Source organism: Pinus tabuliformis, chromosome 2_2 (assembly GCF_031772625.1).
Source record: "Pinus tabuliformis cultivar Carrire ecotype Pingquan chromosome 2_2, CPIR1, whole genome shotgun sequence".
Classification (NCBI taxonomy): domain Eukaryota; kingdom Viridiplantae; phylum Streptophyta; class Pinopsida; order Pinales; family Pinaceae; genus Pinus; species Pinus tabuliformis.
Window position 1 is genome coordinate 790,268 of NC_142300.1, and position 72,089 is coordinate 862,356.

Consider the following 72,089-nt stretch of genomic DNA (forward strand, 5'->3'; position numbering starts at 1 on the left):
TTTGAAAGAAATATCCGTAGCACATTGAAATGTAGCACCTGCATTTATGAGTCCGAAACGCATCTTTTGATAAGCGTATGTTCCCCACTTGGTCCCGAATGTTGTCTTTAATATGTCATTTGGATCTACAAGAATTTGATTGTATCATGAAAATCCATCTAGAAAATACATTAATTCGAAACCTGCAACTGATTGCAATATTTGCTCCATAGTAGGCAGAGGAAAGTTATCATTTTGAAAAGCTCTATTTAGATTTCTAAAATCAATACAAATCCTAATATCACTGTTATTTTTCCTTACAGGGACCATATTCGATACCCATTTTGAGTGTCTAACAGGAAAGATTATTTTGGCTTTGAGGAGCTTGTTCAATTCAGATTTGATTTGACTTTCAAGGTTTGGGTGAATTTTCCTAAGCTTCTGTTGTACTGGCTTTTCATTTGAAGTCATTGGTATGGTATGTTGAATTATAGAGGTATCATAGGTATTGAGATCTGCATAATCCTAGGCAAAGACACCTTTATATGTTTTTAACAACTTAATGAATGATATCCTTTCTACAGATGATAAACCAAGACCTAGGTTGACATTTTGAGGTTTTTCAGTTGACCCTAGGTTTACCACTTCAAATCTCAGAGTGGAACTCTGAGTTTTGGAGTTGGTAGTTTTCTTGAATCTATCCTTTAAATCATAGAGATCTTCCATCTTAACTACAGACTTCGGAATTGGGTTTTGATCTTGTTTATGGTTGATTTGTAGATCATGCTCATGTTCATCTATGATTTGTTCCTCATAAGACCCTTCTGATGTAAGGAAATCGATTATATCTGCATCATTATTAAACACTCTCCAATTTGTCACATTATCGGGAATGGATGGCCTAAAAACTAACTCTATTGAAAATTTGTCCAGACTAAATTCTTCAGAAGGTATAAGCTTGGATGCCACATTAGCAAGTAAATCAACACTTGCGTTTTTCAATCTGGGAACTGAAGAAATATTAAAAGCAGTGAAATGAGAAGTAAGATTCTGGGCAAGATATTGATAACGTTTAAGGTGCCCATACACACAATGAATTGTATTTCTTACCTGTTTAACAATTATTTTAGAATCCCCATATACTTGCAAATATTTTACATTAAGGCAAATGGCTTTATATAACCCTTGAATTAATGCTTCATATTCCACAGTATTGTTGGTGCATTGAAATTCAAGTCTACAAGCTAACATGGTTTTCTCTCCTTTCGGGTCGATCGGAATACATCCTGCACGTGCACCATCTTCGGATTTAGAACCATCAAAATAAAGAGTCCAAAATAATGAATTATCTACAATTTTATATGTATTAACACACTTTGAAGCATCTGTTTGTGAAAAATTCTCTATTTGAGACACTACAACATCGTTCGGAAAAGGGGACCTTTGAGCATTAAAAGATCCTAAGAATGACTCAGCTAAGTAATTACCAATGATATTATTGGTGAAGGAAATAGGTTCATTTCTTCCCTCAAGATCAGTGACTGTGTATTTCATGAACTTTTCTCGGTCTACTCTAATTTGATTTGGCTTACCATTGTGTGGCAGCCACATGTGAGACCAGTCAGTTGCGAAGTATCCATGCAACTTTTCAGACCAATCCCTGCTTAGAATTAAACCATAAAATTCAGGGATGTCAGCCACTAGAATATCGATTATTTGTGAAACTTTTGGATTAGAGGAAAGCCTAATTGAAACTGATGCTATTTCTCCAAGTACCTCTACTTTTGTTCTGTCCAATTGAACTATGTGTACTGCAGATTTTTTAGGTGTAATATTTAGTTTAGTGCACATGGTTCTTGGCATAATATTTGAAGAGGCGCCTAAATCAACAAGGCAAGTATGGAGGTTTTTGTTGAAAATCTCATAAGTAAGAAGAAACGGAGGATTATGAGAGATAGACCTATCACCTATCAAGACTAAATCTATCGGATTTACTTTGTTTGAAGATGAGGGAGGTTTTCCCATATCGTATGCAGCTTGAGTAACTACAGCAGATGGTAGAGGGGATACAAGAACTGCCTTTAATTCTCTTAGTAGAATTTTTTTTGTTGCTTGAGTTTAGTGAGTTCGTGCAAAGAAATGTTTGCTCTCATCTTTTTCATATCTTCGACTATGTTGTATTCCACTAGATCAGAGATTACCAATGTTTTGGAAGCATTTGGAGGATCTAGTGGAATAGGGTTATTTTGACTGGTCTTAGACTTCTTACTTATTGTTTTCTCCTTTACAGGAGTAGCAGTGTTTTGTTTCTGATTTGTGATAAACATATCAAGAGAGTTTTTGCTTCTTGTAGTTACTGGCATAGCTTGTGCTTCTTCTTCAGTTGGGAGAATGAAATCCCACATTCCATTTAATTCAACCTCTTCTTTCGTTTCAGCTTCCTCTTTGGCTGGTGAGTCTTCTTCTGTCTCTGGATCAAATTCAGCATTTGAAATAATATTGGGTGGTTACGATGCAGAAGAAGGGTTTCGTTTAAATGAGTGAAAAGGTTTCTTGGGAGCAGAGGATTCTGCAACCTGCTTTTTGATTTCAACCATTTCATTGGACATGGTTTTTAATACTTTCTGAAGGCCTTCAAGATCGAAAGGGTCCTTTGAAGTTTTCTTTTTGGAATCATCCTTAAATGTTACTTTCTTTGATTTCCTTTCATCTGTCTGTGATCTCTTTTCTAAAGCAATAATCCTTCTTTCTACAGACAGGGCTTCTTTCATGTTTTCTACAAGGGTAGCCTTATTGGCTCTATCTACAAAAATTGCAATATTAGAAGGAAGAGAGGATATATACCATTCTATTTGTACATCTACCGCAGGTTTTGAGGCAGCTGGGATTTTGTTTAGTAACTTGTTAAATCTGGAGTTGAAGTCTTTGATCCTTTCATCTGAATTTTCTTTTAAGTTAGAAAGATCATTGATTAAAGATGCAATGGTCCTGTCATCACCAAATTTTGCAAGAAATACTTCTTGAAAAGTATCTCAATCTCTTATTGAACCTGTTGGAAGGGAAAAATACCAAGGTCCAACAAATCCTTGGAAAGTATAAGGAAACATTTTGATCACAACCTCCTCATGTGCAACTCCGTTAAGATTCACAGCTAACATAAATTTATTTAGATTTTCTTCAACTGGAAGACCATCATCCGAATTGTACTTAGGTAACCATTTTTCTGGGTTTGCCGAGAGAGCATTTGGATTAGCAACCAGAATAGCACCAGGATTTGTCCAAGGTTGAGCGGGTTGATTGGCCATAGATTGAGTTGGAGACTGAAAATATGGGAAGCCCGGTCCAAAGTAGTTATAGATGGTGAAGAACTTACTACTGGGCTAGTACTACTAATAGCAATACTAATTGGAGAAGTGGATATTTGGGAAGCAGTGGATTGAGTAGAAATGGATGGAAAAGTGAATGGATGCAAGGGTGATGTGATCTTGCTAGTATCTGGTTCTGATCTTGATGTAACAACTTTCTTGCATCGTGGAGGGATGGGAAACTCAAAAGGAGTTACTATAAGCTTTTCACTTTGCAATCTAGTTGATACACCAGTTTCTTGTAATAAGGAAGTAACACTTTCTTCAGAAGCTTCGGGCCTCTCTGGTTTCTCGGCAGAAATGGATATATGTTCCAATTTTTGTATCAAAGAATGGACTTCGGGAGACTCAGGAGTGTAATCTGGAGAAGGTGGTTGTCTTACTACTTCAGGAGATGAGGGACATGTTTCTACAACTTCAGATTTCTTATCCGAAGATTTTGAACAAGATCTAGAAGGTGTAGAAGTGGTGGATGGGTTTTGACTCTTACAAATATTATTCGATTGATCTTTAGATTTATATGTCATTCATAGTCGAATGACCTCCTTCTAGCGCCAAAATGTTGAAGCCCCAAATTTCTGCTGCTCCAACATGGGGGATAACCACCTGGTCCGAACCTTAAGACAACTCCTTTTCCATTTGAAGTGGTGGCTCCAACTGGGGATAATGGGACCAGTTTCCCAGTATGGGTTTTAAAATGAGAGTAGGTGGTTTACGAGTGATTGCAATAGAGTAATGATAACTTGAATGACCTATTCTATCATGCAAATCTCTAGCTAACTTAATCTAATATAAACTCGGGTATTTCTGTATAATATGCGATCTACAAAGATATCTGCTTGACATGTGATAATAAAGATCAATCACGCATAAAACAGAGATGATAACATGTAAAGATAATTTATTTGACTAAATAGTTAGTCAAATAAATGTATAAACTATATCGCATATGTGATGATATCTATATATATATATATGAAAATAAATAATCTTAGCTAGGCATCATACAATAGTGCAATTAATGCTTTAACAAAAAAAAAAAAAACATATCTCATATTCAATTCATGAAAATAAAGTGTTCTCAATAATTAAACGGAAACATGAATAATCACATAAGATAGAAGTACCATATATGTGAAGTTCTACTCATTTGACTAATGACATGGATCAACTCCTTCTTCAGATCAAATTGTCTTCCAAGTATACAAAAGTGCATCAACAAAGGAAAGTAGTCTGATATTTAAAAGAAATGATCATGTTCCATAATTTCACCAAAGCATTCACAAACTTACAATAGTGCATTCTTTACAAATGTTTTTGATAAAATTTTGGACCCTTCTATAAATGCATGAGAAGGGTATAAATATTATTCTAACTAATGTTCAAAAATAGATTATACAAAAATTTGAGGAGGTTTCAAATAACCTTCCTCCTAACTAGTTAACTAACTCCAAAAATAAACAATGGCTTGATTAGCAGAGGCTATGATGATGATTTGTTGTCTGCCATCTTGTCCTTCAAATCGCATATATTGGCCATCGGTTTGAGTCTTGCGAAAATCACATCTGTGAGAGGTGGCAGCATCCGCTGAGTCGAGTGGAGAGAGAAGGTAAGGGTAATGATTTGACTGTGTGGCTCGACGAGGTATTGCCAATACGACCCCAATTAGTCTTTTCCAACTTTGTGATTGCTTCACTTTGAGTTTCTACCCTTTCCTTCCCCCTGTTATGCAATTCATTCAAATCGGGTAGTTATTTCGGGTTGCCTTCTTTTACTAAGTTGGTAGCAAACAAAGTATGGTTTACTGCCTTTACTATATTCTTTGACACCCTGGCTGCTCTTTCCACTGCTAGTTCATCTTGTTTGATCCTTGCGTCTCAATCTATGAAAAGAATGTCCTTGTGTGTCTCCTCAATCTCAGGAAGATTGGCTTTCCTCCCCTCTTCTGTTTCTTTCCATTCGATGAACTCTAAGATTCTGGTGTTCAGAGCAATAAACTCAATTCTTTGGTCAATTTCTTTATCCATTAACTGGTCACTAGTGATCAAATAAGGAGTGATATGTGACATCTTTTGGAGAAATTGTTCTTGATGCTTCAATAAGAGAGAATTAAGCTCTAGCACCTCTTTGATAAATTCCTCGACAGTAGGAACATCCTTGTATTTTTCCATAGCTTGCTTCAAGTCTTGGAGTTGCATATTTTTGGCCAATATGTCTACTTCGTAGCTTATTTTCAGTACCTCCATGCTCTGTTACAATTGGGCCAGCTGCTCAGTGGCCTTCCTGTTTACACTTTCCCTTTTTGTTTCGAGTTGTTGCTCAAGTTGTGCAATATTTTCTTCTTTTTCTTTCAACAAAAAAAAAAATTCAGTAGCCTTGTCCATGGTAGCAGTTGCGTATGCTCCTGTAAACTGTGACAATCTCGTCAAGTTTTCAGCTGGGTTGGAAGGGACGTCCTTCCAAACTATGTCCATTTTCTCATTCCCAGGCGGGAGTTCAAGTGTTTCAATCCTTCTCCTTTTCCTATATCTCCTTACTACAACCTTCTGTACTGGGCTGTAGAATACATCAAGAGGAGGGATTTCAATTACCTTCAAGACAATTTCTGATGTGGGCAAAGCGGGGATGATTTCATTCTGCTGAGACGTCGTCACTTGCTCGTCCATCAGTTCATAATCAGTATTCTTCTAAACATGTAGAGGAGTTTGATACTCTGTAGTTTCCTAGGCATCTATCGTCTTGGGAGTGTCTTGTAGTTTCTTATTGAATTGATCTCACTCATGTTCTAGCCTGCTTCCTTTGATCTCCCAAACCACATCTTTCGGTGGGGTACTCATACCTTGCCTTTTGGCTGATTTCTTGTTGGATCTGTAGTAGTCTCGATGTCTTGGGCCTTCTCTGTGTTCAGTTCTTTCCCTGTATCTGCGTGAGACTCTAAGCGAGAATCAGGTGCCTCATTGTTGACAGTCATACTAGGAGTAGGCCTGTCCTTGATTTTCAACAAATTTAGTGGGATTACCTCGAGCCTTTTGTTCCTGAACTCCTGAAATCTCTCAAAATCTCCAGGACTCAAATTTGTCCTCGCCCATTCGAATGATTGTTCGAAGGATTGAGTCGACTGTAAAAGGTCTTCAAAATTATTAGCTTCATTGTTATAAGTTTTGATCTTCACCGAAGTGGTGATGTTGTATGCTAGCTTGTCTAAATCAAATTACCTTTTGAGCAAAGTATGGAGCCTGAGACCTTCCAGGCTTATTGATTCCTTTATAGCATGATTAAAATTTGCTAAGGAGAAAGAACCACACTTGATAGGAAAAGATGGCCACAACAACTTCTTGCTTTCTTTGAGAACTTTGGTGAGGCCTTTTCCCACGGTCTGGTGGGATATTTATCTTGCTAACAATTTATCAGAAACACACAAAGGGAGCATATGTGGGTCTGTTGTGCTACCAAAAACCCTAATGTAGGTGAACCATTCTTCAAAAAAATATTTTCCGAAAACCAGAAGGTATGTAGCGGCTTCTTGGGAAAACCTAGGGGCTTTCTTATTGAAAATTAATTGATACAATGGCAAAATAACAACATGACATATTTTATAGAAATGGGGCACATAATGGGATTCCCAAATTTTCCTATGGCTAAGAGGGATAGGGTAGGGGTCCTGCAAGGTCCATTTCCAACCCATGATTGGAAATTTAGTGTAGAATTAGATGGCATCCATAATTTAGGCATTAAAATAGAATGGAGGAAGGTTCTCTGGAGAGGAGGATCTCTTTTGTCGATATTCGGTGATGATGGTGGCTAGGTTATCAGATAGGATGGTGGCCCAATTCATGATGTGGGAATTAACACAGGCATCAATCAGATGAATCCATTCTATGGAAAACTTAGCATTATTAGGTAACCCGTATAATCTACATAACATAGCAGCCGCATATTTGTAGGTGTTAACCAAAGAGGCTATAGGATACATACCTGATTTATCGAATTTGAACTTGTTCTCCAATACTCTCTAGCCTTGAATCATCTTGAGGGGTTTTTCATTATTCTTCTTGAAGTTGGCCATGTATGTCTTATCATATATATCCTGAGGATCAGGTATATGGTACATTTTCTTTAGGTCCTCTGCTCTGAATGACCCCATGAGTTCCATTCTTGAATTCCTCAATTGCCTATCTTCAATGGTGAGGTTTTCCACCACCCACCTAATCATATTAGTGTATGAGAGGATTTTAGCTCTGGCTCCTATCCTATGAAGGAAAGAACAGCCAACATCTATGAATTGGAGTCCTGAAGGTCTTATCGAGTCAGTTTTCGCTCTTGTGACAGTAATATTGGGACGTTCGTCCTCAAGCCTATTGTATATCACCTCCCAATTTGTTGCAACTCCATCAGTGCTGCAGACCATATCAAAGAATATAGGAGACATTTTTGTAAACTCAAACTCTACAATGCTCAGATTTCTCTGTTTATGCATCACCTTCTGCAATGACATATCTTTTGTAGCTTGCCTGGAATGGATGAGATATATCAGCGCAGACAATACTGGGTGATTAATGTTGAAAGCTTTGTGAAAATACTTTGAATCGTGGGAGGATTTCCAATGAGATATTCAGCATTAACTATCTATAACTTGAAAAATCATTACCTCTCCTCGGGCCGCTGAATATTAATTACCTTGTCAAACCATTCATTATTACATTTAAAACACAGTTACTTCCCATGCATGCTTCCTGATTTGCGCATCGTGGTTTTTAAAACAATGTTATATAGTGTTACTTGTTCATAATGTGAAATGTTATTGCAGATATTGCAATATCGTATTTCTCAAATTGTTAGCGCATGACATTACGACTTTCGCGAAATGTGATTGCGATTCCTTAAGGGGTTTTTCTTGGTATGTCACAGCGAGAGATTTGATCGCGTATCGCAATTTATTTGAGGTGTTTATGATCATCACATGGAAAAAATGTGATTTGCAATTTGCGATGGGGATCCTAAACTTGAGTGGTTCTAAGAGTTTTTTCAAGGCGATTTCTTAGAGTTAAGATTTATTTTCTAAAGACTAATTTTTTTTTTTTTTAAAGGTCTCCATTTATATGTGTAACATTAGCTATTACTATACATAAATGGGGGGGTTGTTTCATAGTACAACAGAAGTCTGCACATAGGGTATTTTGGATTTGCCCTGAACTAGAGATCCATCAATTTGCAAGGACAACTTCGAATTCTTCTCTTATATTGTGATTTCATATCTGATACCATGTAAAAATTTCTACAAATATAACTATGATACCATGTAGAAATTTCTACAAATCTATCTCTAATACCATGTAGAAATTCCTTGTAGATTCAAACTGCTAATTGTAATATGCTAAAACAATAGACTTGAATCTAGTAACTCCACTCATTTCGCAGAAACAATTAATGATCACAAAATCACGATGCATACAAGAGAAAGAATTCAATCAACACATTACACAATGATTTCCTGAGGAAATACATAACTAAAAACCCTTGTTATCTTTATATTGCATTAGTCAAAAAATATGAGAAGATTACAATGCTTTTCTCAAGCCTGAAAAACCTTTGCACTATCTCTATCTGTCTGACTACTTCCTAGGCTGACTCTAGCCAACAGTAGGCCAATTTCCTAGCCTTCAAAGCTACTACTTCCTTGCGTTATTCAAGGAGTAATTAGGCCCTTATTTAATGGGAATTTTCCTCCATTGGATTACGCAGTTCCTTTAGGATCTTCCTCTAACTACGTGCACCATCTGTACAATTCGAATGATTATACAACTCATAGTACACTATCCTTGAACTCCAATATCAACTGGATCTTTTTCATATCTGACATGCATGAGTTATTTATGAGTGAATCGTTAATTTACTAGTTGATCAGTTTAGGCAGCACCACACTACACTTCATTAAGCACCACACTGCACTTCATGCAACACCACACTACTAGACCTCCCACTAGTTCCTCCAACAATTGGAACTATTTTAACTAACTTTAAATTAGGTAGAATGAATTAATTAATTACAACTCAAAATAAACTCAACCAGGGCTCCTAATTGTAGGAGACACTCTACATGACTCTAGTTAGACTCTCAACTCGAATTAACTAAGCCAAAAAAGTCAAATTTACTTAGTTAACTAATACAAGTTGTCATGAGATGTGGAATTGCAATTTTATTCCCAATTTAATTCAGGGACAAAAATTAAATTAGGATCTTTATATATGCTATTTTTCACATTTATTGTTGCTATTTTCAACAACATTAGCACACCGAATTTCAACTGTCACGGAAAATATATGTTCATCTGGAAACTAATCTTCCATAGGTAAAGAATCAGCCACTAATGGGATTCTTGACAATAAATTTGTAACAATATTCTCTTTTCCTGGATGATATTTAATAATAATATTGAATTCCTATAATAACAGTAAGCATCGAGTTATTCTCCCATTAGTAACATTTTTGTTGGCTGAATACCTACTAGCAGAATGATCAGTGTATAAAAAGACTAGATATCCTGTTATATAATGACAAAAATTATTTATAGCATAAACAATGACTGGAAATTATTTTTCTGTAACGGTGTAGCTTAACTTGGTAGGTGTGAGATTTTTTATGATATAATAAATGGTGTAGGGATTTTTATCATCTTCTTGTCCTAGAATTGCTCCTATTGTCATGTCTAATGCATCCGATGATATGTGGAACGTTAGACTCCAATTTCACCCTAGCAACACAGGGGTTGTTGAGACCAACTTTTTCAGATCTACAAAAGAAATATCGCATTTTTCAATCCACTAGAATTCCAAATTTCCAGCCAATGCATACAATGGTGTTACAATTTTTGAAAAACAAATCTATAAAACGACGATAGTAACTAGCGTAACCAAGGAAACTACTACATACCTCTATTGGTGTATGAGGGGTAGGGAGTTCAAGAATTACCTCGGTTTTGGATGGGTCTAATTGAATACCTATGACAAAGATGAAATTTCCCAAGACTGCACAATTTGCCATCATCATATGACACTTTTCATGACTAAGGCATAACCTGGTAATTATGCATCATGCAATAACTTTTTCCAAGTTCTAAAAGGCTTGGTCAAAATCGTTACTGTAAGGGGTAAAATCGTCCATATACAGTTCAAGTCCTTCATTAATTAAATAAAAAAAAAATACTCAATATTTCTCTTTGAAAAGTGGTTGGTGCATTGCACAACCCAAATGGTAAGACTCTATATGCAAATGTTCCCCAGGGATAGGTGAACGTGGTTTTATCTTGGTCTTCGGGAGCTATCTAGATTTGATTATACCCATTAAAACCATCTAGGAAAGAAAAGAATTTCTTTCCAGCCAGAGTATCAAGGATCTGATCTAAGAATAGAAGAGGAAAGTGGTCTTTTTGCATGGCCTTATTCAGTTCTTTGTAATCCACAAAAATTCTCCATTTTCCATTTTCCTTAGGGACAATGAACAATGGTTAAACCCACTAACTTTTAGAAATAGGATATATAAAATTAACATCAAGAAGTTTTTGAAGATCTTGTTTCACTATGTCTCTAAGGTGCAGATTTAATCTTCTTTGGGGTTGGTGAATGGCACAGGTATCCTTCTCGATATAAATATGGTGCGTACACAATTGAGGATCAATGTCTTTCATATCATAATATTCCCAAGTGAAATCTTGTTTATATATCTGGAGAATTTAGATTAATTTTTTGCGCTGAAGATCATCCAAATTGGAATTAATATTCAATTTTTTTCCAAGTTCAATCTCAATGGGAATAATATTGTGAACTGTGGTAGTAGGTATATGCTCATTATTTAAATCCTCTAGTGGATCTCCCTGGGCCGCATTGTCAAACATCGATTTTAACATATGGCATGTTGGATTTCCTATGATGGAAGGTTGGTTAATGAAACCATTAATGATGTCATCCTTAGTTTGTCTTTTAAAGATAATAGCTTTATCTAGAGTAAGAGGAGATCGTAAATTACCTTCTTGGTATTCGAGAGGTGACGATTTAAAAATTGTTAACTAGCAAGTTGGGTCTAGTAGGTAGGTATAAAGTAAAATTTTTAATAGAAATCCCCTTAGCGATGGTCATACTTCACGTCCAACATCTGATATATGCATCTGCAATGGCAAGCAATGGTCTTCCTAATATCCAAGGGTGTCCATCCTACTTACTTTTAGGATTGAGGACTAGGAAATCCACTGGGTACTCCCAAGAATCGGCAGAAACAACAATATCCTCTAAAGTTCCTTCTAGTTTCACTACAGATATGTCGGTCAATTCTAACATAGTGGGAGTCATTTTTAGTGTTGTTATTCCAAGGATTCCACAATTTTCTATTGTCACAATATTTATTGTGGCTCCTAAGTCCACCAAGGTGATTGGGAAATTATAACCCTGAATATGAACAATAAGTACAGGGTTTCTCGGATCATCATATTTAATAGGTATTTGTTTTCCTAGAATTAGATCAAAGAGAGTCCCAAGAACATGTATTGTAGGAAGGTATTTTGGTTTCCTCCTAGGATTCTTAACACATAAGTGTTTAATGGTTTTAACATAGATAGGTATGTCTCAGATAACCTGTAGGAGATGAATTTTGATACATAAGTTTTGTAATTCCCCTAAGAGATCAAAATCAAGATATACAGGTGGCTTTATTATGGCTAGTCTCTCGGGGAATGGAGGAGCATCATCTATGATTTTAATGGGCTCCTGTTGTTTGGTTGGTTTACTGGGTGACTCTTTGTTGGTAACAATTATAGTGGAAGAAGAGTGTTTTTTGAAGGCTGCTCCTCAACAAGATTTTCTGGCTACTCTCAGTTTCCTACATGATCTTCTAGAAAGATAGTCTGTCTAGAACTTAAACGTAACCCATTACATTCCAAAGAGGTAGGACCACAATCCGAGGTTTCAAGAATTTCTAAAGATTGCATAGGTCTGTTATTCGGGTTAGGATCCAGTTGACCAAGTAAATGAGGGCGTAATGGAGGTGGGTGTGTTGAAGAATCTAGGGCATTTAGGTTATGATGAGACTATTCTGATGATGATAACTATTTGTGAAGAAATTTTACTTTTCTTACTAGAAAAATTTTCTCTTATTATTATTAGTGTCTATTTTCTTTCATCAAACAGTTACCAAAACAAAAGAGACAAGAGCACAAGATATTGGCTCTCAGCCAAGGAAAAACCTCTCTCTCCTAGAGAGGAAAACCCTTCTGCAAATTTCTCTTATTGAAGCTTCAATTGAAAAATGAAAGTTATAGGTTGATCCTCTTAACCTTACTGCACCTCTGATTTATTCACACGTGTAGCTGATCTAGGGCTTGAGATGGACCCTTTTACTTGATTTCCTTTCTTTGCTTTAGGTGGGACCTACTTCACTAGATGTGGAAGCCTATTATGAGTCTTTTCTTAGCCCAATAAAAATCTATTATGTTGTTGCACTTGTGGATTTGATGTGATTGTAGAACTACCCTCCTTTCCTTGCACGTGTGACAGAATTAGGCCACAAAACAACCCTCCAAAACTCTAATTCCTTCCTCCCCTTCTTCATTGACCTAGAAGCACCTTCTTGCTCCTTTTCGCACTTCTTTATTGACTCTTTCTCTTGCTGATTTCAGAGATCACTTGATGGTCCTTTTGTGAGGTCAAACTACCCTATATATAGGAGATTGTCCCTCCTATTTGGTTCGACGTAAGCCAATGAGGTTGACTTGACTTTAAGTGCACCAAAAATACATTTCTTTATCTGACTTGAAGAGGAGGCTTGTCTTTTCTTTGGAGGATCACCCTTTACATATTTATTTGACTCTAATACATAGATTTACATAGTGTAACATGCCCATATGGGTCTTCAACAATTACATTGACTCTTTGACTTTCCTAGAAGCACTTAAACATGTGCTTGACCTATCAAATGGGAAAGAAACGCATTTTTATATTAAAATATCTCTCTCTCTTCTCTCTCTCTCTCTCTCTCTCTCTCTCTCTCTCTCTCTATATATATATATATATATATATATATATATATATATTTTACAAGTACAAAGATCAAAATTACATTTATGAAGATTGAACCTAGTTACACTATCTTCAACACTCCCGCTTAACTAGGGAGGTATTCGTAGATCATTACAAGGTGTTTTCACATTTTCAATAGGAGGAATTCACATAAGATAAATTGGATTGGAAATCCATATATTCTAGCATCATAGTAACCAACATTATCTTCACAACAAGGCCTTGAATGATAGTTCTATCTCTCATAGATGAGAGCACAATGTTGGTGAGACCAATGACTATAGACAATTTCATCATTGTCTCTCAAGGTATATACCCACTCGGGTGTTCACTGAGTATGAACTTCTAGGACTATTCTTGTCTTGGGTTCCCAACCCTCAAAGCATATTGATCCTCTTGCTTACTCTTATATTGGATGCCCTACACATCCTCAAAGAGCATCAGATGCCAGATGATTACCCAATCCTCCATTCTTTCTTCCCAAGTGAAGACAAGAATGTTGTGTCTATCTCTCCCTTTAATATAGGGAATATATGCCCATTCTTCTAAAGGAATGTACCCAAGCTTCCTCTAACTAGGGAAATGCCCAAGTTCCCTCTTAGTTAGGGACTTGTCAGAGCTCCCTCTCAACTAGGGACTCTCCTTTTTCATCAACAACTTCTTCTTTTGGGTCCTTCATCTTCTTGATCAATTTCTTTCCTTGATGTCATGAAATTCAGTCAAGCTTATTCCTTGTAGGACATAAACCATCGATTAATTTCATTCTTAGTTCGTCGTGTCATTCCTTTCTTCATAGAAAGTGGCCTTCTTGATACATATTTGGAACCTTCGTCATATGGCTACTTATTGCTCATCATGCTTCTTTCAAGAATTTCCATCCACCACATGAATGTTAGTTGTACTTGTACTTAAAACCCTTGTTCCAGTAGCCCTACATGAACTCATCCAGATATTATTCAAGAAACAAAATATAACATTAAATCAAATAGTACCTTACGATATGGACTCTCATCATGACATTTAGTTGGCTTGAATCATCAGCATCCTGTGTGTTCATTTCTCCAAGGCCTCTCTAGGTGTCGAGGATCCTTTGATCTTTTTCTTCCTTTGTCAGAATTCTCGTGCCTTCTTCTAGGAGATGTCTCAACAAATATTTCGGATGTTGGTTCCTAGTGTCCATGGTGTCCTTTTATCCCTGATCTCTTTTCCCATATTCTTCTTTATAGGTTTCCTAGTCAATCACCTCATACTCCATATGAGGTCATTTCTCATGTTGACTTTTATCAGTGTGTGAACCATGCCTTCTTTCATATTCTTAATGAAAGAGATCTAACCTATTCTTGACCATGCTTCCATAGAAATTCCCCATGCTCATTAATACAAATGATGACATGACTTAACTAAAAAACATAGATGCATACTTACCTCATCTTAGTTCTTTCCTTGATTGTTTCAGCTTCCTTTGATAGCTTCCTTGATTGAGATTACATCGATTTCCTTTTCTTTGCTACATCTTTCTTTGCCTATGTATCATCCTTTCTTGAATCCCCATAAGCAGATTTCTACCGAGGCATCTTATTTTCCCGAAAGTCATGAATCCTCTATTGAATTTTTCACTGGAGGATCCTAGTAATCCTCATGCTGCAAATGCTCCTTTCTACTGATGATAGTGGCTTTCTAAGATGATTCTTCTTAATCATGATAATTCCTTTATGCATTGATGAGGTTTTTGAAATGTGGCAACAAGAATATTCCAATTTCAATGTCCTTGAATTAAAATTCGAATTTAGTCTCACTAGTTGCTTGAAAAATAATTAATTAATTCATCTTGGATTAATTAGTTGGAGAAATTCAAGCTAGAAGTCTTTGTGAAGTCATGCAACAGTTGTCCCTTAAATTAAGGAGATTATCCCTTAATTAAGGAGATAAGGATGAGTTATAATTGAGTTGTAATTAGTTGACTCAGTTAACTAAGTTATGTCCAGTTAGATTAGTTCCAAATAGTTTGAGGAACTAATTGTGAGTTCAATCAGTTAATGCATGCATGCATCAAACTAGTGTACTCCAGATAACTGAAGATTCTCTCATAAATAACTCATGCATGTCTATTCAGAGAAAGACCCAGTTGAGATTAAAGACAGGGACAATGTACTATCAGTTGCTAGAATTTTCCTATAAGGAAAACTCTTGCATGCAGAAGGAATTAATTCCTTGAGATTTGCACAGTTTTACAGGGTGTAAGATCAGTGTGAGTGATCAGTGTTACACATGGTAATAGCTAGATCACCCAGGAAAAACTATGCTAGGAAATAGGAGCTTGGAGGGCAGTGTGGAGGACTTAATGAGAAGTCTATTTTTCCTGTGAGCATCTGTGAGGATTGTACTGAGTGCTGGCTAGTTGTGAGAGCTAAATTTGTGTGTAATCCTGAGATATTTCCACTTGTATGATAATACAGATAGCGGGTTTTTTAGCTGAGGCTTTCCCCATAGTATTCTTATGTGTTTCATGTGCATTAATTCTGCTTCTAGTTATATGTGTTCTGCTTGATCTTGCTCAAATCTATTAAGCTTCAGCAAGTTTATTTATAGAATTAGATTAAGTATTTTTCTTTAGTATTGCATTATCAGTTTAATCTATAGTGAGAATTTCTACTTGGTATCAAAGAAAATGGTCTCAGAGCTGTGAATAGTATACGAAGAAGAGAATTCAAAGTTTGAAGTTCGGGATTGCAGGTACAAATCAAATTTGTCTCATACTTCAGGTTGGTCAATAGTGTTCTATGGCTTGAGACTCGAGTATGCCTTGGAAGGTAGCTCGAATTACATAGCATGGAAAGATAGAATGGAAATTGTATTAGAAGGCAATGGTTTGAAAGATTTCATTAATCAATAAATCCCCAAGCCAGCTGCAGCTAATGTATAAGAATTGGCTGAATGGAAGAAGTGTGTGGCAAAGGCGAGACATATTCTTCTGGAGGGAGTTCGAGACCATATTGTCTCAAGTCTCCGTGGGAAGGATACTCCGTTTTCAATGTGGAAGAAATTAAGGACCTCTATCAGAACAGTAGCGACCAGAGGAAACTGGCGCTCAAGGATAAGCTTCAAAAAATCAAGATGGAGAAGGGCAATACTATTTCTACATATCTGAACAATCTCACCACCTACAGAGATGAGCTTGGTAGTGTGGGAATAACTATTTTCGATGATGATATGGTAAGCCTTGCTCTCCTCGATCTTCCAAAGAGCTGGAATAGCTACCAGGACTTTGTGAATGGAAGAGAGAAATTGTCGGATTGGGAACAACTGTGGTCGGATCTCATGTAGGAGGAGATCAAGAGGAGCACTCGAGATGGTTCTTCATCAAAGAATGATGATGAAGAAAATCTGGCCTTAGCGAGTAAGGCAAGAAAAGGTAAAGGGAAGGCTTCCCATTCCAAATTGAATTCTTCTCATGGTGGAAGAAGGGTGACAAATCTAAAGTGAGATGATTTAATTGTCATGAGATGGGACATTATGCAACTAATTTCCCATCGAAGAAGTCCAAGAAGGGATCTTCGAAAGGATCGAAAGGTGAGGCATTAGCGTCTCAATTCGAAATGGACTTCACCCTCATCACATGCATGGTTTCATCAATGGTGGGTTGTGTTTGGTATCTTGATAGTGGAGCCTCATTCCACATGAGAAAGATCTTAAGATGTGCATAGAGATGGGTGATGATGAAAAGTCTCGTGCTTCAAGAGAAGGCACGGTTGCTTTTTAGAGGGAGCATGGAGCTCCTCTCACCTTGACTGATGTGAAGTATGTGACTGGATTGAAGAAGAACTTGGTATCGATCGTGATGTTGGAGGACAAAGGCTACGATGTTGTCTTCAATAATGGAAAGGCATTCCTAAGACACATAGCCACGGGCCAGACCAAGAGGATCAGGATTCAAGTGAAGAATATCTATAAACTAGAGGTAGATGATTGTGCAGCATTGAGTTCGAAAGCAGAATTGGTGCAAAGCCAAGACATCGGCAAGTTATGGCACAGGTGGTTGGGCCATCTGCATCATGGGGCCTTGAAGATAATGCAGCAGATCTCTACTGGACTTCCCAAAGGTAAACTTGAGCAAGTTTACACATGAAAAGGTTATACCTTTGGAAAGTACACCCAGTCTTCCTTTCATGATCAAGACAGTGGGTTAGAAGTGATCTTAGAGTGAGTTCATACTGATTTGTGTGGACCATTCTTGATGGCATCCACTGCGAAGAAAAGTTATTATGTGATTTTCATTGATGATTTTTCTCCTAAATGCTGGATTTATTTCATGCAGAGGAAGGACCAAACCTTCTCAAAGTTTTGTGAGTTCAAAGCTTTGGGAGAAAGTGTCAGGGAAGAAGATCAAGGCCTTGAGAAGCGATAATGGTGGAGAGTATGTATCTCAAGAATTTAAGGACTTATGTTCAGCGGAAGGAATTAAAAGGGAGTTGACGGCACCTCATAAACCACAGTAGAATGGGGTGGCTGAAAGGAAGAACAGAATGATTGTAGGGGCAGCACGGGCGATGCTGCATGACCAAGGCCTACCACTTCATTTGTGGGTTGAGGCATGCAACACAGTGGTCTATTTGCAGAATAGAAGCCCGCATCACATACTTGGGATGAAAACACCAGAGGAAGCTTTCTCTGGTAAGAGACCAGATGTGGGTCACTTCAGGATCTTTGGCTCATCGGTATATTGCCATATGACAAAGGATGCACGAAAGAAGCTTGAGCCAACAGTCGAGTTGGGGATACTTGTGGGGTACACTGATACACCCCACAACTATCGGGTGTACTTGCCTACCAGTCAGAGGACAGTGGTTCACAGAGATATCAAGTTTGATGAGCAGAAGGCCATGCAAGTTTCCCTTGGGAGGGAGCTCCAACTACAAATTATGGAGGAACTGTTCGTTCCTAAGGAGGAGGAGCCTCAGACTGATGAAGAGCAGACACATGCAGAGGTTCCAGGTTTGGAGACATCCACTCAAGCAGAGTCTTCCTGAGATGGACAAAAGTGCACAAGAGAAGCTAACAGATTGTTGTCGGATGAGAGAGAGAATGTGAGAGAACCATCTTCTCAATGCAGACAGAGGAGGTCACCTGAGAGGTACACTAGATACATGGCCCTTGTTGGGGAATGTGTTGAGACCGAGCCATCTTCCTTTGAGGAAGCAGTGTAGCAACCGATTTGGGTTGATGCTATGGTGGAGGAGTATGACTCCATAGTTTGGAACAGTGTTTGGGATGTGGTTCCAAGACCGAAGAACAAGTCAGTTGTGAGTTCCCGTTGGCTTTACAAGGTAAAGAAAGTTGTTGATGGTAGTGTGGAGAAACATAAGGCAATATTTGTTGCCCGTGGTTTCTCACAGGTCGAGGGGATCGACTATGATGAGAATTTTTCTCTTGTAGAAAGGTATTCATCTATTAGGTCGATATTGGCACTATCAACACAGATGAGTTGGAAGATCCATCAGATGGATGTGAAGACTGCATTCCTCAATGGCAAGATTGAGGAAGAGGTGTACATAGAGTAGCCGGAAGGTTTTGAGACCTTCAATCATGAGTCGCATGTGTGCCGACTCAAGAGAGATTTGTACGGGTTGAAGCAAGCACCTCGTGCTTGGTACACCAGGATTGACAACTACTTCACCGGGTTGGGCTTCACAAAGAGTGAAGCGGATGCGAACCTGTACCACATCATGGTGAAAGGTAAGAAATTGATCATTGTACTTTATGTTGATGATCTCATATTTACAAGTGATGATCATTTGATCATGTCTTACAAGGAGGACCTTGTAAGAGAATTCGAGATGAAATACATGGGTCTCATGCACTACTTCCTTGGCATGGAAGTGTGGTAGAAGGATGGGGAGTTGTTTGTGTCTCAGGGCAAGTGTGCCAATGAGATACTCAGGAGATTCCACATGGATAAGTGCAAGCCCATGTGGACTCCTCTAGCAGGTAACTGGAGGAAGGAGGATGCTACTTCAGGAGAAGTAGTAGAAGCTACTATGTACAGGCAGCTTGTGGGTTCACTAATGTACTTAGTGAACACACGACCAGATTTGTGCTATGCGGTGAACCAGCTGAGTCAAGCTATGGTTCAGCCTACCAAGATGTTTTGGAAGGTGGAAAAGCATGTATTGAGATACCTCAGAGGCACATCTCAGTATGGATTATGGTACAGATGGACATAGGGAGTGAAGCTACAGGGCTTCACTGATGCAGATTGGGCAGGGATTCCATTAGATCGGAAGAGCACATCAGGTGGAATTTTCAACCTTGGGTCGGCGACAGTTTCTTGGTACAGCAGGAAACAGAGGTCGGTTGCACTCAGCACGGCAAAGGCCAAATACATGGCTGCAAGTCAGGCAGCATGTGAGGCCATCTGGATGCGGAAAATTTTAGTTGGTTTGTTTGATCAGAGGATGGATCCCACTGTGATTTATTGTGATACTCATAGTTGTATCAAAATCTCTGAGAATCCAGTATTTCATGACAGGTCCAAGCACATTGACATTCGGTATCATCATCTCAGATACTGTGTGGTGAGGAGGATCATTTTGTTGCAATATATTTCGACCGAGGAGCAAGATCTGAAATTTTGACTAAGGCATTGTTAAAGTGTAAATTTGAGTTCCATAGAGACAAGATCGGGGTGGCAGATAATCCCTTTCTTGTTGAGAGGGAATGTTGAAATGTGGCAACAAGAATATTCCAATTTTAATTTGTCCTTGAATTAAAATTCGAATTTAGTCTTACCAATTGCTTGAAAAATAATTAATTAACTCATCTAGGATTAATTAGTTGGAGAAATTCAAGCTAGAAGTCTTTCTGAAGTCATGCAACAGTTATCCCTTAAATTAAGGAGATTATCCCTTAATTAAGGAGATAAGGATGAGTTATAATTGAGTTGTAATTAGTTGACTCAGTTTGTTGGAAATAATACTGAGAGGGGGGGTGAATCAGTATTAGCAAGTCAACAATTTTTCATTTTTATAATCAGATTCATATACGCTACTTCAGTTAATGGAACTCGCATGTATACGCAATTGTGATTAAGGCAACTAGCGTATATCCTGCAGACTTATGATTCAATTAATTCATCATATGTTGATCTTTAATCGGTGCATCATAACCATATAAACAGTGACCAGGTGCAGTAAAAATAGAACAGATAATCACACACAAGAACACAATATATAAGGTGGAACCCCATGTGGGTGAAAACCACCTGCTGCAATCGTCTCTATCTTCTTTTTAAATTAGAAACTTCTTCTTACAATTTTTGTACTGGTGTAGTCTTATACCAGTACGCAGGCTTCTACCTGCAGAAGGCTACAACCTTCTCTCATTCTCCAACTTCTCCTGGAAGGGAGCTACAACCCCCTAGCTCTTGTACTAGCTTATATGTGTACTAGTACATAGGTGCCAGCCTACAGAAGGCTAAAACCTTCCCTTTTCTTCCAGGGACCACATTTCATAAATTTTCAGACTGGATCCATCAATAACATCAATCAAACATCAAATATATCTGCATCAACCAATCTCCTTTGCCCTAATCACAACTGAATCAATCAATCACTTTTCGGAATGTTGTAACCATAATACATTAACTAGAGCATACTAACCAGAACTCATAACACTGCAACAACAAACAGAAGCAACTAAAACATATTTTATGAGGTATACGCTACTTCAATGTGTCGAACCTGCGTGCATACGCTCTTTTCTCAAGGTGAACCTGCGTACAGATCTAAAAATCAAATTGAAGATGTATACGTTGTTTTGATATGCAAAACCAGCATGTATACGTGCCTTTTCTAAAGAGAACCTGCGTACAGATCTGTAAATGATGATTTAAACTTTACAACAATTTCATACTTAAGTTATACCCAGATCATCATATTTACATACTACAACATGCGCTAGTTATTCAGATAAATGATCAAAAACCACATAAAGATACTTCACTTCAAGCCTTAATATCATGACCCATCATTAGATCTTATCCTTCATCAAGCACTAAGGTTCATCCTTGGTTCAGATCCAGCTATGCACCATAACCCAATAACCTGTATGCTAGATCTTGCTCTTCATCAAATATTCAATACTTGAGTGCCTTTGCCTAATGAACTTCTCCTCCTTTTATAGTCTTAGGCCTTACTCAATACCATGGACCAAAACCACTTAGGACCAATACCTTGGACCAAATACCTGGGGTCAACACTTCGGACCAGATACCTTGGACCAATACCATGGATCAAAATACCATGGACCAAATACCACGGACCAAAACTTAGTTTTCCATCATGTACACGCCTTTCCTTCTGTGAAAGTGTGTGTGTACATTATACGCTCCTTTTGGTCTGCTAACCCATGTGTACACGCGGCTTGGTCAATGGGGAACCTGCGTATACCTTTCTTTCTTCATTCTGTGAGTCTGAACTATGATCTGTCATCAGAGTGAGTTGCCATCAAGGACAACACCTGTGTCATAGTGCCAAATCTGTGTCATAATGCCAACAATCTCCCCCTTTGGACTTGATGGCAACCCCAAGTCACTCTCCCCCTTTTTCATCAAGGGAAAAGGGTTATGCTCCCCTTGAGTTCATGCGGATTTCTCTGATATGCTGAAGTGTGTTGATTGAGCTCCATGCTCCCCCTGAATATCTACAAAAAGATGTTCTAAAAGAAGAACATGACTCTATACATACATCATAAATGACCTTCCTATCACCAATGACTCATACATACATCCATCTCCCAACCAAGTGGGGATATACCAAGTTTGACTCATCCACCCAACCAAGTGGGGATATACCAATTGTTTATACATGTTAAAACAAGAACATTACATCATCCATCTCATGCATAGTGGGGTAACAAAATAGGTCGTTTCGTGACCTTGACATTAAAAAAAAATATACATGACATAGAGACAAAATATTTGAAACAAGATCATGATAGTCATCAGTAACTATCATCAGCAGCATATGTTAATCAGCATCTAGACCAGTGACCATGATCTCCCCCTGAACCTATTCCACCTGAATCAAAAACAATTGTGAATTTGTACGAAGATCTTCTAAGATAATGCCAACAATGCATTATTAGAAGTATATGCTCCCCCTGAACCTGTGCGAGAGGATCACTATCAGACCCATATCAAACTCCTTTTATCTTGAGTCTGGCCCACTTCTTTCTTCAAACCAACATATACGCAATTGTATCTACAAAAACTGCGTATGTACGCGGCTACGCTTCATGAAACTCCCATATAACCATTTCTCTGAAATAGATAAGTTTTAGCAGCAGGATGATGCATCAACTACTCCCAGCTTCTGTCTGAGATATTCAAATGTCTCTTTGGGCAGTGGTTTGGTGAATATATCAGCAACCTATTCTTTGGAGGGAACATACTCCAATTTGACCTTCTTTTCAAGCACTTGTTCACGTAGAAAATGATATTTGATGGGTATGTGCTTGGTCTTGGAATGCATGACTGAATTCTTTGAAATACTAATGGCACTTGTATTATCACATAGAATGGAGATGGGTGGAGTACATGTGATTTGAATGTCTTGCAATGTTTACATCATCCAAAGGAGTTGTGTGCAGCAAGATGCAGCAGCCGCATATTTTGCTTCAGCTGTAGATAATGCAATTGAACTTTGATTCTTGCTGAACCAAGACACTAATCTGGAACCCATATAGAATGCACCAACACTAGTGCTTTTTCTGTCATCAACATTTCCTGCCCAATCTGCATCTGTATATGCATGAAGTGTAAGATCTGTATCTCTAGGATACCATAAACCAAAATTCTGTGTTCCTTGAAGATATTTGAAAATCCTTTTGACTACCTGAAGGTGTGATTCCTTTGGATTTGCTTGGAATCTTCCAACTATTCCTACTACATGCATGATGTCTCCTCAAGTACCTGTTAGATAAAGCAGACAACCAATCATGGATCTGTAGGTTGGTTGATGTACCGTTGCTGATTCATCATTTGAGCTGAGACTGCATCCTGTTATCATTGGGGTACATATTGGTTTCGAATCTTCCATGCGGTATTTTTTGAAGATTTGCTTGAGATATTTGGTTTGTGACAGAAAAATACCATCTTTATTTTATTGAACTTTTAGACCAAGAAAATATGTAAGCTCACCAAGCAGGGACATTTCAAATTCTTGTTGCATTACCAAAGCAAAATTCTGACTCATGGCTTCTTCATTGCTACCAAAATGATATCATCAACATACACAACAAGTATTAGCAATTTATTATTGTCAATATTTGTATATAGATTGCTATCAGCTGATCCTTTTGAAAAACCTTATTGATGGAGATATTTGTCAAGACAGTAGTACCAGGTCCTTGGAGCTTGTTTTAGAACATAGAGAGCATTTTTGAGTCTACGTACAAGTTTTGCATCATTTCCAAGAATGAATCCGTCTGGTTGCTCAATATATACTTCTTCTTCTAAGTTTCCATTAAGAAAGGTAGATTTTACATCCATTTGGTATACTCTGAATTTCTGAAAACTAGAAAGAGCAAGGAAAATTCTTATGGCTTCAAGTCTAGCAACAGGTGCAAAATTTTCTTCAAAATCTATACCTTCTTGTTGAGCATATCCTTTACAAACAAGTCTGGCCTTGTTTCTAATAACTTCTCCATTTTCATTCAGCTTGTTTTTGAATATCCATTTGGTTCCTATGATATTCTTATCATGAGGTCTAGGAACTAATTCCCAAGTATTATTCTTTTCAATTTGCTCAAGTTCTTCATTCATTGCCTTGACCCAACATTCATCTTTGCATGCTTCATTTACATTTTGAGGTTCAATGGAGGAAAGCAATGCTAGATAGCTTGAAGCTTCCGTAATAGTTCTTGTCTGCACACCTGCCTCTTTCTGTCCCAAAATTTGAGTCTCTGGATGATTTTTTTGAACATACCTAAATGGAGTCTTTTCTTCTGCCGTTATCTGTTCTTCTGGTGCTTCATTGGTTTCTTCTTCTGAATTAGTCTGATTTGTTGTGGGAGGATAATCCTCATCTTCTCCACAATCTTCCGTTTTTACCTACTTTGGATTTTTGCATGCTTCATCAACTACAACATCAATACTTTTAATAATTTTCCCAAGTCTTTTATTATAACATTTATATCCTTTACTTCGGGAAGAGTAACCAAGGAGAATGCCTTCATCTGCTCTAGGTTCAAACTTGCCAAGTTTTTCATCAGTCCATTTAATGTAACATTTGCTTCCAAAAAATTTGAAGTATTTTACAGTAGGAGTCTTACCATACCAAAGTTCATGTGGAGTATGAGTGCTATTTACCCCAACATTTGCTTGTTTGAGAATGGTGACGATAGCGAATGCAACTTCACCCTAGAAGGTTGCAAGAGTTTCAAACTCATCTAGCATAGCATGAGCCATTTGTTGAACAGTTCTATTCATCCTTTCTACCACTCCATTTTGCTGAGGAGTCCTTGCAATGGAGAATTTCCTTTTTATTCCATGTTCTTCACAAAAGTCAAATAATTCATCCGAGGTAAATTCCCCTCCTCGATCAAATCTGAGGCATTTTATTTTGCGATCTGATTCATTTTCAACCAAGGCTTTGAAGGCTTTGAATTTTTCAAATGCTTCATCTTTATGCTTTAGAAGCCCTATCCAACACATTCTGGAAAAATCATCAATGAACAATATAAAGTATTCCTCTCCACGAGGTGACTTTTTCCTTGATGGCCCACATAAATCAGTATGAACAAGTTCAAGAGGCTTACTAGCTGATCCTTCTTTTTCATGGAAGTGCACTCTGGTTTGCTTACCAAATTGACATGATTTGCATATTGTATTTTCTGAGATGCTGATATCAGGAAGATCATGAACAGCATGGAATCTGCATGCTTTTCTTATTTGAGAGAAGCTTAGATGCCCCAATCTTCTGTGCCATAGCCAGTATTCATCATTTTTTCTCAGATAGCATTGTTGTTTTCCTCCCTTGAGTATGTATAAGTTGTTTGTAGTTCTTATACCTTTGATCACGGTTTCTCTTATATCAAGCTCACAAACAACACATCCATTTGATCGAAATACTACTTCATTTCCTTGATCACACATTTGACTGACACTCAACAAGTTATGCTTTACACCATCAACATACATAACATTCCCAGCTTTAACTTTTTCTTTTAAGAGAACGGAACCTTTACCTTTTATGACAGCAGGAGTGTCATTTCCAAAAGAGACCTTTTCCTTTTCTAAGGCATTATATGACTGAAGTTTTTCTTTATCACATGTCATGTGTTTCGAGCATCCACTGTCGATCTACCACTGATTTTCTTGTCCTTCTGCATACAAGGCTATACCACATATTTTTGTTTGCATTCTTTCTTTCTCCATATTTTGTGATTTAATGAATTTTTCTTCCTCTGAGATGTTTGCCGAAATTTACTCCTGCATTCATATTTTTTATGACCGAAGTTGTTGTAAATAGAGCATTCTATTTCATTTTCAAGAAGAGAAAAGTTATTGCAGGTCCGTTTCATGATCCCCGTCACATTCCTTTGATTTCGTGCTTCTCTAGTCATGATGGTCTTGTAAGCAACACATTGAGCAGCTTTGTGTCCAAAGTTATGACATGAAAAACATTGGCCATTAAAGAAGTTCTTGTGATTATCGAATCTACTGACCTGGTGATTGTAGTTGCTATTGATATTCATTCTTGAAACAGATTGAGTATGATTTACCTGAGGTTGGTTGTAGCTTCTATTCATCCTTGAAGTAAATTGAGCCTGATTTACCTGGTGATCTGCTTTATGCCTTTGCTGTTGATTGTCAAACTGTTCACTGCTCTTTGCTGCATCAAGATAGATTTTAGTGGAGGTTGACGGCTTCTGTGCTTGGGATGCTTCTTCAGTATATCCAAGACCTGTCTTTATCAGAGGAGAAAACTGCACTTTGATAATTTCATTTAATGTTTCTGATCCTTTAACAAATCTAAGATTGAGAGCTTTTGCTTTCTCAATATCCTTTCTTAGACCCACAATTTCACATTCTAGTTTTTCATTGTGTTTTTCTCTTTCAACAAGTTGGAATGTCAGAGTATCCATAATCATATTCTTTTCTTCTAAATAGATTTTGAGTTTAGAGATTTCTTCATAAAGGTCATCTTCATCTAAAGCATCTAGGAAATCATCATCTTCAAAAGCCATCAGAAGTCTATAGTCATTACTATTTTCATCTTCATCACTATTTGATAAACCATCGCTATCTTCATGCGTATAGTAGCTCTTCTTACTTACACATTGTTTTCTATTCCATTTGTCTAATTCCTTACCTTTATTAAGCTTATCTTTATGAGGACATTTGGCAGCATAATGACCAACTCTTCCACAAGCAAAACATTTGAAGGGTAGTTTACCTCTGAATCTTCTGGAACCCTGTTGAAGGTTCTTGGCAATGTTTGCTTCTTCCTCTCCTTCTGAAATATGTCCTGATTCATTGAGTTCTTCTCTTCCTGAAGCTTTGAATGCGGCTTCTCTCATATCTGATGGACCTCCTTTTCTCATTTCGAAAGCAGTTAAGATTCCATGCAGCTATGTCATAGTAATAGTCTGAAGATATTGCTTTTCTTCTATGGCAGATACTTTTGATTCAAAATTAGTAACAAGGATCTTAAAACCTTTTCAACTAAAGTAACTTCTTTTATCTCTTCACCCAAGTTCTTCATGCAATTAACAATCTCATCTATATGTAAGAAGTAACTAGCTATACTTTCATCATTGTGCATTTTGAGAGTTTCATATTGAATTCTGAGAGTTTGCAGTTTTGCACATTTTACTTGATTGTCTCTTTCATAGCTTAGAACGATCTTGTCCCATATTTCTTTGGTATTTTTGAGCTACATAACTTTGACAAATTCTGATTGTGACAAACTACCCAATAATGTATTGACAGCCTTGGCATTGGTTTCATATTGCTTTTTACCTGTCGTATCTGTAGGAATTGCTGATGGAAATGTATATCCTCCTTCCACGATTTCCCAGACATCTGTTCCAAGAGATTGAAGATAGGTTGTGGTTCTTACCTTCCAATAAACGAAGTTTCTCCCATCAAATATTGGTGGTCTAATGGATCCCTCTCTTTCGTAGTTACTCATGATGATAGATCTTCCTTCAAGCGATCAAGCTTCTTCTGAAGGACCTGCTCTGATACCAATTGTTGGAAATAATATTGAGAGGGGGGGTGTTGAATCAGTATTAGCAAGTCAACAATTTTTCATTTTCATAATCAGATTCATATATGCTACTTCAGTTAATGGAACTCGCGTGTATACGCAACTGTGATTAAGGCAACTAGAGCATATCCTGCAGACTTATGATTCAGTTAATTCATCGTATGTTGATCTTTAATCAGTGCATCAGAACCATATAAACAGTAACCAAGTGCATTAAAAACAGAATAGACAATCACACACAAGAACACAAGATATCAGGTGGAAACCCAGTGTGGGTGAAAACCACCTACTGCAATCGGCTCTATCTTCTTCTTAAATTAGAAACTTCTCTTTAAAATTTTTGTATTGGTGCAGTCTTATACCAGTACGCAGGCTTCTACCTGCAGAAGACTACAACCTTCTCTTGTTCTCTAGCTTCTCTTGGAAGGGAGCTACAACCCCCTAGTTCTTGTACTAGTTGATATGTGTACTAGTACGTAGGCGCTAGCCTACAGAAGGCTACAACCTTCCCTTTTCTTCCAGGGACCACGTTTCATAAATTTTCAGACTGGATCCATCAATAACATCAATCAAACATCAAATATATCTACATCAACCAATCTCCTTTGCAGCAATCACAACTGAATCAATCAATCACTTTTTGGAATGTTGTAACTAGAATACAGTAACCAGAGCATAGTAACCAAAACTTAGAACACTGCAACAGCAAATAGAAGTAGCTAAAACATATTTTATGAGGTATACGCTACTTCAATGTGTCGAACCTGCGTGCATATGCTCTTTTCTCAAGGCGAACCTACGTACAGATCTGCAAATCAAATTTAAGATGTATACGTTGTTTTGATATGTAGAACCAGCGTGTATACGTGCCTTTTCTAAAGTGAACCTGCGTACATATATGTAAATGATGATTTAAACTTTACAACAATTTCAGACTTCAGTTATACCCAGATCATCATATTTACAGACTACAACATGCGCCAGTTATTCAGATAAATGATCAAAAACCACATAAAGATACTTCACTTCAAGCCTTAAGATCATGACCCATCATTAGATCTTATCCTTCATCAAGTGCTAAGGTTCATCCTTGGTTCAGATCCAGCTATGCACCATAACCCAATAACCTGTATGCTAGATCTTACTCTTCATCAGATATTCAATACTTGAGTGCCTTTGCCTAATGAACTTCTCCTCCTTTTATAGTCTTAGGCCTTACTCAATACCATGGACCAAAACCACTTAGGACCAATACCTTGGACCAAATACCTGGGATCAACACTCCAGACCAAATACCTTGGACCAATACCATGGACCAAATACCACGGACCAAAACTTGGTTTTCCATCATGTACGTGCCTTTCCTTCTGTGAAAGTGTGTGTGTACGTTATATGCTCCTTTTGGTCTGCTAACCCGCGTGTACACGTGGCTTGGTCAATGGGAACCTGTGTATACCTTTCTTTCTTCATTCTATGATTCTAAATTGTGATCTGTCATCAGAGTGAGTTGTCATCAAGGACAACACCTGTGTCATAGTGCCAAATTTGTGTCATAATGCCAAAACAATTAGTCGAGTTATGTCTACTTAAATTAGTTCCAAACAGTTTAAGGAAATTGTGAATTTAGTCAGTTAATGCATGCATGCATCAAACTAGTGTACTCCAGATAACTGAAGATTCTCTCATAAATAACTCATGCATGTCTATTATGAGAAAGACCCAGTTGATATTAAATAGAGGGACAGTGTACTATCAGTTGCTAGAATTTTCCCATAAGGAAAACTCTTGTATGAAAAAGGAATTCATTCCTTGAGATTTGCACAGTTTACAGGGTGTAAGATCAGTGTGAGTGATCAGTGCTACACATGGTAACAGCTGGATCACCCAGGAAAAACTACGCTCGGAAATAGGAGCTTGGAGGACAGTGTGGAGGACTTAATGAGAAGCCTATTTTTCCTGTGAGCATCTGTGAGGATTGTACTGAGAGCTGGCTAGCTGTGAGAGCTAAAGTTGTATTTAAGCCTGAGATATTTCCACTTGTATGATAATATAGATAGTGGGTTTTTTAGCTGAGGCTTTACCCATAGTATTGTTCTGTGTTTCATGTGCATTGATTCTGCTTCTGGTTATATGTGTTCTGCTTGATCTTGGTCAAATCTGTTAAGCTTCTACAAGTTTGATTGTAGAAGTAGATTAAGTATTTTTCTTTAGTTGTATTTCATTATCAGGTTAATCTATAGTGAGAATTTCAAAAGAGGTTATCCAATGGCTACATCCTTCCTACATGAATATATTTATTTGAGTTATCTCTACATAATTCTCTTATATTCCTGAAGATGACATTCTTATAAACCATGCATTCTATCTTACTGCTACATGTTCCTATGATACCCAAAACTTTAAAGATACATATGTGAAGAAGTTGATCTCAGTCATAGTATAGGTCCGGAGGGGTTTCCTTCTTCTGCTTCTTCTCTTCTTCTTTCACTTCTTGGGTAATGTGGGCTTATTCTCGTTTCCTTTTATTGTTGTCCTTCTTGAACTTAGGACAGTACATTTTATATTATCCATATTCTTGGCAGCCAAAGCATTGGACTTTGAAAATATCTCTTTTTCCCTTTCTTTATGGACCAAACTTGCCAAAATTCCCTTTTCTCTTGGCCATAGAAGAAAATGCTTACTCTTTTCATCCCACATCATCCTTGGCTTTGAGTCTAGTCTCCTCAATTTTGCATAGAGACAAAATTTCATTCAGTGGGGTAGCATCCTTCTTAGAATATATACTTGATGTGAAGTTGACCCATTCCTCGAGTAATGCATTGAGCACCACAATTTCCATCTCTCTGTCTGACATAACTTCTCCTAGTTCTTGTAGTTGGTCTATTATCTCAGAGACCTTCATGAAGTAATGATACATTCCTTCTTCTTTGGACATCTTCATTTTATATAGTTCATTATGCAATGATATCACTTCTCCAGTTGTACTAACTAATAATAGTTCCACCATATTCTCATAGGTTTCTTTAGATTTTTAAAGTTTGGAAACATAAGGAATGAGAAGGTCTTTGATGGATCCTATCAAAATCCTTTGAGCACTTGTTTCATCCTTATTATACTTTGTTAGGGCTTGAGTTTTTTACTTTGCAGGAATAGTGGCATTCCCCTTGATGTAGTCCATAACTTCATTTTCTTTTAGAAGTAGATCAGTCCTCTTTTTTCATGCAAGGAAATTAGAAGTCCCAACCAATTTGTTGCTTTCCTTACAAAAAGACATTTTGATATGTTTAGAAGAGGACATAAAAATACTTACTTGAGAGAGTTGTTTTGAAGAGATCTTGCTACTTCCTTCAAGATTTGATGATTTTGTTTCTTAGATCTTGGAGCTCTTCAAGATGATTCCTTCAAGGTGCCTTATGAGAGATCTGCTTGGCGATGAAAAATTCTCACTGCGTAGATATGGAGATCTTCAATGATGAGCCTAGATCCTGGGTGCCTCTCTTTGAAGATGAATGATCTTTGATGGAGAATCTTCTTGGATGTACCTTCTTGTATATGCCTTTAAATGGAAGGCTTTCTTCTTTCCTTGTTCCCGGGATGGTAGTCCTTCTTGATGGATTTGTAATCCTAGCTTGTAGATCTGATGTTTCAACCTTTACGTGTCCTTGATTCTTTATCTTGGTTCTTCACTCTTATATGTGTTCTTGATATTCCATTCCTTGATGTGTCACCTTAGCTCTAATACTGTGTTGAAGAATCTAGAGCATTTATGTTATGATGCGATTTTTTGATGATGATAACTATTTGTAAAGAACTTTTAGTTTTCTTATTAGCACAATCTTCTCTTATTATTATTAGTGTGTATTTTCTTTCTTCATCAAATAGTTACCAAAACAAAAGAGACAAGAACAGAAGATATTGACTCTCAACCAGGAAAAAATTGTTGTCTCTTGGGGAGGAAAACCCTTTTGAAAATTTCTCTTATTGAAGCTTCAATTGACAAATGCAAAACCCTAGACCCTTGACTAGTAGATCCTCCAAGCACAAGACACAGTCTCTCTTTCTGCACCTTCCTTTATGTTCTTCAATCAAAGCCTCCTTCTGCACCATGCCCTGATCTCTTCCTTCGTACTTCTTCCGACAACTGATGGAACTTTCTAGGGAAACCCTAGGTCTCCTTAGAGACCTCTATTTTGGTGTCTTCCTTTCCTTCTCAACCTCACTTGGCAGTCTTCCTTCTCCTTGATACTTAGACTAGAGAATGAGGCTTTTCTTGAGGTATATCTTCAAGTTAGAGGTTGATCCTCTTAACCTTACTGCAACTCTGGTCTCTTCGCATGTGTGGCTGATCTAGGGCTTGAGATGGACCCTTTTACTTTCTTTCCTTTCTTTTCTTTACATGGGACCTACTTCACTAGAGATGGAGGCCTATTAGGAGTATTTTCTTAGCCCAGTCAAACTCTATTATGTTGTTGCACTTGTGGATCTAATGTGACTGTAGAACTACCCTCCTTTCTTCACACATGTGATAGAATTAGGCCTCAAAACAACCCTCCAAAACTCGGATTCCTTTCTCTCCTTCTTCACTGACCTAGAAGCACCTTCTTTCTCCTTTTCACACTTCTTTCTTGACTCTTTCTCTTGTTGATTTCATATATCACTTGATGGTCCTTTTGTGAGGTCGAACTTCCCTATATATAGGAGATTGTCTCTCCTATTTTGGCCAAATTGACTTTAAGTGCACCAAAAACTCATTTCTTTAGCCGACTTTAAGAGGATATTTGTCTTTGCTTTGGAGGATCACCTTTGACATATTTATTTGACTCTAGTACATAGATTTACATAGTGTAACATGCCCACATGGGTCTTTAACAATTACATTGACTCTTTTGACTTTCCTAAAAGAACTTAAACATGTGCTTGACCTATCAAATGGGCAAGAAACCTGTTTTTATAAATGAAAAAAATAACATTTTTTTTCTTTTACAAGTACAAAGATCAAAATTACATTTATGAAGACCGAACCTAGTTACAGTTTCTTCAACACTCCCTCTTAACTAGGGAGGTATTCATAAATCATTATAAGGTGTTTGGACATTTTCAATCTGAATAATTCACATAAGATAAATTGGATTGGCAATCCATCTATTCTAGCATCATAGTAACCAACATTATCTTCACAATAAGGCCTTCACTGAAAGTTCTATCTCTCATTAGATCATAGCACAATGTTGGCAAGACCAATGACTATAGACACCTTCGTCATTGTCTCTCAAGTTACATGCCCTCCTGGTTGTTCACTGAGTATGACCTTCTAGGACTATTCTTGTCTTGGGTTCCCAGCCCTCAAAGAGTATAGTTCCTCTTGCCTACTCTTATCTTGGATGCCCTACACATGCTCTAAGAGCATCAGATGCCAGATGATTACCCAATCCTCCATTCTTTCTTCCCAAGTGAAGACAATAATTTTGTGTCTATCTCTCCCTTTTAATTACGGAAGATATGCCCATTCATGTAAAGGAATGTACCCAAGATCCCTCTGACTAGGGACTTGCTTAAGTTCCCTCTATGTTAGGGACTTGCCAGAGCTCCCTCTTAACTAGGGACTCTCCTTTTTCATCAACAACTTCTTATTTTGGGTCCTTCAATTGCTTGATCAATTTATTTCCTTGATGTCATGAAATTTAGTCGAGCTTCCTCCTTGTAGGGCATCAGCCATCGATTACTTTCCTTCTTAGTTCATCATTCCATTCCTTTCTTCATGGAAAGTGTCCTTATTGATACATATTTGGAACCTTTGCCATATGGCTACTTCTTTCTCATCATGCTGCTTTCAGGAATTTCCATCCACCACATGAATGTTAGTTGTACTTGTACTTACAACCTTTGTTCCAATAGCCCTACATGAACTCGTCTACATATTATTCAAGAAATAAGAAATAACATTAAATCAAATAATACCTTACGATATGGCTTCTCAACATGACATTTTGTTGGCTTGAATCATCAACATCCTACATGTTCATATCTCCAAGGCCTCTCCGGGTGTCAAGGGTCCTTTGATCTTTTTCTTCCTTTGTCAGAATTCTCATGCATTCTTCTAGGAGATATCTCAACAAATATGTCAGATGTTGATTCCTAGTGTCCATGGTGTCCTTTTATCCGTGATCTCTTTTCCCATATTCTTCTTTGTAGGTTTCCTAGTCAATCACCCCATACTCCATATGAGGTCATTTCTCATGTTGACTTTTATCAGTGTGTGAACCATACCTTCATGCATATTCTTAATGAAAGAGATCTACCCTATTCTTGACCATGATTCCGGAGAAATTCCCCATTCTCATTAATACAAATGATGACATGACTTAACTGAAAAAATAGATGCATACATACCTCATCTTATTTCTTTCCTTGATCATTTCAGCTTCCTTTGACAACTTCCTTGATTGAGATTACCTCAATTTCCTTTGCTTTGCTACATCTTTCTTTTCCTACATATCATCATGTTGTGGCCACAACCACCACCCTATTAAAACCTTCTTTGGTGGCAAATTTGAATGGGTCCCCTAGAAGTTTGATCTTTCATTTCTCCGAATGGTAACTCTCCGAATGATCTATTTTTATCCCAGGGATTTTAACTCTCTGTCAAGTCAAATCTTCAACTCTTAATGGTTAAGACCCCCCCTGAATAAATCTCTATGTCATGATTCATTTATAACCTAGTCTAGCCCTTCATTCATATCTTCCATCGGGACTTTTTCAAACCTCATAAACCTTCATGGTGCTCTATGCCTACACATATAACCAACCCCACTCTTTACTATGGTCATATGTGGACTCAACCCATGAAACCTTCTATCGCACCTTTATTTCTATTATAACACTTTGTAATAGAAATACTTTGCAAGCACATTTAACTTACCCTTTCCGCATTGTTTCGGTCTTTATACATTTCTCGATGCCTGCCTTTATCGCTATCGCAATCTCTCAAGTTCCGCGGTTACAATATGCCTTCCTCTTTTGCATCCGATAAGCGAGGACTTTCCAAACTTCAAATGCAATTAACCATGCCCATATCATTTCGGGTCCACCGTTACATCACTTATCGCAATCGCTTGCCCACTCCCCAATCGCAAATCACATTCGGCAAAACCCAACGTTTATACATAAGACGCGATGCGATATGGCGGACCCGTCGGGATTATTAAATGCAACACATATATTTTCGGGTCCGTCCAATCGCAAATCATAGTCATCGGGACGAGGGGTGATGTTGCATATGACTGCCCGCTGCGATGTGCGATTGCAACTTGATCGCATCGCAACCTTGGCTGAACCAGGGGCCGATTCTTTCACACTTATTCCATTGATTTTATAAAAGTGTTATTGAGAGCAAGATTTGTGTTTTTAGGCATGTTTGTCATATTTCTCAATATCATAGCTAATATGAACTATTTCGGTAGGCAAGGACCAAGAGAAGAGATGCGTGTTTGAGTGGACCAGTAACGGATAAATGCGATTTATATCAAGACAACACATTTGCACCACCGATGTCGATATTGCAAAGACATACTCTGCAAGAAAGGGATACGAACCACCATAGTGCATAACGGAGGCATTCTCAATGTCAAAAGGAAGCACTCATGACAACGTTGATCCATCAAGGTGCTATTACCTCCAAACACACCTTCAATCATGCCAGATGTGGGATGATGAGCGCAGTGTCTTCAGTTTCCTTCAAGACATAATAGGGAATAACTTCCGCTCAATACAGGTGCGAAGATATGACACCCAGTTATTCTCTTTTAATCAACATCTATTCATTTCCCCAAGAAATGAAGTGCTCCAGCAGATATGCCCTCTATGTGTTAGTCATTTCACCGATCGATTCCACGTCTGTATATTTTAATGTGTATATGGAAAAGAGCAAGAAGGTGGAAAGTCGGGGGGGAAGACAAAGGGTCAGTCTTTTCTGCATAAGTATTACCTCCGGAGATGGGTACAGGACTTTTTTTTTGGGAAGAACAACTTTTGATTTATTATGCTAATAAAGAAGACTATTTGGGTCAAGAAGAAGCCTTTTTCAAATTTATTTTCTTCTTGTTTCATGTGTTTAGAATCAGGGTGTTGTTGCTAGCATAAATATAAATGTGTTTTGTTTTATGCATTTTGATAACAGACAGTTCGTGACTAGTCTTGGTTATTCAAATATGATTTGTTACCATGGTTAATTCATGAGCGGTTTCTAATTCGAAACCTTGTTAAACATCAGTTGCAAGTTTTATTTGTATGGAAAGGAATGCGTATTCCTGTATAAGTACTTAGATTGCAATTAATATTTAATACAGCCTTGTTCATCTATGAACCAATAATTGATTCATTTGGACTTGGAATCTATATATGATGTTTAATCTCTTTTGTTATGCTCCTGCAAGATAGGTTAGAATATTTAGGACTAGCATAAGTAGTTAGAATCAGTATAGATAGGATATGATACATATAGGTTAGCTGTTTCTTTTGTTGATTTAATGGAAGTCTTCCTCCGGGAGCAATCTTTCAACACCTATAATAGTTTACGGGGTCCTTTAAAACCCATCAGAACTAACCATTCCAAATGAAAGCAGATCTAATCGGGGTCTGCGATCGGGTTGGTTCCCCTTTGTTGGCACACGAAAATTCATTGTGTTAACACATCCTTTCTTGAATCCCCATAAGTGGAATTTCTATTGAGGCATTTGCTTTTCATGAAAGTCATGAATCATCTATTGAAGTTTTCACCAGAGGATCCCGGTAGTCCTCATGCTACAAATGCTCCTTTATGCTGATTATAATGGTTTTCTAAGATGATTCTTCTTGATTGTGATCATTCCTTTATGAATTGATGAGGTTATCCAATGGTTACATCATTCTTACATTAATATCTTTATCTGAGCTATCTCTACATAATGCTCCTATATTCCTGGAGATTCCATTCTCATAAACCATGCATTCTATCTTACCGTTACATGTTTATATGATACCCAAAACTTTAAAGAAGACTTATGTGAAGAATTTGATCTCATCCATAGTATAGGTCCGGAGGGGTTTCCTTCTTCTGCTTATTCTCTTCTTCTTTCACTTCTTGGGTAATGTGGGCTTCTTCTCGTTTCTCGTTATTGTTGTCCTTCTTGAACTTAGGACAATCCCTTTTATAGTGTCCATATTCTTGGAAGCCAAGGCATTGGACTTTGGAAATATCTATTTTTCCCTTTATTTGAGGACCAAACTTGCCAAATTTCCCTTTTCTCTTGGCCATAGAAGCAAATGCTTGCTCTTTTGATCCCACATCATCCTTGGCTTTAAGTTTAGTCTCCTCAAATTTTCATAGAGACCAAATTTCATTCAGCGGGGTAGCTTCCCTCTTGGCATATATACTTGATGTGAAGTTGCCCCATTCCTAAGGTAATGCATTAAGCACCATGGTTTTCATCTCTCTGTCTGACATAACTTCTCCTAGTTCTTTTAGCTAGTCTCTTATCTCATAGACCTTCATGAAGTAGGAAGTTATTCCTTCTTCCTTGGAGATCTTAATTTTATATAGTTCATTATGCAACGATATCATTTCTCCAGTTGTACTAACTGAGAAGAGCTCCACCATCTTATAATAGCTTTCTTTAGATGTTTCAAGTTTGGAAACATAAGGAATGAGAGGGTCTTTGATGGATTCTATCAGAATCCTTTGAGCCCTTGTTTCATCTTTATCTTACTTTGTTAGGGCTTGAGTTTATTCCTTTGTAAGAACAATGACATTCCCCTTGATGTAGTCCATAACTTCATTTTCTTTTAGAAGTAGATCAATCCTTTGTTTCCATGCAAGGAAATTAGTGGTCCCAATCAATTTGTTGCTTTCCTTTACAAAAAGATATTTTTATATGTTCAGAAGAGGACATAAAAACACTTACTTGAGAGATTTGTTGCGAAGAGATATTGTTGCTTCCTTGAAGATTTGACTATTTGACTTCTTAGATCTTGGAGTCTTCAAGATGTTTCCTTCAAGGTGCCTTCTGTGAGATTTGCTTGGTGATGAAAACTTCTCACTCTATAGATATGGAAATCTTCAATGATGAGCTTAGATCTTGGGTGCCTCTCTTTGAATATGAATGATCTTTGATGGAGACACTTCTTGGATGTATCTTCTTGTAGATGCCTTTAGATGGAAGGCTTTCTTATTTCCTTGTTCCTGGGATGGAAGTCCTTCTTGATGGATTTGTAATCCTAGCTTGTAGATCTGATGTTTCAACCGTTGTGTGTCCTTGCTTCTTTATCTTGATGCTTCACTCTTATATGCATTCTTTGAGATTACCTTCCTTGATGTGTCACCTTAGCTCTAATACCATTTTGAAGAATCTAGGGCATTTAGGCTATGATAATATTCTTCTGACGATGATAACTATTTGTGAAGAACTTTTAATTTTCTTATTAGCACAATCTTCTCTTATTATTACTAGTGTGTATTTCCTTTATTCATCAAACAGTTACCAAAACAAAAGAGATAAGAACACAAGATATTGGCTCTCATCTAGGGCAAAACCTCTCTCTCCTAGAGAGGAAACCCCTTCTGCAAATTCCTCTTATTGAAGCTTCAATTGACAAATGTCAAACCCTAGACCCTTGACCAGTAGATCCTCCAAGCACAAGATGCAGTCTATCTTTTTTCACCTTCCTTTACATTCTTCAATAAAAGCCTCCTTCTATACTACACCCTGATCTCTTCCTTCGCACTTCTTCTGGCAAATGATGGCACTTTCTGCAGAAACCCTAGGTCTCCTTAGAGACCTCTATTTTGGTGTCTTCCTTTCCTTCTCAACCTCACTTGGAAATATTCCTTCTCCTTGATACTTAGTCTAGAGAATGAGGCTTTTCTTGAGGTATATCTCCAAATTAGAGGTTGATCCTCTTAACCTTACTGCAACTCTAATTTATTCACATGTGTGGCTGATCTAGGGCTTGAGATGGACCCATTTACTTGATTTCCTTTCTTCGCTTTAGGTGGGGCCTACTTTGCTAGATATGGAGGCCAATTAGGAGTCTTTTCTTAGCCCAATCGAACTCTATTATGCTGGTGCACTTGTGGATTTGATGTGACTACAGAACTACCCTCATTTATTTGCATGTTTGACAGAATTAGGCCTCAAAATAGCCCTCCAAAACTCGGATTCCTTTCTCTCTTTCTTCGATGACCTAGAAGCACCTTCTTGCTCCTTTTCTCACTTTTTGCTTGACTCTTTCTCTCTCTGGTTTCATATATCACTTGATGGTCCTTTTGTGAGGTCGAAATTCCCTATATATAGGAGATTGTCCCTCCTATTTGGGCCTACTTGAGCCAGTGAGGCCAACCTGACCTTATGTGTACCAAAAATTCATTTATTTAGCCGACTTGAAGAGGAGACTTGTCTTTGATTTGGAGGATCACCTTTGACATATTTCTTTGACTCTAGTACATATATTTACATAGTGTAACATGCCCACATGGTTCTTTAACAATTACATTGACTCTTTGAATTTCCTAGAAGAACTTAAACATGTTCTTGCCCTGTCAAATGGGAAAGAAATCCATTTTTATAAATGACAAAAATAATATATTTTTTCTCTTACAAGTACAAAGATCAAAATTACATTTATGAAGACCGAATCTAGTTACACTTTATTCAATAGAGTGTTTGGGGGGAGTCAAAGTGGAGGTTGTAATGGTGATTGTGACTAAGGAACCATTCCCATCTATTGACTAATCGGTCCAGTGGGATGCTACCAATTATGAGTCCATGTTGGCCCCTAAGTAGATGGATTTCCCCATTGTGGAGGGTATGGATTATTTGGTAGATTTTTCTATGAAGGTGTAGGATACTGTTGATTTGGCCATGAGGGACCAGCAAATGTTTGGTTCGTCCAAGGTCATGAAGAGTATGGTTGAGGCTGCTAGGAAATATTAGAGTATGAATGACCCTACCATGTTAATCCAGGAAATTTATGTTGAGCATATTGTCCATAATAAAATAAATAAGGGTCGTGCATCATACCTAGAGGGTGACTCTGCCACTGTCGTCATTGTGCTACAACATATGCCATCTCTGGGTCTTCCTCAGCTTTTTTGAATATATCTTTCAATCTACAAAGCAAGGACATCGATCAATTGAATGATATTTAGTACAAATGGCACATATATTGACTGTGTCCAACAACCATTCTTTACGATTATGCTTCTTCCAAAAACGAGGATTGAAAATAGCCATCTCATGTTTTTCTTCAGCCTGATTTTGTTTCACCTGTGAAACATCCAACTGTGTAGTTTGTTAGTGTCAGTCTTTCCAGCCTTCCTCCAGTGATCAAACATGCTCTTACAAAGTGATTTTGAAGTGTCAAGGTCAAATTTTGTCATTTCAGTGAGTCTTCAAGCAAAATTTGGTCACTAGGCATTAGGTCTAGGGTTTGCTTTCACTCCTTTCAAAATTGCCCAAATGTCAGTCTATGTCACTATTCAGCTGAGTCTATCATCATTCATAGGGTTTTCATTATCATGTCAGTGTCTAATGAGTCATTTTACACCTTGTCCATGCTTCAGTTGCGCCTAGGTAAGGTCATTTTCCTCTCCTAGGGTTTTGAAGCCAATTTCTCTTGGACGGTCAAATCATCGGCAAAACTTGTATCCTGATGTTCATACACCTTCCCCTATACTTAAAATACCTTATCAAATGCTTCCCATCACTGAGATCCCCCAAATTCCTCATTTTCGCTCAAACCCTAGTTTCTTGCTACAACTTGGCAATTTTCTAGGTTGGGCCTGTGTTTTTCCCTTTTGGACCCCTTCCCCTCGCTCGATCTCTGAGATTCCACTTTCCCCTGCTTCCTAACATCCCTCCCTACTTCCAAAAATTTCCCTAAGAATTTAGAAGCCCCTTGTCCCCTTTATTTCGCTTCATTTCGACAAAATTCCTTGTTTCACACATCGGGATAAGTTTCACTCAAAAGATGTTTCAGAGCAATCAAAGATAAATTTTGGAAAACTGAGAGAGGTTTTTTTCTGCAACATGCCAAAGAAGAAAAATCTCCTTCACTTTTTTCACATGTGTCATGGTTTTAGAGAAATGTCAAAATTACAATCGCCAGATCCAAGGAGGTTGGCCAAGGCACTAAAACGACGGAAAAGGCCCGATCCACTCCAAATTTTGGCCAAAGCCTTTTTGACTGAGCATGGTACTTTACTGGGGACTCCCAGCCCAAATTCAAGAAATTTGGAGAAAATTTTGTCAATTGTGAATTTTTTGTGCCAAACACAGGTTTTCTTCACCAACACGTCGCGCGCCGCGCGCGACCCTTTCGATGGGCAACTCCTTTTCAAGAAAACTCAGCATTTTTGGATTTTTCATGCAAAAATACACTTTCTCAGCAATTGCCAAGAAATTTCACCAAGTTTTGAGCCTCCAGAAGGTCAAAAAACATGCAAAAAATGACTTTCTGCCACTTTTTTGACACACAGGAAGCAGTCTTGGGAGATTGCAATTTTGGAGGGGCCAATGGCCACCAAATTCATAAATTCCACTTGGGTTGGAAAGTAGACATCCATACCTTTCCAACAAGCCCACTTTTGCCTCATTTGGACACCTGGAAGTGCCTCAAAAGCAGCTCCAAAGGCGCGCGACGTGTTCAGGATCAGGGCGCGACGTGTTGGGCAGTTTTCACAGAAATTCACCTACAGCTCAGCAAAACGCAGTTTTGACTGGATTTGACTTTTTGGAGTAGATTTTGATCTTCCTTGTTGTAAATGATGTAATTTTATGATATTTTGACACTTATTTATCTCTTCTAGAAGATTCATTCATGAGATAGGCAAAAATTTAATGAATGAATTGGTTTCCTAGCTTATAGAGGCAAGTTGTTTTGACTGCCTAGTTTTCAGTGCTCAGTTTAGAATTGGTTGAAACAGCTCCTAGGATAGTGAGCTCGACCCCTAGAGGCAAGGAAAGATGTTAGATTGCCTATATTATGTACTTTCTTGGTCATTTTCATGGTTGGACTCTTGAGGGAGAAGCTTCTATTGTATTAATCATTGTATCTCTGCAATTTTGGCAAAGGAAGAAAGACCAGGGTTTTGCAGTCCTTTTTGGGATTCCTGTGGTTACATGTATCGATGGTGTGTTTCTCTTTGTACTTGTAAGTTTTTTATGTGATTCATCTTCTTACTTTTCCTTCTGCAAATTAGGCAAATGAAGTGTTAAAGTAGAATTCATGATCGTCATGCTTTGCTTTTAAGTTTGCTTAATATTTATGTTTTCATCTATCTAAAGAGAACTCTTGAAGGTTTCTTGCTCTCTTTAACTCCTCACCGGTCATTTCTATCCATTCACTTAATTCAAAGGCATCAGTACAGTCTCCTACCTTGCCCCAAAGAACCCCCTGCAAAAACTGTGTCCAATCCCCACACTCAGAATTGCCTTTCCCCAATTTTCCACCAAAATCCTAAAACTTCCCATTTCAAACCCTTTTATCAGTTTACTAGCCTAAAATCAGTGTTTCCTTATTGGTTATCTCGCCCGTTGAAGATCTTTACCGAGATAGACCGGAGAGAGCCCTCTCCTGCCCCGTAGGGCTAGCTACGAGGCTAAGTGGTTTGATGTTGCCTTGGAGTTTACCTTTTTCAGCCTGAGGTGAAATTTCAAGCGCTAACACAGTTATTGTACTTAAGATATCAGTTTTAAAATCTTCTAAAAGATTACCAATCTTTGCTCATATAATGCCTCCTCATGCAACTTTTTTTATTCTACTAAAAGGATCATGAGTTCCAGGCTTGGTCTATGTACTCCCACATGAACATCTGATACACAGTTTCACGATGTCAACAAATTCGTCTTTATAAATGCCATCCTGTCCCATTAAGTTAAGCATTTCTATCCATTCATCTTTCATGCCTCGAATCAAAGTAGTTTTCAATGCATCCTTGGGTAAAGTGGTGTATGGCGATCTTTGTAAGTTGCATTGAAATCTTTCGACGTATTCTTCCAAGGTTTCATCTTATTTTGATGTCATCTTAAATATCTCTTTCCATAGATCTATAGATCCACAATAGTCCCGATATTTAGTAAGGAAAACATGTTTCATTTGATCCCAAGAATTAATAGTACCACACCGTAATCGTAAGAACCATCATAAGGCTACTCCCTTTAGAGTAGTATAATCATAACCTTGATATAAAACATCAAATTCAAACAAAAATGCATCGGGATGCTCAGAGGCCATCCCATGAAATTTTGGGAGATTCTGAAGTGGGATAGCTTTCATTGGTGCATTGGCCTGGGGATCAATAATGGGATATTTTATAGTCGATGTTTGCATCCCTGTCACCTGGTTTTCCATTTGGTCAAAAATTTGCCAATACCCTTTAGGAATCCCATATCAAGAGGTACTAAAAGAAATTTGGTATGATAACGGGGTTCCAGGTCTTGACTGGGCCTTACAACACTACTCAAGTCAAGAATTTCAGTTTCCCTTTTCCCAATGGGTGTCACAGGAGATTCCTACCTATAAGGTAAAGGATATGGTTTACTTATCCCACCTCTCCCTTCTCTTAAATTGCAAGAGTGCCCCTCACCCTTATTGAAAGGACTGAGATACTCGTTAAATATGGTTTGAAAGCTCAACTCATATCCTACATTTTTATCGTGAATCTCAGTGTTAGCTATAGTAGATGACTCTGCTACTCGAGAGGCAATAGTAGTAGATCCCTTTCCATATAGTGTTCAGGGACCTACTGACGGTTAATACTCTGCCTTTCAGATGATTTTGTCTATCAAGGTCGTTCTTCCAAGGCCACCTTGACCTTGGTCCTTGGTAATTTTCGGAGTGGATTTCTAATCTATCTCTACCTGATTCCTAGTTCTAGGTTTCTTTCTAGGCATATACACACTATGCAACATAAACATATCTACTGAGGGTAGGCTCCACCACAAGTCTTTTTTTTACTAGGGGGCATGTGTAGGTTCCTACCTTTCAACTTTAATAGCTATCCCTTTGAGATACAACTATCCCTCTCTTCGACAACCTCCCCGGCAACAGTGCCAAAATGTTGGAACATTATGTTGTTCCTAAAGGATCAAATAAACTTTGCACATTAAATTATCAACCTGAAGTCTCATCTATCTTTTTCAGGGTTATCCACAGAGTTTGTGCAAGAGATAGTGTTGGTACTGCTAATTATTATGGTTCTAATAAAAAGAAAAATCACATCAAAGAAACAACTCATGCCCTCACATCTAGAATTTATATCTAAGAAAACCAAATTGTTTAAGGAATCAAACCACAAATACTTCCTACAAAAGACAGTAAAGAAATGAAATTATATACTAAGTTGTTTCCTAAGGAATAACAACTACAAAGAAAAAGGAACAACACTACAAACTATACAGCTGGAAGGAATTCCTACAGAAAGCAGTATCAAATCATAAGATTTAATAATTATATGATAATTAATAAGAAACAACAAGAAATAATAACACTCTCAATTAAATAAACTAAAGTAAATCTAGTTTTATAGCAACCATCAGTGATTTATGTTTAAAGCAAAACATATTTTCTAATAAGGAATTCGATTAACAAATAATTGTAACTAGAGAATGATCAAGTGACTGAGTAACAGAAACAAGAGATCTGAATGCAAACTTAATAGTACATATGAAGACAGTGTTGCTTCCAAGATCAGGCCCAAACCACTAGAACTAAACTATCTTATAAATAAATCAGCGCAGCAGATTAATTCTAAATAACAATAACTTTCATTGAATTACTGCAAGACAATCACAATCGATGTCTCTTAGAGATTCACAACTTATTCCAAAAAAATTACAATTTGAACAACCTTCTTTCGAGATTCAATCCCAGACTTTATACTTCAACAAGAAGTATATTTTTAATAAAAAGCAATCCTGAGAATCCGAAGATTCTCAGGATGCTTATTTTAAGTGGCAGAAAGTCTTGTCGTTTTCTGAAATAACAAAGTTGGGACCTTTTCTCTAACTAATTAATTCAAAATATAAATTAATCTTATTCAATTGATTGAATTTGGCCTAAACAGTCTCGCACAATCCAATCTTCCATGATTATTTCAGGAAACAACATCCAGTACTAGTCCATCATTAGATTTCCTTGTTTAAATAAGGATTCAACCTGTAAGTAAATATCACCTTTTATGGTCAAGTTGGTTCATTAAAGGGATAAAATAATGAGAAGTCATTAAATGTTTCTAGAACCTCTTTCACACAAGTTATCACATTCTAAATGCAATAAATGCTTAAGAAAATAATACGAAAATAAGAAATAAATTAAGGAAATTATATCAATTTTGAAGCCCAACAAAAGGGCTCCCATCCATTTTATTACAATCAAATGGGGGGTTTTTTTATAACTCACAACAAATGATGACACAATGGGAAAAACAATTATCTCTGCCAATAAACATTTAAAGTTCAAATAAATCTAAAGTTTCAAAAAATTCATAGATAATTATAATCGTTCTAAACATGTTTGATATTTGTAAAATAAAATTAAGTAATCAAGAGAAGTACTCATAGACTTATCCAAAAAATTTAAAGAGAAAAGTGATAGACTTAATTTCTCAATTCTAGACATTGATTCAAGTGATTTTGAACTTTTATTACCAAGTCCAAATCTTAATACTATCAAAACAGTTTGCATACATGTTTTTCTCATCTGCCTTGTTACCCAACATTATTTTGTTTCCGGCGAGTGTCCATAGCCCCAATGAAGGTTCCTTAGTATCATATAAGAATTGACTTTAATATCATATAAGGTGCCTTTGAATTTGTATATTTGTATTACTTTTGCAATTTTGGATATCTAAGAAGCAGGGTGATACGAGAGTTATCTTGATAAGAAAATGTTTTGGTGCATCAATGATTTTAAATGAATAGTTTTATTATTCATCGCCAATGATAACAAGTCTTTTTTTTTATGTGAAAAAGATGAATCTCCTTAAAAATTAAAGTGAGGTATTCTCTTGAACGAATGAAAACTTTTTAAAATTTAAGGTAATATCAGACAGAAAAGACTTCAAATAACTAAATATTATTCTTTCCGTAATAATATAATATATTTATCAGGGGGATAGAGTGCGAGGGGTTATTTTTAGCCTCGGTTGAACCAATATGCTTAGGGTCTAAGAATATCAACCAAAAAAATGGCTGAATACTTAGCATTGTTGAAAGGTTTAGAGTTGGAAATATCCAAGGAAATTTGTCATCTCTCTATCTTTGGTGACTCTATGAGAGTAATTCAACAGGTGACCAAGTTCAATGAGAATTTAGAGCAGATTTAATTCCCGAATGAGTAGAGGATCAATCTTCAAATAGATAATTTTCTCACATCAAAAGGAACCTTAACCTAGTGGCAGATTCATTAGGAAACATAGGTGCCACATTGGATCATGGAGAATTGGTTTTGAAAGGGGGGGATCCTACTCATCATCCACTACCATGATAAGTATGGAGGAAGAATTAGTTTCTGAAGTCATATCTCGAGTAATGGGATGGGACACCTCTTGTCCCTCTATTAGTGAAGTAGTAGGAGCAAGATTTCATTCCTTTACTTCCCCAATGTACCAGTGTCCCATTTCATTTACAAGGAGTATTTTTTGTGTTATTCTATGGATTACCCATGTATCTCATGATCTGTTAGTGGATAGATGTATCCGAGCTCCAAGCAATAATAAATTTGAGCAAAGGAAAAGAATTACCAGTCTCGCATTTCATGTACAAGAAACACGCTCAAGCTTGATATATATTTAAAGCATTACGATATCAACTACAAGATGGAAATCATGGTTTTAAATCCCAACGTTTAGCACCTACCTGTGAATTATAGCAACATTGAAGGTTTTGGAATGGAAGGTGAATTGGAGAGAGAAGTAACGTATGGGTACAAGAGGAAGCGACTTAATTTTGATGCAGTAGAGTGATTTAACTGGTTCTCATATTTTTTTAGGTGATTTTAGATTCAATGTTGTGGCACTTCTAATGGAGAATTCGCACAATGTTGGAAGCGAGAATGGTAATTTCTATATAGCCCATCTCACAACTTGTTGTCACCTGTTAGAGAATTATATATTACAAAGCAATGGAACACATAAAATATTGCAGAACTGTAAACACAGAAAATGCATAAAACAAGAGAGACACAGATATACGTGGTTCACCCAGTTTGGGCTACGTCCACAGAGAAATAACCAGTCCTTCCTTTTATATTATCCAACAAACTGAAGAGATACAACCTACAGCAGATCTGTTGTAATTCCCTCTTCACTCTCAATCTCCTCTCTCTTCCTCACTCAGAATACAGATATACATAGACGCAATACAATTCCCTCATATATAGTGAGGGGTTTCCTTTTAGGGCAAAAAACCCTAAATTAAACCTAACTTCTACCATCAGATCTCCGCCCAATGAATGGCCCAGATTGACTACGAAATTACAACATTTTACAAGGAAATTTTACATATATTCTTAGCTTCGGGGGCGTTGCCCCCCCTTGGACCCCCCCTACAGCGAATATTTTATGGGTGGCGTTGCCACCACATTACGAACTAGGGTCCAATGCGGTGATACCTTTAAATACAGAATATAATCAGGCTCCACACCCAACAATCTCCCACTTGGAGACTGATTATAGCAACTCCACCGCTGCTTCATTTGCTGGACAATGACTCCACTTTAGACCTGGCTATTTCTCATCTTCTTCATCATACTTGAAGACCAATTGAAACTGAGAAAATTCTCAGTTTCTCCCTGGTTACAACTTTTGTTAACATATCTGCAGGATTTTGGTTAGTGTGTATCTTTTCAAGCTTCAACTGTCCATCTTCCAATGTTGACCGTATGACATGGTACTTGAGCTGTATATGTTTAGTCTTGGAATGAAATGCAGAGTTCTTTGCAAGATGTATGGCACTCTGGTTGTCACTATATAACTTGCCCAACTCCTGCTTCTTACCTAATTCATCTAGAAACCTTTGTAACCAAATCATTTCTTTACTAGCCTCTGTAGCAGCAACATACTCTGCTTCTGTTGTTGAGAGTACAACAACACTTTACAGTTTTGAGACCCAACTGACAGTTGTTCCACCTACAGTAAACACATACCCTGTTGTGCTTCTCCTGTTATCTCTATCACCCGCCATATATGCATCAACATATCCCTGTAGAGCAATTTTTGAACCACCAAAGCATAATTCTTGATTTGTGGTACCTCTCAAATACCTGAGAATCCACTTCACTTCCATCCAATGTTCTTTTCCTGGATTGTTCATGTAGCTGCTTACAACTCCCACTGCATGTGCAATATCAGGCTTTATGCAGACCAACTGCTGATGCATATGGAACTTTAGACATATGAGCCATTTCTTCCTGAGTCTTGGGACACTCCTCCTTACTTAATTTGAAATGGCTAGCCAAAGGTATACTAACTGGTTTTGCATTTTTCATGTTAAACCTTTTCAACACCTTTTCTATGTACTCACTTTGAGACAATGTTAATTTGTGATTCTTCCTGTTTCTAGTTATTCTCATACCAAGGATTTGTTTTGCAACACCCAAATCCTTCATTGCAAATGAGTTTGCCAATTTCTTTTGAGAACATTTATTTCCTGCATGTTAGAACCTGCAACAAGCATGTCATCTACATACAATAACAATATAATATAGCTGCCATCATTTTGCCTTTTGAGATAAACACAATGATCAAAGTGACATCTAGTATAACCTTGTTCAGATATAAACCTATCAAATTTTAGATACCACTGCCTTAGAGCCTGTTTTAAGCCATAAAAGCTCTTCTCCAACTTGCACACTAGTTTCTCCTTCCCTTTTACCTCATATCCTTGTGGCTGTTGCATATATATCTCTTCCTCCAAATCCCCATGGAGAAAGGTTGTCTTTACATCTAACTGCTCAAGATGTAAATCTTCAGTTGCTACTAGACTTAAAATAGTTCTGATTGAAGTCATTTTAACAACAGGAGAAAATATCTCATCAAAGACTATACCCTTTTTCTGTGCAAACCCTTTCACCAAAAGTCTAGCTTTATACCTTTTCCTACCTCCATCCTCTTCCTTCAACTTGTAAACCAGGGAAAATTTTAAGAACCCCCCCTAAATTTACATGTATAATAAATGGGCGAATCTCCATGGTATATAGGAAAAATGGAAGGCGATTTTATCAATAATATGATATGTATATATAATTTTTTGGCGAATCTCTCACTAGGCATGGTGAATATTTTACTCAATTATAAAATCTTGTGTTTATTGAATACACAAATGAAATCATTGCATTTCTTTAAAATATCTTTTGAAATCAAAATTACCAAAATTACATATCGATAACCTAGTGGGTGCAGGGTAAAATTCACCCGTGCCATTCATAGAAAGCATGAGAAAAAACCTAATACTATATATAAAACCAAGAAAAATTCAAATTCATCACTTCTAGGGACCTCGTAACCACCCTGCCAATACACAAGTATGTTCTTGTTTGCAATTAGAAAAATTACCAAAATTACAATCTATTTACTCCAGCATATGTTGGAAAGTTATAGAAGGATGACTAGTGCAATCAATCCATTCCTTTTAGCCCTGGATTTGTTTCAGTTTAAAACAGAAGTATACAAATATACTTGTCCAATGTCTATGCTTTAACCATTCACCTTAAGATGTTTTTACAATATAATTTCCTAAGTCTATTTAATATCTTCATTATCATAAAAACCAACCTATATCCATTTTAACTCCACATCTACCACTCTTAGGGGGATGAAATCTATTTATCCCTCTGAGCACTTGGTAGACCCAGAATTAAGATGGATCTAAGATGATAGAATTTCCCCTTTAAATAGTCTACGCTCACATGAATACCATGGTATTACCATGGGTCAATATCATGGGTTATCATAAACCTAGAGCTTAAAAATTACTATTAGTAATTTATAAAAATTAATAAAATTAATAGTTGATTTTTATTTTATTTTTTATTTTAACCATGCTAAAATGTTTAAGATACATTAAATTACAACATCCATTTTTACTCTTGATCAAATCAAATATTTTTTCACTCTATGCTAGTTTGCATATCACGATATTTGATACCTCTCGGGGGTTAGTAGATCCAGAGTAAAGTTGGATCTATGCTGGTTTAATTCCCCCATTTAAATAGGCTAAATTCCAGGTGAATACCATGGGTCAATACCATGTGCCATTTTGGTGAATACCATGGGTCAATACCATGTGCCATTTTTATTTTTATTAATACTAATATTAGGGTTAATAATATTTTTTTGCATGGTATTAATAACAATCTAGTCCATGGTATTTGTCCCATAGTATTTTGCCCATAGGTTTCACCTAAATATAATGCATTTTTGAGTGTTCGTAAATATAAGGTGACTTATGGAGTAAATATAAAAAAATGTTTTATTTGTTTACCATACCTCTCTTTTATTTATATTTTTATTAATTTACCATACTTCTTTTACAAATATGGTATTTAGCCCATAGGATTCACTTAAATAAAACCTCTTTCTTGAGCCTTCATAAATAGAACGAGGGTTATGGACTAAACATAAAAAGAGGTTTTATTTATTTACCATGAGTCTAGTTTATTTATATTTTTATTTATTTACCATACCTTTTGAGTAAGTATAAAAAGACGTTTTATTTATTTACCATACCTCCACTTTACTTATATTTTTATTTGTTTACACCCTTGCATGTATATAAGGTGACTTATGGAGTAAATATAAAAAATGTTTTATTTATTTACCATACCTCTCATTTATTTATATTTTTATTAATTTACCATACCTCTTTTATAAATATGGTATTTGGGCCTTTGGCCCATAGGATTCACTTAAATAAAACCTATTCTTGAAAATGGGCGAATGGATTCACTTAAATAAAACCTATTCTTGAAAATGGGCGAATGGAAGGTTGTAACTCCTAATTTCAAGGGCTAAATTTACCTTTTTTACCCTCTCCCTTAAAATAAGGTGGGCTATTTGAGGTGATTTGTAAAAATGTACTATGATACAAAATATTCGCCCACTAAAAATTTAAAACCCCTTAATTTCGCCAAAGGGCGAACATTCGCCCCTAAAATTTTCTATGTTGTAAACCCATTGTTCTGCAATGTTGTTTTACCTACAAGCAACCTGACTAAGTCCCAAGTCTAGTTATGTGCTAAGGAGTCCATCTCTTATTTCATGGCTTGCTCCCACTTCTTCCTGGTTTCTACCTACACTGCTTCTTCATAACATTCTGGTTCACCAGAATCAGTCAACAATACATAATATAATGAAGGAGAGTATCGTTCAGGGGATCTACTTATCTTGGTAGATCTTCTAACACCACTTTCATGTGTTTGAGGTGCTTGTTTCTATTGTGGTTGTTGTTCTGGCTGTTGATCATTATGATTTTCAGGCACCATCACTTTTTCTGTGATCTCATCAAGCACTGTGTATTCTCTGTTTTCTTTTTCTTGTTTCTTTTCCTGCAACGATCCTTATACAAAACCTTTTCATTGAATATGACATCTCTGCTCCGAATGATTTTTTGTTTTTCATAATCATAAAAGCGATAACCAAAATCATTAACACCATATCCAATAAAGGTACATTTCTTTGATTTTGCCTCAAACTTTGTTCTATTTTCTTTATTAATGTGGACAAAGGCTTCACAACCAAAAGTCTTTAAAAAAGAGTAGTTTACCTTTTTAGCTATCCATGCCTCCTCTAGAATAACACCATCCAAGGAACTTGAAGGCCCTTTGTTTATTAGATAAATAGTAGTATTTACAGCATCTGCCTAAAATTGTAAAGGCAATCCTGCATGCAATCTCATGCACCTTACACGCTCCATGATTATCATGTTCATCCTTTCTGACACACCATTTTCTTGTGGCGTTCCTAGAACTGTCTTCTCTCTACGAGTTCCATTCTCTGAATAGTACCTATCAAACTCTTTGTTGCAATATTCACCTCCATTGTCTGATCTGAGACACTTCAACCTTTTTCCTATCTCATTTTCAACCAAAGCTTTCCATTTCTTAAAAGTATCAAATACATCATATTTATTTCAAATACAATAAATCTAGGTTTTTCTGGTTGCATCATCAATAAAAGTAACATAATAACAAGAGCCACCAAGAGATGATACCTGATCAGGTCCCCATACATCTATATGCACAAGCTCTAATTTTTCGCTCTTCTTTTCTTTCCCAACTCTAAGGAATCTGACTCTCTTATGTTTTCCATAAACACAATTCTCACATAATTTTAAATCAACATGCTTCAAACCTGGCAACAAATTTCTCGAGTGAAGAATCTGCATCCCCTTCTCACTCATCTGCCTGAGCCTATGGTGCCACAATGTCGTATCTTCTCGTGTAGAGGTTAAAGTATTAACAGAATTAAAAATACCATTGCATAAATACAATGTACGAACCTTTCCTCCTTTCGCTATTACCAGGGATCCTTTAGTGACCTTCCAGGTTTTATCTGTGAAAGTAGTTACGCAACCTTCACCTCCCAACTGCCCTATTGAAATCAAATTTCTCTTTAGATCTGGAACATGCCTTACCTCCTTCAATAGCCACTAATTTCTATTTTGTTGTTTTATGAAAAATGTACCCATTCCAATGATTTTACAGGGTTTATCATCACCCAATCGAACCTGTCCAAAATCTCCATGAACATAATCATAAAAATGTTTCCTATCAGGTGTGGCATGGAATGAGGCCCCTGAATCTACCACCCAAGCATCAATAATATTTTCTAATGAAAGAATCAAAGCATCTTACAACACATCACCTGTTACATTCGCTTCATGATTAGTTTCTTGCTGCGCATCTCCTTCTTTTCCCTTTCGAGACTTGCAGTCTTTCTTCAGGTGTCCTTTCTTCCCGCATTTTTAGCACACTATCCCTGATCTAGACTTGGATTTGCCTTTCTTTGACTTACTGCGATATCCAGGGCTCTTTCCTCTTTTCATTTTTCTTCCCCTAGTCTCTGCAGTCAAAGCATTACCTGATGTCTCACCAGAGCTTTTCCGTCGTATTTCCTCGCTAAGGATTGCACCGACAACATCATCAAACTTTAAAGTACTAGATCCAGAGACAGAGTTACTAATGGCCATAACTAAACTATTCCAACTTTTTGGCAATGAGCACAGAAGTAACAGAGCCCTAACTTCATCATCAAAAGTTACCCCTACAGAACTTAACTGACTAGTAACTATATTAAATTCATTTAAATGATCAGCAACATATCCACCTTCTGACATCTTCATATTAAATAAACGCTTCATAAGAAATACCTTATTTGAGGCCAAGGGTTTTTCATATACTTTGGCTAATGTCGACATTAAACCCTCTGTTGTCATTTCCTTTGAAATATTAAACTCTACCGATGCTGCTAGCCACAGCCGTATTGTTCCAAGTGCCTTTCTGTCGAGAATATCCCATTCTGTGTCTGTCATACTCATCAGCTTCTTTGTCTTTCTGCTCAATGGTTGTTACAGATCTCTCTGATATAGATAATCTTCCATCTGCATCTTCCATAGCTGGTAGTTTTGGTTGTTAAATTTTTCGACCGTAAACCTACCATCTTCCGCCATTGCTCCCACTCAAACCAGGAACCCTTCTCTCCTGTGATTTTATCAGCCAAATAGACCTTCGACTCTGATACTAGTTGTTAGAGAACTATATATTATAGCGCAATGGAACACATAAAATATTGCATAAATATAAACACAGAAAACGCATAAAACAAGAGAGACACAGATATAGGTGGTTCACCCAGTTTGGGCTACGTTCACAGAGAAACAACCAGTCCTTCCTTTTATATTATCCAGCAAACTGAAGAGATACAACCTACAGCAGATCCGTTGTAATTCCCTCTTCGCTCTCAATCTACTCTCTCTTCCTCACTAGGAATACAGATATACATAGACACAATACAATTCCCTCATATATAGCGAGGGGTTGCCTTCTAGGGAAAAAAACCCTAAATTAAACATAACTTCTACCGTCAGATCTCCACCTAATGAACAGCCCAGATTGACTGACGAAATTACAACATTTTATAAGGAAATTTTACATCTATTCTCAGCTTCAGGGGTGCTACCCCTGATCCCCCCGCCAAGGGAGGCTCCCAAAGGTCGCAGCCACCCCCCCCCCCCCCCCGGGACCCCCCCTGCAGCGAATATTTTACAGGCGACGGCAACAAACTGGTGTCCAATGTGGCGATACCTTTGAATAAAGACGATAATCAAGCTCCACACCCAACATCACCTATCATACCATTTTGTATTTGTATCAAATGGTCTTACTTTTCATCCCTAGTGCAAAGAAGGAAATTGCATTCTTGGTTGACAAAAGGGAGGGTAGAAGTCTGAAATCTAAAGGAAGAGTTGAAAATCGGGAGCCAAAATTCGGAGGCCAAAATGAGAAGAAAAACGTCAACCATCAGAGGTTGATATCGGAGAAGGTTCCACATATCGAGATGTCGAAGGTTAGAATAGAGGGGTCGCAACATTTTATTCAATCAGGACCTGAAATGGGAATGTCGGAGCAGGTAGTCCAAAGGGTAGCTATATCAAAAAATTCAAAGACTGGACCTTGGGGAAGGTGATATCGGAATCTCAGAGTTTTGTAACTCCTTAAAAAATAAAATTCTTCGAAAAGCACCGACGTTATTGAGAAGAGGAAATACAAAGGAAATCGTTGAAAGATCAAGGACTCGAGCGACCATTTCTCTCCTCTGAGAAGACACATGGCAGCAGGTGATTGGCTCCAAGAGGCAGACATGGTAGATGAAATCAATATGACATGGTCGTACAGTGGACATGTGGCAGTCAATTTCAATGTTTTTGGGTGGCCTTGTGTCTAAAATCTGGGTGATGTCACCACTTAAGAGGCGCCACGTGGAGATTATGACCTGAGCACAATGTCACCTCGGAGGTCAGTTTTTTGGAGGTGGGAGTTATCAAAACTCCAGCATAAATGCCAATTTGAAAAAGTTCACATTTGATGAAGGGGCTTCCGATATATGATCAACACATGGTCATGGGGATTCAAAGGAACCAAGGGAAGAAGATCATATACAAAGGGAGACAGACCCCTGACAAGATCTCGAAGGCATTAGCACCCAAGCCCATGTCGCTAACCACGACACCTTGTTCTATGATGGAATCACGATAAGAGGGCTAAAAGAAGAGGGCTAAGAGCATCAAAATGTTACGATTTCGTAACGTTTATTTTGACTAAATTTACAATGGACAAAGGCTCCAATACCGCAGCCCCTAAGCACCAGACCAGTGGTAAGAAGCAACGGTCCCATGGAGGAAAAACAATAAGGGGGATAAGGGAAACAAGGAACTAATAGCCAATCAGTATTCCATAATTCGTAATGTTATTTTAAATAAATTTATGATGCATGGGCGATGTGAGATCTCGAATGAAATATTGTATGAAATCTTGTAGTCATAGGAAATGGTTCTATGGTGAATAAGTAATAAGGAGCTTAAAAAAATGAGCTAGGGGCATCAAAATGTTGTGATTTCATAACATTCTTTTAAAAGAGTTATGATACATTAAGGCTTGATGTTGTAGCACAGAGGTTACAAAGGATGGGTGGGTCAATAGCTAAGCTACATGGCACCTCTAGCGTCACCACTCTCGGCCACATCTAGCTTCAAAAAGGGAAGATTCAAGTTGTTAAAGGGAGAAAGTGACAGACGAATTGGATGGTAACCATGGAGGTAACCGTCTAGTGGGCGATTAGAGGAATCATCATTAGAGATATTTCATTGTGTCAATCATGAAATCTCACGTTTTCCATGTTTTGTTAGTTTTCCATTTTCAAGAAAAGAATCAAGTCTATTATACAGTCATTAGGACATCTAGGTCATTCACATGATCATATAGTTGGTAGTACAGACAGCTGGATCATTTTGAGATATTTTGTAACTGTTGTTTGAGCCCTCTCTTCGTATAAAAGGGAAGAGGAAACTCATTAGAAAGGTTCCTAAATCCTATTCTTAGGGGTCTAAATTTTGTCTTTTCATATATTCTGAGTTATGTTTGCAAAGAGACAGGTTCCAAGTTTTGGTTCAATTTCTTGTTCCTAAGGTGGTAATTGTTATAAAAATTTCAATAGTTTGAGCCTGTGATATGGACTCCATTTTTGAAGATTTATGAAGAAGATCTGGTTATTCCAAGCATCGCAATGTGTAGTAAGTGTTCTTCCTTTGTATTTTACTTCATATGTGTTCCTATTCCTGATAAATTGTGTAAGTTGTAGCTGTTGGATTCACTCATAAATCATGGATTTTCTTATGTTATATCGTAGCAAACAATACCTGTGAGATTGCAAATCTATTATGTTATATTGTAGCAGAAAGTACCTACGAAATATTGAGCTAGAAACCTTAAAATGTTCTCCATAATTTATGCACTTCATTTACTTATTCTTTCATGGTTCTACTGGGATATGTTTCTTAGGATTATGGGTGTGTCCAGCCCTCTGTGTTGAATTCCTTCCTTACTTTCCTCCTTCCCATCTTTACTGAAACGAAAAATTGAGCTACATTTATTGTGTGTATGCCATCAAACTTGGACATTTAGTATTGGTATGATCTATATTGTTATGTTTTTGTTTGAATCTACCTTTGTGAAAGGTAATTGAAACAGATTTAAAATCATTTTTTCATTTGTCTCTGGAGCAGCAATGAATTATCTTCAAGGGACACTAAGATGTCTTAGGCACTGACCTCTCCTCAACCCAGGGGTTGTCTCTAGGAGCTACAACAACTTCTGGTGTTGTTGTCGGGGATGAATCAGAATATTTTCCCTGGAAGTGTGGTTTGAAGATATCTCACCTTAGTGACTCCACTATTTAATCTCGTGTTTCATCACCTTGACTTTCAAAATGCCTCATACTTGCTCTGACACTTCTTAGCAGAAAAAGCATACTATATTTTACCCTGAAAGAATCATATATAGAAGAGTTTGGAAAGATATGACCCATGTTACTCCTGATCCTACAATATATTTTCCTAAAGTGTCAACTTCCAACTCTCAGAAAGCTGAGATAAACTGCTTTGAGTCCTCTATCAAAACCTTGGGATATTCAAAAGAACGCTATCAACTATTTGGCTCAATTCCCTCCAAAGTTAAATCTGAAGAAGCTTATGTTATTTTTCCTCCTCTCATATTCCCTACCTGCCCAGAACCCTAATAAGTCAAATATATCCTCATAAATACTCCTACTTAGATCATTGTTAACACTCCATCTCATCTCCACACAATCATAATCCATACAACACATCAACCAGGCCTTGTGGTAAATCTTCTACCCCCTCCATTCCAAAACATAGTTATCCTTGGTTTCCTACTTAATATATATGCTCCACTTAACTTGCCATGGCCTATGAATGGTATGCCACAAGATTACCTTAAAAATATGCCAAGGTTCACTGGAGAGGATGATATTTCAGCCCAAAAACATATAGAGACTTTCTGTCCATTTGCTGAGAATCTGAATGTAGAACATCTGGATGTAGTATTGAGACTCTTTGTTCAATCCTTGGATGGAGAGGCCAGGAAATGGTTCAAGACTCTACCAAATGCTTCAATTAATACCTGGGAGGAGATGGAGAATGATTTCATGTAGAAATGGGGGGAGAAAAGGGAATATGGCTATATTCTTACAAAATTTAATGCAATGAAGAAAAAACATGCTGAAAATGTCTCAAAATTTATAAGGAGATTTAATAAATTATATAATAGCCTTCCTGCTAAAATTAAACATCCACAGGCTGCTGCCAAATTGGTTTTTTCTAGAACCTTTGAACCATATTTTGGGTTTATCCTAAGAGAAATAAAGTCCCATGCTCTGGACCAAATCCAAACAGATGCCCTGGAAGTTGAAGCAAATTTTGCCTCTACTGGAAAGTGGAAAGGGAAAGTTGAATATGGTGACAGGAGGAGAGGAAAGGAAGAAGCCAACTCTTCAAGCCATGTAAAGGAAACTCAAGAACAAAAGTTAGAGGAAATGAACAAGCTGATAAGGAATTTGTCTAACAAACTGGTAAAATTGGAGTTGGAGAACAAAAATCCCCTCGACAAAGTCAGCCAACTCCTAATAGAAATTTTAATCCTCAATACAGGAGGCCACCTTTGCAGCTCTTGTAAAGGGAGAGAAGGGATCAACGGGATCATATTCAACCTCCTTCGTACCTAGAAGATGATTCTGAATCGAACATTGAAGAAGCCATAGAAGTTCAAGAAAATCAGTTCTCTTCTCTCTTAGTGGGAGAAAATGAAATAGAATCCAATGAAGGAGAAGGGGATGATTTGGAGGCCCCACTGGATGATGATGAGATAAACAGTTATTGTAGGCAATTTTCTGACTTCATGCAAGCCTAGTTGCACACAAAATATCATCTCGGGTCGTCTAGGAAAAGGTTCAGGGGGAAAGATCAGAATGAAAAAACTCTTCATCCAAGTTCCCTTAAGCTAGCAGATAAAAGGACAAAACCACTCAACCCTATCCCATCAACCAGGAAAGAATCCTCCCATCACTTTCCAAATCAATCTAGAGCCTCCAAAACAGAGAAATTTCCCCCACTGATTAATCCAATATGCAATGAGGACAAAGAACATTTCGAGTCTCCTAAAATTGATAATAATTCTTCTACCTTCGGTTTCCAAAAAGAGTTAAAGAAAGTCCAGATATTTGTCCCTTTGACTAAATTATTGAAACAAACTAAGTATAAATTTCAAGTCACTCAATTTTTGAGTTCACCCATCACTACCCCCTGCAAGATAGCCTTAACCTTCAAGAAGAGAGGCCTATGGTTGTGTTTGTAACCCATGTGGAGGAGCAAGACCCTTCCACTCCTCCATTTTATGTCACCTTGGTAATTCATGACTTTCTACTACATAATTGTGTGCTTAACTCAAGAGCATCTCACAACTTAATTCCATTATCTATGATGGAATAGTTGGGACTACAGATAATGAAGCCATACAAAAAAATATACTCGTTTGATTACAAAAGAGTAAAGTGCTTGGGTATGATCAAGGATCTGGTGGTCAATTTGGCTTAAATCCCAGTAAAGAGCGTAGAAATGGACATTGTAGTTACTGACATCCTTGCAATATTTGGTATGCTTGTGTCCAAGTCGTGGGGAATGAAACTTAGGGGTTCCATTAAACTAGATTTAACTTATGTTACCATTCTTTTGTTTGGTGTAGAGGAGCATCAATTATATAGGGAATCTAGATTCATGAAGGCAGTTACAAGGGAAGATTGTTCAAACAATGCTCCTGTGTATGGTAAGGAGAAGGATTTTTCGTGTTTGTTGTTAGAATAAGATGATAAAATTATAAGAGACACCTAGGTTGAGTGTTCTACTTAGCTGATTGAAAAATCATTGGATCATGACAAGGTAGGGAAATTGTATTTTTATGGTTCTTATTCTAAGGAAGAAAATGGGGCAGGTGTGTTATTGGTATCTCTAGAAGGCAGCTTGATCCCTCTTTCTTTCAAGCTAGAGTTTGAGGCCACAAACAATGTTGTTGAATATGAATCTTTGTTGTTAGGGCTGCAAGCTGCTAAAAACCTTAACATTGGGTGCTTGAATGTGTTTGGGGATTCAGAGATGGTGGTGAAACAAATAAAAAAGTAGTGGCAAACCAACCATCCAAGATTGAAGGCCTATAAGAATGAAGTGTAGGATTTGATTGAAAAAAAATTATTAGCTTTCAATATTCACTTTCTACCTAGGGAGCATAATAGGATGGCGAACACCTTAGATATCGTTGCTAGAAATTTTAAATCCCCCCCCCCAAAATCCCTTGCTCCGATATGAAATCGAGGTCAGGTACAGGTCGTCGATACTAGACAATATGAAGTACTGGAAAGTGTTTGAAGATGAAGAACAGATCAAGCGATTCATGGAGGTTGTTGGGGAATTTTTGAACCCAGTGATTGATCAGGAAGATGAGGAGATGACATGTGAAGAACAAATTGGTTGGGAGGAAACTAATGTTAGTCACAAGATATTGTAGCTAAAGGGGGATATCATCCCTAGAGAGTTGGTTCCATTATAAAGGCCTTCCAATTCAAATGATGTGGCTACTAAGACAACTTAAAAAAAGCTTGAGGAGGAGGTGGAAGATTGTAATATTGGCACTGAAGAAGATCTGAGAATCATCAAATTAGCTAAAGGAGTTCCTAGGGAATACAAGAAAATGTACCTAGACCTTTTCAAGGAGCACATGGATGTGTTTTCCTGGTCATATGATGATTTGAAGATTTTTGAACCTGACATCATATAGCACAAAATTCCTTTAAAAACTGGAGTGAAACCATACAAGCAAAGGCTTAGAGAAATTAATCCTTTGTTGCTCCCATCAATTGAAAAGGAGGTGAATAAATTTTTACAGGCTAAGACTATTGCACCTTTGAGGTACTCTAGTTGGGTAGAAAATTTGGTTCCTGTCAGGGGAAAGAATGGGGAAATAAGGTTGTGCGTAGATTTCAGAAATTTGAATAAGGCCTCACTGAAAGATAATTATCATGTGCCTAAAATGGATTATATTCTGCAAAAAGTGGTAGGGTCTTCTTGGATGTCCACGATGGATGGCTTCTTTAGATACAACCAAGTCATTGTAAACCCTGGGGATCAGAAGAAAACATATTTTACTACACCTTGGGGAAATTTTATGTATGTCATAATGCCTTTAGACCTCATTAACGTTGGAGCTACTTTTCAAAGAGCGATGGACATAACATTTGTTATACTGCGGGATAAAGTCGTAGTAATCTATCTGATTGACATAATTGTTTTCTCTAAATTAGATAAAGAGAATCTCAAGCATTTGCAACTCACATTTGCAAAATGTAGAAGATATGGTATGATCCAGGTGGATGTTGGTGGCCACCCACCAACCCATTTGGACCCCCACAACTGTCTCTTTCAGTCTTTTTAGTTTCCTAAATTGTATCACAGTTTACTATTTTTAGCAGTTTTTCGGGTCCTGAACTTCCGGAGCCGTTTTGAGGCCCTAAACGACGTTTTTTTGGGAATCTGGGGGCAACATGGGTCCATGGACCGATGTTGCCCTTCCCAAAGTGGTAGTTCTCGGATAGATCTTTCTAATGAGCTATCGTACGCGTCAAACGGAGATCGTATGCCAAAGTTACGACCCCGGGAAATTGATGTACCAATTTACCCAAACGGGGCCCACAATTTGGCGTTTCATCTTCTAGGGTTAGGTTTCGGGATGTGAAGGGTTTTCCATTGTTTCTCAACAATAAATAGGCCTTCGAGCCTCATTGTAACACAGTTCGGAACAGTTCAGAGGCATGTAGCCGCACATCTCTTCTCAGAGATAAGCTACCATCGCCCTAGCTAGTTTCTCTCCATTTCTGTTTGTAAGCATATTTCAGTATTTTACAGTAATGAAATGAAGTATTATTTCCGCTGCATTTCTGTATTTATGGTTATCGCATCTCTGTATTTATGGTTATCTCTGTAATCTATTGCGTTCCTGTTTAAATCCGGATCAGTGGTATCAGAGCGGTCTGCTTTTTCTCTGTTTTTCTTTGCATGTCCCCAACGAGGTCGGGATATAAGGAGTTAGGGCTTGAACTGGTCGAACCTTTGCAAGACCAGCCTCGTAAATCCCGACGGCCTCCCATGGCAGATGAGAAGAAAGACGAGGGGCAGGAGATCCTATCAAAATCTTGCTCGAAGAGGCGCTCGAGCGGCAAAGGAACGCGATGATGGATAGCTTTGCGCAGATCCTTCAGCGGCTACCCAGAGGCGACGCGTCAGCTTCCAACAGCGACTCTGGAAATGCCACGCCTTTTAAGGTACAAGTTAATTTTGAAATCCCCATCTTCGAGGGTCAAATAGACGCAGATGTCGTAGATAAATGGTTAAATCTGCTGGATGGGTATTTTTCTGTTCATGAGTTTTCAAGTCGGGAAAAGATTGTTTTCGCTCTTCTCAAAGCAGCCCCCCACGTCAAGGACTGGTGGGAAACCTACTGCGAGCAGAAGGATGAAAATACGGGCTCACTATTTTCAGCCGCACCCACTTGGAATGACTTCCGGGATGCCATCAAAGAGCAGTACTACCCTGTCGGAAGCTATGAGGACAAATACATCAAATGGACCACACTGCGGCAGGGACGAGACCAAGATGTGCCAGAGTTCACAAACATTTTTCATACCCTTCGCACACAGTTGGGTATCAAAGATTCTGAGCTGCATCTGGTACTCAAATACCGTGGCTGCCTGCACAAATACATCCAAGAAGAAATGGTGTTCTTGAACATCTCCTCACTCGGCACAGCATACCGATACGCTGTCAAAATCGAACAAAAGTTCAAACAGAAGAAGCGAGACTTTGGATCTGCAAATCCGAAGCCCAAAGGACAAAGCCAAGGCGGGGTGACCCAAGACAACCCGTCGAAGCCACAAGAAAAGAACAACACCACGAAGCCGAAGAAGGACACAGGGAAGTGGTGTGAGTTCCACAAGAGTCCCACTCATAACACAAGTGAGTGTCGGACCAAGCAGTCGCTGGTGGCTGAGTTGAAGGCTTCCGAATCAGATGCATGTTCCGACCCTGAGCTAGAACCCGATAAGGGAAATGGCAAAGGGAAGCAGATCATTGATGCGGATCCCAGCGCCACTGTTGCCACTGCCAAGATCCAGAAGAATGAACTTGCAGATCCAGAGGAAGGGGAGCGTCTTTTCCACTCACAGATGTGGGTGAAGGGTTCGCCGCTACAATTCATTGTCGACAGTGGCAGCCAAAAGAACCTCATTTCAATAGAGGTCGTGAAGCGGTTGGGCCTACCGACTACACCACATCCACAGCCGTACAGTATCGGGTGGCTTCACGAAGGACGAGATCTGAAAGTTCGCCAGCAGTGCCGCCTTCCCTACAGCATCAAACCCTTCATAGACGAGGTATTGTGTGATGTTACACCTCTGGATGTTTGCGATGTATTATTAGGCCAACCATACTTGTGGAGGCGACATGCTGTGTATGAGTCCAGGCCTCGTGCTGTCATTATTTCTTTGAATAATTCATTATACAGGATACCGGAGGTAGCCCCACCTACCGCCACATCTTTGATCACTACCAAGAAAGGCAGCAAGCTCATATCACAGACCAGGAAATTCATCTGTCTGGTCCACCCCCAAAGTAAGGGGAAGATCGTTGCTACATCCATGACCCTTGCAAAGGGTTCCTCCACGCAGCAACAAAAGCAAAGGGATACGGTCATGACAAAACACAGGAACAACTTCTCCTCACCCACATGGGTACCACACAAGTTTCAGGTGGGCAACAAAGTCTGGTTGCATATGCAGAAACAACGCCTTACCAGAAACCATAAGAAGCTCAGATCACTCCAACATGGTCCTTACATCAGTACCAAGGCTATGGGGAACAATGCTTTGGAGCGCATCATTCCTCCATTCCTTCGCCTGCACCAAATGTTCAATGTGGACCATCGGCGACCATGCTTCCGACCATCACTGGACACATCAGCGATTGCAGGACAATTTCAGCAGATGGAGGAACTCAACGCAATGCGGACCATTGCTTCCTAAGGGGGGAGGAATGATCCAGGTGGATGTTGGTGGCCACCCACCAACCCATTTGGACCCCCACAACTGTCTCTTTCAGTCTTTTCAGTTTCCTAAATTGTATCACAGTTTACTATTTTTAGCAGTTTTTCGGGTCCTGAACTTCCGGAGCCGTTTTGAGGCCCTAAACGACGTTTTTTTGGGAATCTTGGGGCAACATCGGTCCATGGTGGTAGTTCTCGGATAGATCTTTCTAATGAGCTATCGTACGCGTCAAACGGAGATCGTATGCCAAAGTTACGACCCCAGGAAATTGATGTACCAATTTACCCAAACGGGGCCCACAATTTGGCGTTTCATCTTCTAGGGTTAGGTTTCGGGATGTGAAGGGTTTTCCATTGTTTCTCAACAATAAATAGGCCTTCGAGCCTCATTGTAACACAGTTCGGAACAGTTCAGAGGCATGTAGCCGCACATCTCTTCTCAGAGATAAGCTACCATCGCCCTAGCTAGTTTCTCTCCATTTTTGTTTGTAAGCATATTTCAGTATTTTACAGTAATGAAATGAAGTATTATTTCCGCTGCATTTCTGTATTTATGGTTATCGCATCTCTGTATTTATGGTTATCTCTGTAATCTATTGCGTTCCTGTTTAAATCCGGATCATGGTATGTCCTTAAATCCCAAGAAATCATAGTTTGCTTTAAGTGAAGAGAAGCTTTTGGGCCGCAATGTAGAAAAGGGAGTGAAATTTGATCTCAAAAGGGTGGAGGCTATTAATAATATTCCTTTACCCCTAAATAGGAAGGAGATTCAGGTTTTCTTGGGAAGAATAAATTTTCTAAGAAGATTCATACCAAACTATGTTGAAATTGTCAAAGAAATCACAGAAATGTTAAAGAAGGACAAGGAAGTCAAGTGGACCATATAAGCACGAGATTCATTCAATAGACTAAAAAAACTTTTGTAGAAGCCCTAGTCTTAACCAGCCCAAATTATCAGAGGTCATTCCTCATTTTCTATTTTTCCTCTCCTGACATGGTGACAGTTGTTCTATTGTAGAAAAATAATTGAGGACAGGAACAGTCGATCACATTTTTCAGCTAGGTGTTGCGAGATGCAGAGCTAAAGTATAATATCTTAGAGAAACAAGCTTATGCCTTGGTCAAATCCCTGAAGGCCTTCTAAATTTATGTCTTGCAGTCCAATATAATAGTATATGTTCCAACTGTCGCTATGAAATACATTTTCGCGCAGGGAGATAGTGAAGGTAAGAGGGGCAAGTGGATTGCCAAAATTCAAGAATATGACATGGAAATCAAACCCATTAAGTTGATCAAGGGGAATGGATTAGCTAAAATGTTGTTTGAGGCTAAACACCAGGCCCTGGGTATAAATTTATTAACAGATAAGGAAGGAGAAGGTGGAATATTAGAAGAAAAAAACAATATTGAGAGCTTAATACAGAAAATCCAAATGAAGTACCTTATCTCACAGTGGTATAAGTATCTAGTCCATTATTTACTTTTTCTGAAATTCCCATTGAATTTTAACAAAGTTAAATACCAAGAATTGAGGCTGCAAGCCCAGAAGTTTGTCATTTCAAATGGATAATTGTACTATAAGACCCGGTGGGGTTTTTTCTTTTATGTTTGGTAGAAGAAGAGATTCATAAGATGATTAACAAATTCCATAACTGTGTCTATGGAGGACATTAAAGTTGGAGAGACACATCCCATAAGATTCTTAAATAAGGTTTCTATTGGCCCAAGTTGTTTGGTGAGGTTCATGCTTATGTCAAATCTTGTGGAAAATGTCATATTTTCGTTGAGAAGCAGAAGTTAGCACCCCTCCCCCTGATCCATGTTTTTGTGGAGGATCCCTTCACGCAATTGGGACTATACTTTATAGGATAAATACATCCACCATCCGGAGGTCAAAACAAGTGGATACTTACAACCATTGATTATTTCACGAAATGGGTGGAGGTCATTCCATCCAGAAACACAACCGATGCAGTGGTTATGAAGTTTATGGAGGAGAATATCCTTGCCATATTTGGATGCCCAGGGAATATTATCACCGATAATTCTCAAGTTTTTAAATATACCAAGGTTCTAATATTTTTCCAAAAGTACAACATCATCATGGGACACTCCACCACCTACTATCCATAGGAAATTGGGTTGGTTGATTCTTCAAATAAGACTTTAGTAAGGATTCTGAAAAAGACAATATCATAAAATCACAAAAACTGGGACTCACAACTAAAACTTTCTCTATGGGCCAACTAGGTTATTACCAAGAGGTCAACTGGGAAGTCTCCCTTTGAATTGGTATATGGAAAGTCTACCATTTTCCTTGTCCAACTAGCTATTCCAGTGGCTAAATTTCTACAGGATGTTGAGGAGGAGCCAAATTCTCTGAACAGGAGAATCAATAATCTAGTATAACTTCAAGAGACCAATGTAGAGGTAACTCAGAATCTGATTAAATATCAGGAAAAGATGAAGGCTCTTTTTGACAAAAGGGCAAGGGACAGATCCTTACAGCCATGAGATTTGGTGCTTAGGTGGGATGTTAGAAGAAAGGACAAAGGAAAACATGGGAAGTTTTATCCCTTGCGGTTTGGACCTTTCAAGATATTAGAAGCCAAAGGAAACAACACCTTTTTGTTGGAAAATTTGAATGGTGAGGTGCGTGAACTGCGTTTGAATGGGAAGTTTTGCAAGATTTATTTACAGCATTAAAGAGGTCCATTTTCACCCATTGTATATACTAGTGAGACATTGTACATACTAGTAATGTTTTAAATTCTTACTACTTATATTTTTGTTTTCTATGTACTTGAATAAAATGACTCCATGCCCAATGGATATAAGGCACTAATCTGCAGGTTCTCAACACCTTGCCAACAAGGCACTGTCCCCAATTAGAGTCGATGTTGTCACCTATCATGTAATTTTATATTTATGTCAAATGGTCCTATTTTTCATCCCTAGTGCAAATAAGGATAATTGCATTCTTGTTTGACAAAAGGGAGGGCCGAAGTTTGAAATATAAAGGAAGAGTTGAAAATCAGGAGCTGAAATTCATAAGGGAGCCAAAAAAGAAAGAGACAAAATTTAGAGGCCAAAATGAGAAGCGAAAGGCTAACCATCGAAGGTTGATATTGGAGAAGGTTCCACATATAAGGATTTTGGAGGTTAAAATAGAGGGGTCACAATGTTTTATTTAATCGGGACCCGAAATAGGAATGTTGGAGAAGGTAAACTGAAGGGTAGCTATATTGGAAAATTGGAAGGTTGGAACTCAGGGAAGAGTGATATCGGAACCTTAGAGTTTCGTAACTACTTAAAAATTAACATTCTTCGAAAAGTGTTGAGGTTTCCAAGAAGAGGAAATACAAAGGAAATCGTTGAAAAATCAAGGACCCCTGGGACCCTTTCTCTCTCCTTGGGGAGGAACATGGTAGCAGGTGATTGGCTCTGAGAGGCATACATGGCAAATGACGTCAGTATGACATGGCCACACAATGGACATATGGCAGTCAATTTCGTAGTTTGGGGTGGTCTTGTGTGGAAAATTTGGGTGACATGTTTCACCACTCAGGAGGTGCCGCATGGATATGATGACCTCATCACAATGTCACCTCAGAGGTTAGTTTTTCAGAGGTGGGAGTTATCGAAACTCCAGCATAAATGCCAATTTGAAAAGAAAAAAAAATCCTATTGAAGGGGCTTCTGATATATGATCAACACATGGTCATGGGGATTCAAAAGAACCAAGGGCAGAAGAGCATATACAAAGGGAGATAGGCCCCTGACAAGAGCCCAGAGGCTTTAGCACCCAAGCACCAAGCCTTTGGTCATGCCACCCTATTCAATGGCACAATCATGATAAGAGGGCTAAAAGAAGAGGGCTGAGAGCATCAGAATGTAATGATTTCGTAATGTTTATTTTAAGTAAAGTTATGATGGACGAAGGCTCTGATATCGCAACCCATAAGAACTAGATCGGTGGTCACAATCAGCGGTCCCATGGAGGAAAAACAAGAAGGGGGTTAAGGCAAACAAGGAGCTAAAAGCCAAGCGGGACTTCATAATTCATAATTACATTTTAAATAAAGTTACGATGCATGGGAGATATGATATCTCGAATGCAGTATTGTATGAAAGCCTCTGGTCACAGGAAGTGGTTCTATGGTGAATAAGAAATAAGGAGCTAGGGGCATCAGAAAGTTGTGATTTCGTAACATTCTTTTAATAAGAGTTACGATACATTAAGGCATGATATTGTAGCACAGAGGTTACAAAGGATGGATGGGTCAACAACTAAGCTACAGAGAACCTCTAATGTCACCGCTTTCAGCCACGTCTAGCTCCAAAAAGGGAAGATTCAAGTTGTTAAAGGGAGAAAGTGACAGACGAATTGGACAGTAACCGTGGAGGAATACAATGGCAGAGGCATGGCCTTATCAGAGGTGATTGGAGGAATTGGCATTGGAGATAGTTCGTCGTGTCAATCATGACACTTCACTTTTTCCATGTTTTATTAGTTTTCCATTTTCAAGAAAAGAATCAAGTTTGTTATACAATCATTGGGACATCTAGGTCATTTGCATGATCATACTGCTGGTAGTTCAGACAACTGGATAATTTTGAGATATTTTGTAACTATTGTTTTTAGCCCTCTCTCTGTATAAAAGGGAAGAGAAAACTCATTAGAAAGGTTCCTAAATTTTGTTCTCAAGGATCTAAACTCTGTCTTTTCAGATATTCTGAGTTATGTTTGCATAGAGATGGGTTCCAAGTTTTGGTTCAATTGCTTGTTCCTGAGGTGGTAATTGTTATACAAATTTCAATAGTTTGAGCCTGTGATATGGACTCCATTTTTGAAGATTAATGAAGAAGATCTGGTGATTCCAAGCATAGTAATGTGTAGTATGTGTTCTTCCTTTGTATGTCACTTCATATGTGTTTCTCTTCCTCGGAAATTATGTAAGTTGTAGCTGTTGGATTCACTCATAAATAATGGATTTACTTATGTTATATTGTAGCAGACAATACCTATGAGATTGAAAATTTACTATGTTATATTGTAGCAGAAAGTACCCATGAAATATTGAGCTAGAATCCTTAAAATGTTCTCCATAATTTCTGCACTTCATTTCCTTATTCTTTCATGCTTCTACTGGGATTTATTGCTTAAGATTATGGGTTTGTCCAACCCTGTGTGTTGAATTCCTTCCTTAATTTCCTCCTTCCCATCTTTGCTGAAACGACAAATTGAGCTACATTTACTATGTGTATGCCACCAAACTTGGACATTTATTATTGCTATGATCTGTATTGTTTATGTTTGTGTTTGAATCTACCTCTATGAAAGGTAATTGAAACAGATTTAAAATCATTTTTTCATTTATCTCTGGAGTGGGAATGAATTATCTTCAAGAGACACTAAGATGTCTTGGGCACTGACCTCTCCTCAACCTAGGGGTTGTCTCTAGGAGCTACAACAAAACCTCCATGGAGTTTGTCATTAGTTTGATATCCAGGCAGGGTGAATTGCAATTGACTAAATCAAGAGCACATTTTTCTCTTCTCAAGGAGAAGCTCAATCTGTTGGAAGCTAAGATGGTAAGGTTGTATTTGGTGATTGATATGTTGAATGCCAAGATGGGAAATTTTGCCATCTATTCTGACTCAAACTTATTAGAGGAGAGCACTAATGAAACTAAAAACCTTAGAGTTCAGCAGTAGTTGCCCTTGGAGCTATATTCGGAGACGTTTGGAGTAGAGCCCGTCCCTTCTCAGCCTTGGCTAAAAATTCAAGGATATGATGAAATCCCTACTCTCGTGGTGGATCTCGACAATTAGTTTTCTTGCTAATATATGTTTTGTGATTACGTATTAATATTAGGTGTCTTTTGGAGACTTTACAAGGATATTTTGTTCAGAACGGTGGAGTGCAGGCTGAGGAAAATGAGGCTCACCTCCTTTTGCTTAATTTTGAATGCAGATGCAAAAAATAATATTTATTATGTAAAAGTTTCTTGTCTTCAAACCAGACTTCATTAATACAAAACTTCTAGCCGCTCCTTTAAAAGAAAATAATAGATTTTTTTTAAACATAAAAAGATTGTTATAATAAAGAAACATTTCTCTAAAAATATAATCATAGTTGAAATTATACAACAACAAAAAATTAGGAAAATGAATTTTGTACAAAATAAAAGATGAAAAGTTACAAAAGAAAATTTACAAGTAAATTATAGAATATTTACAAGTGGTCCCATGAACTCTTAAGATAAGTATTCTTTTAAAATTTGCCCATTCATAAGAAGGTATTCAATCTCACCTTCTAATGTTTGTAAAATATAGGTTGAAGGGCCATATTTTACATAAGTTTGAAATGGTCCTAGCCACAAAAGTTGAAATTTGGAATATCTTCCTTTTTCTTCATGGCTCTTGTCCAATTTCAATACTTGATCTCCATCAACAAAATCTTTTTCATTGATTCAATGTTTGTCAAACCATCATTTAATTATATGTTGGTTCTCATGGAATTTAGCTTCTTCTTCTTTTGTCTCTTCTCTTCCAAATTTAGTAAAGTGTATATTCTCACATCCATGTCTTTAATTGAATTCCTATTGAAACCTTGAGCTAGTTGCATGGATGGTAAAAACATATTTGGAGGAAAATTAGCTTCCATTCCATAAACAAGTATGGCGAGTTCCGTAATGCTATTTTAGGAGTGTTGTCGCACAGAATGTCTAGGCACCGCGACAATGCTCAGATCGGGGGCCGTCACCCAGGTCCCCAATCTCTCTGTTTAAGTTGTCTCCCTACAGCAAGCTAAGAGGGGTAGACCCTATGGAAAAATGGAATGAAGAAGAACTAGTTGGGAACCAACCAGTTCAGGAGACACAGCAAGGCAATCATGTACTTGATTAAGGTTCAGCAAGACTTAGGATTAAATTAGATTTTAAGCTATTAATACCAGTGCCTTATGGAGTCTGTTAGTCCTTACAATCTCCTAGGTTGAAAAGGAAATTGACAAGGGTAACCTCAAAACATTTCAGGTCAGTAGCTAGCCCTACTGAGCATGAGAGGGATCTCTCTAAGTCTCTTATGAGTGATATGACTTCAAAGCAAATGAATTTTAGGCTAGATATGTGTATTTGTTTGTTTTTTTGTGAAAATTTGGTTTTTTTAAGGATTTGCTGAACTTAGGGTTTGGAGCCACAAGTAGGTCTAAGCTGTGGGAATGCAGGAGCAAACATAAGAAGGAGCTAGATGTCAGAAGCCATGGTGTAATTTGAGTATTTTTCAGTGTAGTATAGAGGATATAGTGTGGAAGAAACTAATGAGCATAAATCAACATGATTTCATTAGCTTAGGAAGACAAAACACATAACTATGAAAACCAAATAACAGAGCTTGAAAAACAAGAATTCTGAGTATTTTATCACAAGGCATTCATAGAAAGAAGAGATATAATGTAGATAAAGATATTTAGACCATGAGAAAACAAAAAGAATGAAGTACAAGCACCATGAACTCATTGGGCTAGAGTTCCTTGAAAATAGCTACAACATGTATCTGTATTAGCTGAAAGATGATTACAATGCAAGCCTCCTTCACAAAAAGTTCAACCCTCTTCTCCTGAGGTGAAATAGTACTTATAGACTCTCCTAGACAACTTTCCAACCTTCAGGAGTTGAATTCCTTGGTGGAGGAACTGACTCCGAGATTCTCTCAACCAACAGGTGAGAGTGAGAAGGTGCAACTCAAACACCTCATGAAGAGTTTGTTTAGGATTTTGCTTCTTTTATGAGGCCTAATAAACATAAAAAAAAACCTATGATATACATTTATTCATGCCTACATCACATATCCTCGTAACTTGTGCCATTACATAGAGAATCTTGACTTTGACCAAGTCAGATTAGAAATTAGAAATTTTACACAGTGAAATTTTGCAAATAAAAACACAGAAAGTGCAAAAGCGCAGCTCCGTCTTTGACCTGATTTTGAGGTCCCTTCCAGGGGTCAAAATGCAACTCTGAGGGAATGATCAACTAGCCCTTCAAGTCTAGTTTCCAGAACAGTTTGAATTTCTGAATTTTGAGCATGGGAAGACCTTCACAAATCCATTCTCCCAAGGTCACTCCAGAAGCGCAGCGCCTGTCAAAAAATGGTCCAGAATGATATTTTTTTTGCCACGTTTTTGCATTTTTCTCCAAAAATAAGCCACCTCTGTAAAATTTGGGCAAAAGGGTTTTTAGAGGAAAGGCTAAATTTCTGAATTTAGACCAAAATTTGCCAAAAAACTCAAAATGCTCAGAATTAGCTCAAAATTGGAGGGAAGGTGTAAAAATGAGTTTTTTATAGCTTCATGGATGCTTCAGCAAGAATCTCCAAGTTTCCCTCATCCTTTTGATCTTTTTTGGCCTCCTTGAGCTTGTTTTTAAGTTGTTTCACTTTGACATTGGCGATCATGTTTTGAGCTTGATAATGATGCGCCATGTGTCTGAGCATTTGATTATCTCTATTTGCCTTCTCCAAGAGCTTCTCTAAGTGTTCATTTACCCTGTTAAGCCAATATTCTTTATCTTGATGTACCTCTAGGGCAATCCTTTCTTCTAGGTCAAGGTCTTCATTAAGCAATATTTGTTTTTGTTCCTCTTGCAAAGCTTCCTTGAGA